Source organism: Phragmites australis, chromosome 17 (genome assembly GCF_958298935.1).
Source record: "Phragmites australis chromosome 17, lpPhrAust1.1, whole genome shotgun sequence".
Classification (NCBI taxonomy): domain Eukaryota; kingdom Viridiplantae; phylum Streptophyta; class Magnoliopsida; order Poales; family Poaceae; genus Phragmites; species Phragmites australis.
This window is the reverse complement of record NC_084937.1, coordinates 20,533,478-20,605,566: the sequence shown is the minus strand read 5'-3', so window position 1 is coordinate 20,605,566 and position 72,089 is coordinate 20,533,478. Positions and strand designations below refer to the sequence as shown.

Below are 72,089 nucleotides of genomic sequence, written 5' to 3'. Positions count from 1 at the left end.
TGAAAAATTTCTCATGTAATAGCTCCTTGCCATATTCACCTAAAAAATATAAAATTCCCCATTCATAAACCAAACCACCATGAACTCAAGAATAAACAAAATCTAAACCCTAAATTGGAGCAATATTTTGGATCTCTAGATGGGTAGATGGCTAGATTCATCTGGATCTCTAACATGCACCAAGAATTATATCTAAAATTGAAACCCTAAATTGCTAAAACCACATGCATCTCTCATATACCTAAACCCTAGAAGGGAACTAACTATTCTAGATCTAATATAAAGAATCAAGGTAACTACATCAAAATTGCATACCTTGGATCACTAGAAATGCAAGCCTTTTCCACAATTTGAGCCTCCCCCCCCCCCCCCCCCCAATCTTGGAAACGGTTACTACCCTCGAGGAGGTCCTGTTTAGACCGAGCATCTACTGTTCAGCCTACTCTACTCGGTCTGAACAATAGTAGGTCAAGGGAGATTGATAGACAATCATAGTCAATTCTTATGAAGATTGTGATCTATCAGAGTCTGTTTTAGCCACTGTCGGTGGATGAACACCGCGAGCAGGGATCCTGAGGAACCCCCTTTGAGATTCGGCCGGAGGGCTGGTCGTGGAACTACCTCATACGCGAGATTAATACGAGTGGGACTTAGGCAGGATGGATCGTCAGCTAGTAGAAATGAATACACCAAGAATTTAGACAGGTTCGGGCCACGCAGAGGCGTAATACCCTACTCCTGTGTGTCCAGTATGTTGTCAATGCTCCTCCCCTTTCGTCTCCCTCTTCTTCCTCCTTTTTTCTTCTCTCATATCTTCTCTCGCTCTCTCTCTCTTTACAAAGTGCTCCCCCCCTTTATCTACCTGGGGGGAGGCCCTTCAGGGAGTGCCCATAACGAGGGCACAAGTTCCCGTAAACAATAAATGGAAAGTGACCATCATTGGTCTACAGTTAATGTTACAGAGGGTTGAAAATACATCCCTCGGACAGTTCCATCGGTCTTCGCATTCCAGCTTTAGCAGGCGCAGGGGCGCTCACCGGCCAGCTTCTGAGTACTCTCTCATGCCCGTTTGGTCAGAGTAGGTCTGACGCGGTCTAATGTAACAGGGCGATGAGCCTCGGGCCCATCAAAGATATCTTCAAGCCGTCTTTCTTCATGGGCTCCGCGAGGGGACATGCGATGGGACCTGCCGTATTAATTGAGCCCACACCTTTCTGCTAGGCAGCGGCAGGGACTGACGTATTCAGAACTGCAGGCGTGGGGGAGAGTGGTTGGATGTGACCGTCCACGCTCCCCATTAAATGCGGCATGGGGCCTCCCACCGACCGACACCTCATCGTGGAGTCCCTGCGGGGTCCACCGGCATGGGGCTTGTCGGGTGCTCGAGGCTCTCTAGGTGCTCGGGGACCAACTGTTCCTGATCCCGAGCACCCACTCCCGGGCCGTGCTTCCCTCGGGTCCTCGGGGAGGTGGTCCCCGACGAAAGGGGCCATGTGGTACCGCGCTGTCCTGGCCTCGGGACTCGGGAACCCCCGGATCCCATATCACCGACAGCCACCATCAGACTACGATAGTATACGTAATATCTTAGTTAGTTATTGGATGGAACCGACTGCAATACTATTGTATTTAATAAGTAGACTATCTACTAATTAGTATATCTAGCGTTTATCCTTCATGATGTTCTTTTTCTGTCATGTAAGCAAAAATCTGACGTGGAGAATGTTATAGTTAGTTGCGGTGTATTGTTGGCGATATCCTTAAATATTCTAAGAAGAAAAGGCAAACATGCTAAAAATTCCATTTAAAATCATACTATGACGAATATTCCCTCTGTTTTGAAATAGATGTCAGCTAAAGAGTCCATATTAAAAGCCATTGAGAGAAGGAATTGAGAGTGAATGAGAGTGGTGGCCTGGGTGCTATTAATTGGAAGTGTTGGAAGTGAGAGCCATCAAGAGGGGTAGACATGTCAAATGTGGAAGAATATATTACCACCTTGTTATGTTTTTTATAGGCTAAAATGATATCTAAAAAAGAATGGAGAGTGAGTAGTAACAATTAAGTGTGTTATGTGTAACATATTTTAACAAAATAGATAAAAAGATTCTTAATCAATAAAAAAGAATGGTATATACTCTTCGTCTTGTTGAAGTAGAGATGAATCAGGAGATTGGACTCAGATGAACATAGCATAAACAATAGATAGGAATTAGTTTGTTGTATTCCATTCATCAATTGTGGGTACATTTATACAGGATATACAAGTGTCTTTTGGGGAGGTATCCTGCCCCAACAGGCAATGGAACAGTAACCGCCCATGATGGTTGGTGGTGAAGCGATCAATCACAACACTCTCCCTTAATCAATTCATCATCTGTATATTGATCAATGAATAACTCCTCCAAAAACTCTGAAAAAATATGAGGAAAAGATGATTGTAATATGCAATTGAAAAACTCCTTGAAAACCCAGTGGCATATAAGCTTGCATTGATATTGCCTTATTAAAAACCTTATATGAGACAACTAGAGAGTAAAACTCATACGGGAAAAAGAATGCAATATATATGATTTGATGATCATAAACAAGTTATAAACTAGGGACTGACCCTCCCCCCCCCCCCTGAATGATGTAATTCTCAAAGTCTTCGTCATGCCAATTCCACGAATACATTTCTAGAATATTAAAGTGGGCAATGACTTAGTGAATAAATCTGCTAGATTTTCACATAACTTTGTTTGCAAGAAATCTTGTGGCAATATACTTTGTGATATTGCACTTTATATAATTTGTATGCATTTGAAGAATACAAGTAGTATTATCTTAATAGATAATTGTAGGATATTGTGATAAATATATACCACATGATCCTGGAATATGATTTATCATTCTGTGAAGTAATATATTAATGTGATGTTGCATATAATGTTCAGAATGATCAGTGGAAGTAGCAACTAGAGTTTACTTCTGACGACTTCCATCATAAGGTGGTACTACCATGTAAGAAAATGGAACTGGTCGGATAATAAGCTAGCATTGGTATATCCTACCATGACCATGTCTTTATATTTTGATAGAATAAATCAAGATCTTTTATACATTGGAGATATCTGAAGATATTCTATAAGCCAATCATATATCCTTTTGTTGGAACTATGCTATGTTTAGCAAATGACTTGGCTGCAAATGCAAAGCTGGGTCTAGGGAAATTTGCAAGATATCCGAGTGCTTCAATCATACCAGGATATGGAACTTCAGGTTATGATATCACCTCTAGGTTTGAATGGATGTTTATCCATAACAAGGGATCGAATGACCATAGGTGCTTTAGATGGGATTCCTTATGAAATATGCTTAAGTTATAGACTTAATCAAAAACTTGGCTTTACCCAAGTCTTTCATCTCAAACTCCGTCTTTAGATGATTGTTTGCCTTTTCTATATCTTGTGTAGTGAGATGATACAAAATCCAGTGAGCGATTTCCTAATGAACACACATGGACAATCGTCATTTGAGTAAGCCTTCAGCAGAAGGAACTCATTTAGTCAGTTGTATCATATCTTGTCTAACTGATTTAAGTCATATAGTGATATTTTAGTTTTACACTGTACATGTTGCGATTTGCTCTTGGATTCAAAATTTAAGCTATTCAGAGGCATATAGATATCCGAATCTAATAACACATAAGAGTATGCGGTCATTACATCAACTGCATGGATAAATCCATTTATACTACCAAAATATTAGATATCAAAACTTAATTCCACACATAAGTATAGAGTATGTTATAATAGAAAATTGATGTTGGGTCTCTGCATAAACCCTTGTGCTATAGGTCTCGTTTTGTATCTCACCATCTCATTTTTTGAATGAATAGACCCATTTTGCTTCTAGTGGAAAGTCTTAATGAAGAGTAGGTATTACAGAGGGAAGTAATCCATTTTGCTTCTAGTGGGAAGTCTTAATGAAGAGTAGGTATTATAGAGGTAAATGCCTATCCTTTGTTAAGCGGGTGCAATTCTACATCAATTGCTTCCTTCTATTTGGTACAGTCCTAACGCTAGAGGCACTCTGCCATGGCCATGTACTTTGGCCTGGATTCAGTTGAATGTCTTTGGCCATTTTCAAGGAAAAATATAATGTTCACATAGTTTTTCCATTGTATGATTCAGATGAATCAATATAGTTTGTGGATACTTACTTAACCCTTTTAACTCCTCGTGATTTCATACAACAATGAAGTAAGGGTGTTCCGATATCTCAGCATATACGTTTATGCACACATTTATGCTGGGTACTTAGATGTAGAGCATCCATTAGATGTCTTTCAGCAAGAGGTTGTGCATCATTTATTGGTTTATAAAATATCTTCATTTGCTTCTGCAGCAACATAAGAAGCATTATTGTGTCTATATTTCTCCTTCTCTTATTTTTATTTGGGAGATGAGTGGTTTTATAAGGTACCTCTACCCTTTTTGGTGCATTGATCATAGGGATCAGTGACACCCTTATGATCAAAGTGTTGTAAATTAATAATTCTCTAAACTTTTGTTCAGATTCTTTAGTACGTGGATCTAAGGACTGAAGGCATTCTTTGTGGTACATATCTCCCCCGAATGCCCGTAAGGATCGATAACGTCCTAAGAGGGGGTGAATTAGGACACTTAAAAATATTCGACTCCAAAAACTTCATAAGATAAACCTATGTCAATTTCTATCTAAATGTGCTCTAGGTTTATCTAGTATGCCTACTCTACCGTAAAAGAGGTTTGTAACCTACTCTAGGAAGGTAAATTGCAAGTATGAAAATATGGAAATATAAATAAGGTAGAGAGAGCAAACTCGGCACAAGAGATTTTTATCCTATAGTATCGATGGTATGAATATCACCCCTATTCTATGTTAAAGCTCTACTAAGGATATGCTCCCGATCGCTAAGACTCTTTCGGCCACAGCTCTTGAGCCACCAAGTCACAAAGGTGAGGTTTTACCATTAGCCTCTCTTATGGCCACTTGTCGCCATCTTCACTTTAGAGCTTGAGCCACCAAGGCAAGCTTCTTGCCGCCGCTTCACACCAGGGTCAACGATAGGGTTTCCCTGATCCTCCCCTGCACCTGCATACATAGGTGGCGCTGCCTCCATCCACCAACGTTGATGGGTACACCATCCACTAGAAGCGCGAGCCACCTAGCCGAATCGGGAAGCCAAACCTCACCGTCAGGCACAGGCAGGCCGAGTCACCGCAGCCAGGCCGAGGCAGACACGGGCAGATGTCACCACCAGTGTGGTTGGGCAGGCTGCCACCAGGCCATGGCTGGTTTGGGTAGATCGCCTTCAGGTAGGTCATCGCTTGTCCAGTTGGCTTCGAAAGAGGACACCCGGAGAGAGGCGTGGCCACCGGTGTCAAGATATGGTGGTTTGTCCGCTAAGGTGGATGTCTGTCAAGACCAGTTCAAGAAACAAACTAATCTCATCTATGTGCTGAGCCCAAGAATCAATCCCAACATATAGTGACTTCACTAATGATAATCATTACAATATCCATACTTAGTCGAATTAATCGTCTTATAAAAGTGACCTTCAAGGGTCGAAGAACCAAATAAACTGCAGCGAAACTAAATAAACTATAAAGACTCTAATCCTTTACGACTCTTCCACATACATCATCGACGTAGAAAGCATCTTAGAACGATCCACCTTCAGCGTACTCCTCGATACTTTCTCTAACTGAGTATTTAGTGATACCAAGTGTGGGGAACCGTCCAAATAATATTCTAATTAATCACTAGGTGGATCATTATTCATAATCACAACCTCGATGATTAACCAAAATATCATCCCGGTAGTCCCAGCACGTATTTTGTGCCTAAGATCGGAACACATGCCTTCCAAAATTTAGCATCACAACATAGCTTAAGAAAGAGCAAGTAATTAACATTTCTATTACAAGTCTTTAACATGCAACCATTTTCAACAATTTACATCAAAAGGTAACAACATCTACGCAGCAAAAATATAAACCTATACAACAAAAGAGAGTGGAGCCACATGCCCTTAGGCTACACCCAAAAGCACGACCTCCGAGAGTAGGATGACCTACTCTTGCCCGCCACCCTGATCGGCAGGCACGAAGTAGCCAAACACCAGCTCTTCCTCACCAGCAGCACCTGAAAACGCAGGCATAAATATAAAGGTACTCGCAAGACTTAAACCATATAGAGCACATATACATAGCTCGACTTCAAGAATTATGCATTGAGCCATTAGCAAGGAAAAACCACATGGTTAAGTTAAACATAAACGGTAAGCAACCTAGACACATATGTGTGAGCAACTAACTTAACCAACAACATAACTTTACGCTGCCATAACCAACTGAACATAAATAACTGGAACCATTATGAACATACATGTAACAAAGACTAACTCAACCATCTCCCATATATCACACCATCAATCACAAGCGAAAACTTTACGATCGATGTAGATGGATAGAAGCATGCTCATGACCGAGAGCGCGGTATTTTAAAATATTTTTACACCATGCAGGGGATACTCCTGGACCCACATAACTTGAGGACCATACGGTTTGCATGACCACACAGATCCATACAAGGGGTACTCATGTCAACCTTTCCTAATAAGCCCCGATCATTTGAAACATTCATCGCTCAGCACGGCGGTACTAGAACTACTCCCAGAGCAAACTAGTACCACTACAAGCCCGCCCACTCATACCGTCGATGTTCAGGCCCCAAATGACCATAGCTACAAAGGTATTCGGCTCGCCTTACCATTAGATCGGCATGTGGTGAGTACGGTAAGTGCTAAATCCGACTACACCGACGATCGGTACTTAAACGACGCAAGCGATCTACGGTGTCCGGCTTCCTCTTCCGACCTACCCAGGGGAACTCCACATCCGGGCAGGATAAACACCTCCTAGCACCGCCCACATCTCGTCTCATACTCACCACTCATACAACCATCATCATCTCATATCCAATATTGTGATCATTACAAAAGTAAACAACGCCTATGCTCGCGAACGATGAAACAATTCACCGCTCGACTTCTACCGAATGACCTATGCATTGCTAAGTATTTCGATTTAACTTGTAAACTAGACACCAACAACATACTCAAGGCGACAAGGAAATGATGAACAACAATTCAAGGTGGAACTAATGCATTCAACATAGGATCTTCCCACTTGTACCCGACCTCGACTCGACACATGCAAACATACATAAGCATAGTTCATCAATTTTAGACTTCATTCAATTGAACAAAGGTGTAATATGCTTAGTTGCTTGCCTTGCTACTCAGGTGGCTGCCTATAATTACCCACGCAACACTCGCAGAAATCCGGGAGGTGGGCGTCGTCTTCAACTGCAACCGCGACACGCTCCGGCTCCTTGTTCACTAAACAAGAGCATGTGCAGTGATGAGCAAAAATGAATGCAACAAGATATGCCACAATGCTTAACAACATTCTAGAAGTACAAGACATGCGAATCAATGCAAAGCTAAACGATCTAAATGAAATCTGGAAAACAACAGCCACCCAGAATATCCGGGTTGGTCTGGAGTATCTGGGTTCCAACCCTCCGGGTGAACCTCCGGAAGAGGCGCTCGGTTACTGCCTTTCTGTTTGTCTAACCCGGAGTATCTGGGTGAATCCGGAATATCCGGGTTCCGGAGCCTCCGGACCATCCTCCGGGTGAAGGTGCTCGGTTAGCCACTATTCCAACTTAACCCGGAACCTCCAGGTTGGTCCGGACTATCCGGGCTGTGTCGGACACTCCGGGTGAGGCTCCGGGAGAGGCTCTCGGCTAATCATTAACGTAACTACCCGGAGTTTCCGGGTTTACCCGAATTATCCAGGTGAGGCAGACTTAGGTTCTTCCACAACTTTTCCCTCGGTCGATTTGACTCACTTTACAAATCTGTGCTACACAAACGTGTATATGCCCTATTCAAAGGATTATAAACCTATCTTGCACCCTAAACCCTAAAAAATTTTGAACACAATTCGACATACGATTTCTGTTGAACCCAGAGTATCTAGGTCAGCCCAGAAAAGCTGTTTTCGAGTGGATTTTTGGTCGATTTGAGTTGCGATCTTCTCCAAGCCTAAAGGGAACATATTAGGGATAGTCCAAGGGTACTAGAACTCACTCATCAACTAGCAACACGACTCTATAGCTCAAATTTGTTCAAAACTCCATTTTTACTCCAAAAGCTCAAGAACTTCAATAACTACTCGATTCTTCAATGAAAACGAAAATAAATTGGATAGATGAGTAGCTCATGAGCTAGAGAATGCAATGGTACCACATTCATACCTTGACCTTACTCCTAGAGAGAGAAATCCAAGGGAGAGTGAGAGAGCTTGAGAGGGGAGTGAGAGGGGCAGCAGCTACAGCTGTTGTGTGCTGCACGGGTGGGGCGTGGGGAGTGAGGGAGGAGAGAGATAGGGCAGGTGGGGCTGCCTATTTGAGTGGTAGGGGTGGTTGTCCCACTTGTGGGGCCCACATGTAACAGAAAAAGGGGTATTTCCAATCCGATTTTTATTCTTTTCTCCCCCAAATTTCTTCCTCTTATCCAAATGACTTTAAATGAATTGCTTTATAGTTACAAAGTAAAATCACTCATAATTAAACATAATACTTAAGAAGCATATTTATGCTTAATTATGCAATTACGGATTTTGGGACGTGATAGCAAGAGTGAGTACTTGTCGTACTCAGCAAGTTGTGAAGGAATAATATGCATATGAAGGTTTTAACAAGAAATGGGTTGAGTGGCTCCTTTGCATAAATCAGCATTTAAGTAAAAATATTTGAAAAGCAAATATAATTAAGTGAATAACCAACCACCTCAAGATTCCATCCATATTGACTTAACCAACACCTCAACCGAAGTTCCATCCACTAAGGTTGAACCCTTATTCATAGTTCCCACCACTATGATTGACCACCCTCAACTATGATTCCCACCATCACAGTTGACCCGACTAACCAAAACATCAAGTTATAATCATGGTAGGTTTTCAGTGTCGCTCGTGACCGTGAGCACGGTTGAATATTCAGTTTTGACTCTACATAGGTTGTACTTTACCCACAAGACGTATCATCCTGTTTTGTCGAGCATCCGTTGGCCGATGGATAACTCTTACACACTACCAAGGTGTGCTCTAGGAATCCACTACAAAGCCTTTACAATGCCCCCTCTCAGCACATGTCTACCCGCTAAGGTTTCACTGCCACGTGATTTCACCTCAACAACGGAAGCCCCCTCTTGCGCCTTTCGGATCCCAAGACATCGTCCATTCACCGCTCTTCTACCTGGTCTACACTATGCTGAGAGTAAGCAAATTACTTGGCTAGGCTCGTTCCATTCTAGCTTATGGTTGTACTATAAATACAGAAAGATCACCTCACAAACCGGTCCTTAGATTTGAGTAAGGCTACTACTTTCCAAACCATACATCCCATCATACCATATGCTCAAATCCCTATACTATGTTGCTACAAAAGTTATTTCATCATATTTTATCATTGTTGCATAAGACCATTATCAAGTTTGCAGAGCATTAATCATGATTACCATTCAAAGCAAAGCTATGCATCATCTTCCCATCCATAACCCAAAACCATACTATGACGATAAGGATGATAAGGGAAAAACTAGGGTAAAGGCTAACACTTGGGATTCCCAATATATTATTAACATGCATGTTTATAAAACAAAACATTTGTAAAACTAGGATAACAATGATCAAGAACACAACTTGCTTTCACTGAACTTAGTTGGGTCTTCAAAATCTTGATCCTGCAGAGCTTCTAGCTCCTCTGAAATGTTGGCGTCTACTCGCAACATACGCAGAAAAACAACAACATATAAACACCAAGATCCAAGAAGAACCAAATATCACACAACAAATATTATCATCACAAGATTATACTATTCCGAACAATTCGGCAAAAGAACAGGTCAGAACGGGTCTACGGTTTACAAGTTATGATTTTCCAAAGATTAGAACAGGACTGAAAAGATTATCTATAAATGAAATTATGTTGCTAGGAATTTTCTAGGATTTTTTCCAAAGCCATCTATAATTTTTTGGGATTTTTTTGGAATTTTCTAGCATTTATTTGAATTATAAAACTATTTAAAACTATTAAATAGAATTAAATAAACCTATAAAACATTATTAAACATTTTCAGAAATCAATTACCTAATTATTATTATTTTTATAATTATTTTTATATTGAAAACTATTTATTGTGCAATATTTAACTATTATAACATCATCAAAGCAATTAAAACAATTAAAAAGAAAAACAAATGTTGACTGGGCTGCTGACTAAGCACTAGAGCTGACGTGGCATGACACGTCGGCAAAGCGCTGATGTGGCATGCTGACTTGACACGATGACATGGCTAGGCTGACTGGGATTATGAAGTGACACGTGGAAACATCTAACTGGCTCACGAAGAGGTCTGCACAGATCTAATCTTGACCACAGGATTTGAATCGGATGGCTCACCTTGCTTCTTCTTCTCCCGAGTGAAGACAATGACCAGAATCACGTCGTCGACCTCTTGCAACTTCGGCGAGCGGCGGAACTCAGACTCCGACACCTTGCGAACTCAGCTGGGCTACGGGTTGTCGTCGGCGGTGCGCGATTGAGGCTAGCGATGGTGGGCGGCGGCTTGGAGCTTCAGCTCTAGCCATAACTATGCTCTGGGCGTTGATTTCTCGGCGAAAACTTGGGGGAAACGCTCAGGATGCTTTAAGGAGGGCGTAGGATCATATATATATATAGGCAGGAGGCTACCTAATCTATAAATCAAATCGGATTTGGAAGAGGGGCGACGGATGGCTATCTGAACTCGGTTCCGTATATTCAAACCAGCTCGGGCTTCTATCTTTTGGGCAAAACCTCACGTATAGTACCTGGATTCTTCCTCGTTTATTGCTTGGCTTATCTCTAACTCCAACTCGCGGATTTGAGTGGAATTTCATACGGCCAACGGACTTCCACGATCACCTTGTGATAGGGGAAAACGCTTGGGATACTCTGAGGAGGGCGTAGGATCACATATATATATATATATATATATATATATATATATATATATATATATATATATATATATATATATATATATATAGGCAGGAGGCTACTAATCTCTAAATCGAATCGGATTTGGAAGAGAGGCGACAGATGGCTATCTGAACTCAGTTCCGTCGATTCAAACCAGCTCGGGCTTCTATCTTTTGGGTAAAAGCTCACGTATAGCACCTGGATTCTTCCTCTTTTGTTGCTTGGCTTATCTCTAACTCCAACTCGCAAATTTGAGTGGAATTCCATATGGTTTGCGGACTTCCACGATCACCTCATGATTGGTTCAAGCTCCAGCAAAACCAACGCGGGCTCAAGCTTCTAGAAGCTCTGGCAAACACGTTTGGGCGGTTGGCGCACTTCTTCGACTTAGGTATGGCGGCATCAACGCGGATGGTGGTTGGCCGAGCTGTTGCACTGCCGAGCTGAGCAGAGAGGGAGGGGAATAGAAGAGAGGCAGCGGGCTAGACTTGGGCTGGGCCGATTGGGTTGGGCTGGAGTAGAGAGAAGAGAGGAAGAGAGATGATGGGCTTCGGCCTTTTCATTTTTAAAAGCTTTTCTATTTCAAAACTATTTTCTCTCATGTATATACTCATGTATATATATGTACATACAAGGTATATACCACATGTATATATAGCTCACATAAACAAACAATCAAGCAAGCAAGCCATCAATACACATATATATCCATAAACATTCTTTTATAGGAAAAGGCCATCATTGCATATATGTATTTATACATATAACACACATACTCACATATATGTATATATGTATATATGTATAAAGCACACATACACACTTAGGGATTTATTTAATTTTGCAAAGCTCTTTTAAATTTATTTTGAAATTTTTTTTATTTTCTTGGCTTTAAGAATTTGGGTTGTTACAATGTCATTGTCAAAAGATGGGAGAGACGGGCCGGCTTCAAAGAAAACCACAACTGTGTGGGTAGATTAGGCCGTCATCGGGTTTAGCTGGCTGTTGCTGTAGGCGTCATCACCGGTCTATAGCTAAGAGTCTGGCATGGACGTTCGATGCGCTACTGTCACTTGAAGCCACCAGATCCGACGCTATTGGGGGTCGTGGGAAGCCAGAGGGCGAAGAGGTGCCACCGGAAGGGCACGTGCAGTCATCACCGCCGTTTGGGTAGGTCACCGCTAGGCGTAGCCGACTCATTGCAGCCACCATTGGCCTGGTCAAGCCGCCACCGTGTAGAGCTAGAGGAGCGCCTCGGGGTAGGGATGACACACCGCCGAGGGCGAACTGGTTCTAGGCATTGTGGACGGTCGCCGCTGCAGCTAGGAGGGTGAGGAGCCTCCAGCATATAGATGGCAAGTGCCACCGGCCGAGTGCGGCCGAAGGGCCGCCGCCATCTGCCTCTTTGGGGCACCCTGGTCGTGAGGGTGAGGAGCCGCCGCCACCAGATCAGGATACCACCGGTGGGGGTAGGTGCCGCCGATTGCGGATGGGAAATAAGCAGCCCCTGTCAAAGGAGGGGCGCCACTATGAAAAAAGAGAAGGAGCATCGTCTACCCAATGGAGAGCCGGGTCAGCGAGGATGGCACATTCAGACCTTGCTGCCGAAGAGGAAGATCCTGGTGAGGGCCGGCGGTGGTGACCCAGTAGATCATCTTTTCTTCTTCTTCCATCCTCAACTCCTCTTGCATCGCTGCTTGTCTTATTGCTTGTCCGATGAATCAGCTCCTTAGCGCGATGTCTGATACAACAATTTTTTGTATTTACGTCTTACTGAATTTGCATTTTTTTAATTTAACAATAGCTGAAAACGTGTGCGCTATAGACATACTATAGATTATTAGCATAATAGTAATAGACACAAGCATATAAAAAGCTACCGATGAATAATAATATTAGATAAAATATATATTACTAGAAGTAGGTTTTTTCTAAGTCACCTCGGCATTAAATCTGGTTTATCAAACGAATTTCTTTCTTAGTGGTCTGTTTCTTGCACTCCAGCCTTTGATGTATGTCCAAGTGTGGCTAGCTGCCGAGTAGTAGTAGTACACGACTAAGATCGAGCTGCTTTAACTCTAATAATTAATAAAACCAACCCATAACAACCAAGTCTACTTTCTTGATTTGAACGACGTTGACGACCCAAATAATATTTACCACATCTTGTAAAGGGTCCCCAATGTTGTTAATTTGTTGAATGTAACGTACTGATCAATAGGTCTTCTTGAAATAATTGACTTCTCGGGCCTTTCTTTACGCACTGTATTTTCACAAATTTACACTTGAGGATATACTACAGTATACGTGGCTTATTATTTATCTTTCCTTTTTTAGTGTGTGATAAACTAGAGAGAGAGAGAGAGAGGGAGAGAGAGAGAGAGAGAGAGAGAGAGAGAGAGAGAGAGAGAGAGAGAGAGAGAGGGTGCATTTAATCGATGCGGTAGCTAAAGTCAGCTTGATTGGAGTGAACTGAGCCGCGTCCATTTATTTCTTGAGGCCGCCGTGACTCTCCCTTACACACTTTTCCCCTTTTAGGAAGGAGAAAATAAAAGAAGGTTCAAAATTAAAGTTGTAAAAGAAGTCTGCGGTATTCAGTATTGTCATTTTAGGAGAATTATTATGCATTTTATTTAAGGAAATTCTTGCGTATTATGGTATCGCTCTTGACAACACGCCAGCACAATAGTGAAGGCTCGGTAGTGGTGGAGGTGTGGCGAGTCGCAGGTCCATAGGAAGGAGTGGGCGTACGATGTAGAGGCGTGGTTGTGGCGTCATAGGGTTTGGGATGGAGACGTCGACGGCTGCAGGAAGCGTCACGGTACCGATTGGGATGGTGATTAAGGTGTAGACAGAGCGACAATATGGAAAATAGAGATGTGATGCGGTCTTGCTAGCATGTTACATAGGTGCATCTTGTTTTTTAAGGAGAAGAAGGACAAGAAGAGGAAGCCTAATCGATCAATATAGAAGGGAGGAGAGAAAGAAATGGATTTCCCGAATCAATATCTAAAAGAAATGGAGATTGAGTGTTTTTTACCTATGGTGTGGTGCAGAGAATGCTATTTAACTTCTCATTCGCCTAGGTTCAAGCCAACAAATGTTTCTTTTTCTTCGCGGGGGGGGGGGGTGTTTAGGTGAGCTAGCTCCGACTCTATATCTGCTATACAGATTCATGGTGGAGCATATCTATCGGTGGAGCTGGAGGTTTAGTGTGGGTGTTTGGCTAGCAGGTTGACTCTAGATCCGTGAATAAGGAGGTTTATGGTAAATTGTCCATGCAACCCTTTGTATTGTTACATGTGCACTATTGTGTTTGTGAGCATTTAATTATATTTCTGCAAGAAATAAAACTATTTTTTATATTATTACAATAAATAATGAGCATGAAACACTTCAAGGTTCCAAATAAACAAGTTTGTGGACATTGATAACTAGAGTTTGTAGAGTATCATATCTTTTTACCTGTTTCACAAATTCGTACTATAAGAAAAGTAACTCTTTGGATCAGGCTGCTCTAGAAAAACGTGAAGCCACCCCATTTGTCAGTCGTATCGTTTTGGTCTGCTTCACCGTCATTGAGTACTCTGTTCTCGTTTCTATACCGACGCAAGACTTGGTTGTAAGACTTGATTTAGTTGTTTTGTAATAGAAATAGGGTTTTCCCGTGTTAAAAAACGTATGTGAATATCTAAATACGAAGCACACGCGTCAAACATGTGTTAGTTTTCGCTCGATCCACAAAGAGTAACGGGCGGCTACTCTTCTCACTGTATTTAATACGACGGCAGAATCTTAAAGGGCGTACGTGTGATGAATGTAATGGCATCATATATTTGAATTGAAATAAATATAAATAGTTGTACAATGAAGCCGTATCAGATAAACGTATATGTCATGAATAGTCAATGGTATATATACTTCGATTGCCAGTGGTCTAAAAAAGATGCGTGAGGTAGTGTTGGCAATAAATTTCTGACGGTTGTTTGCATGTCGCCGGTAAAATTGTTGGCCAAAAGCAAAAATCTAGTTTCCATCAGTGAATGCAGGAAATTTTTTGCCCCCTTGAGTCCTACTAGAACCGAACTGCTTCATGTGAAATTTCAGTAGAATTCTGCGTCCCAACAGGTGATTGGTGGAGGCAACAAATGTATTAGCTTACTGGCCATCTGAAGGACAATTGTGGAACAGAGGTACCTAAATAGGTTAATGTCTTCCAAATGATTTCAGCTATATAGATGTGCAAAATTGGGTGGCTACTAAACACTACAAAATGCAGAGATAACAATGCTCCTACATCTATCATTAAATATGACTTGGTTAGCACCTATTATTTTAAGGGGGAAATAGTACATATAAATGTCATTGCAATGTATATTCTCCTGATCTACTGATCTACATAACATCCGTGAAAACATCGATACAAACTTAGCTTGGTCGCGGTTGCTATGTGAGTAGCGTTGCTCTAAAAAGTGTGTCCACTCTTATGTACATTTCAATATGGAACAAACTCTCTTAGGCACCATTGCACTATTTCTTCGATATAGAAATAGTTGGTCTAACACGTACGTTCTAAATATAGAAAATTAGTTCCTAATTTTATGGTCGTGACAGCATATGAAACGAATGCATGCTTTTTTAGTCGGTTCTACATGTGTACGTAACTATGCATAGTGTAGTGATCATACTAAATAGATATACCAATTTGAGAAATCAAGCGGATATGCACTTAATTTACATATGATGAATTATTGACTTAATTTACATATGATGAATTATTGATAAAGATTGAGTTGAGCTGAATTTGATTTGTATAAGCATGTCTATGTATTACAATGCATGATTATAATTATGATTAATCGGAGATGGAGAGAAATCGAATTAGAGAAGCTTATGTGTTTGTCTTATGATGCGTAGATGATAGATGCAATTTGACCATCGACGATGGGATGATCGAGGCTAAACGGGGTGTTTGGTGCTGAACGATCAATAAGATCGAGTGGAGTCAAGTGTGATCCTAGATGTATACGTTGAGAGCAAGAAAAGCTTGAGAAGGTGGATGAAGACGACGTGTTGATAAAGTCGAGCGAAAGGGATATCAATGTAAGTGATAAAGCAGCCTAAGGGATCGGGAGTAGGAGAAACTTGCAGACAGTCAAGATCGCAAGACAGAGTATACGCGTCATCATCAGGAAGGTTACTTAGGATGCAAGAAATCTAGTTTACCTAGGATGCAAGAAACCTAGGTTACTTGGGATGCGAGAAACCTAGGAAACTTAGGATGCAAGAAATCTAGAAAACTTATGATGCAATGAAACTTCCAATATCTATAAATATGAGGAGATGGCTGTGAGAGTCTCCTTGAGCTATCGAGAGTTGAGTTCTAGGGTTTTAAAAGAGAAAGAGATGAATGCTTAGCCTTTTGGTGAGAGCTACGTTTCCAAAACCACTTTATAATCAGCCGAAAATAAGACGTTCCTATGCAAGTAATGAATATTGTGTCACATCTTACTCTTGTTTTTATCTCCTTCTAGTTTTCCTCTCTTGGCTCCCTTGCTTGTTTACAAGTTTTTCGGTTTTGTTGTGTTTTTCGTTTTTGTTGCAGAGCTGAATTTTTGCATCGTGTTAAATTTATTGTTCTTGTTGCTAGAGGGATAAAAATTATCTATAAATTGGTCGTGAGCCATCTCTTACCTCTAGATTTATTAACTTGGAGTGTTTCATCACCCGGTGCTTAGTTCTTTGAATTTGAGTTTTCCTTATCATGTTGCAAGTTTTTGTCAGTTATGACACTTGGAATAGTTTTTTATGGAACCTAGTGTTCAAATCCATACCTTATAGCTATGATCAAAACAATTTTTTTAGCGACAGCTAGTTTTGATTTATTTTTGTTTCTCTCGGTTCCTTGCTTCCGCTTTTGATTTGATACGTGTTGGATGAAAGATTAAGATAGACCATCAAAAAATTTGGTGAGACTCTTGTTCACCCACTCTAGTCGTATTCTTAGGTCCTACATAATTGCACTTCACTTAGCTGCATGATCCAGATGTACTACCACACGCGTTGGTACAATTTACTTGTGATTTAGGACATTGCCACATGATTTTCAACTCAACATTGATCATTACTTTTTTTATGACATGTGGAGTATCATTCTCGCATGACAAGTCTAAATAGTTGGTGTGAAATAGTGTCCAAATTAAGTTTCAAAAGTTTTCCTGCGTGCATTATATTCTTGCTAGCTAGGGCAATATCTATTTTGAACTGAATGTAGAGAAAAAAATAAGAGTACCTCACAGCTAAGGTTGAGGATACGTACGTTGCACATCAAAAAGGCAAGTTAGATGACAATATATGCGCTTCTAATCGTGACAAGACACCGAAAGGTTGTCTTCCATATCCACATGAAAGATCAAACTAAAGCACCAAATTTATTGCGAGACCGATCAAATTAGCACCAAAGTTATTGCAAGCCAACAAGAACAGCCAGCCTGTTGATATAGGAAGACATGCATGTCGATCGTCACATGTGCATGCACCTTTGCACACGTAAAAAACGAGAGTGCTATGACGATGCATGATTCCGAACCTAGCTAGGTAGGTAGTTAGAGGAAAAAACTTCGTCTAGCTAGCTCTTCAAAATCCAGTAACTATAAAACTGGAATAGCATTAGTATCCATTTGTTAATTTAGAATAACAATGAAAAGTAGGAACTAGTCATAACTCAACTGGTGGGAGATATAGGTTTCTGTCCTTTCTTACTCAAATTTGGATGACTCCCCGGTTGAACTAACAATTCTATAGTAGGAGCTAGGGGCCACCACCCTCCTTCAGTCTAGGGCTCCACCACCGCACCCTTGGCCTTCCTCCTCCTCCACCACCTTTCTGGCCGCCAGTGAAGAGAAGCGTGATCCCATCCTCCTTGTAGATTTACTAGTATATATAATTATTTTCTCTCCAATAAATTAAAGGTACGGTTTGCTTAAGTTTATCATAGTGGCTGAGGTGATGCGGTGACCAAATAGGGTTGGATTCCTCTAACTCTTATCCAGTGACGACGATGGCGGTGACTCTGTGGAATCATGTGGGAGGTTAGCTTTTCTTTATCTCTTTGCGATAGGATTGGAGAACTTCATCATCCCCTCATGCGGGTTGTTATTGCAAGACGTCTTCATCACCATCAGCCACAGATTTTATCTCTGGGCTATTAGATCTAGTGAATCCAAGGAAGATAGCGACAATTTTGATCAGTTACTTCTTACGACAAGGACACCACTGATGTTTGTTTAGAGTCTCATATGCATCTTGATAGTGAATTTGATGTGTCGGCTATTGTGGCTATCTAAGAGTTGGGTTCCTCGTTAGTCTTTCTAATTTCTTTATTTATCAAGGACCTCTATGTAATATTAGGGATATTTTTCCTATCTTTAATATAATTCCAACCGTATTTGGGAAAAGTATGGATGACTCTTTTCTTGTTAGAGTAAACTACTAATCTACTACAGTCCGGGCAAAACAACTTGCAAGATGAGTCAAGAAACTTTGAGTTACCACGCTTGTTTAGGTGGTTTACATCAGATAAAATGGCACAAAATTACCTAGTTCATCCTAGGTAGTCTGGTTTCGTAACAATATTACGGGTGTCTGAATGACAATGCATGGTTGCCTTAGAAAATAGGGATTTTGTTAAATTTTAAACCAACTTCTAAGGATTTGGATTCAAATTAAAGCCCTCTATCGTAACGACATTTGTGTTCTATATATGTTCTACTGTTCTTTAAACACAAATCTAATTGCTAGTACTATAGATAGCAGTTTCCTTTTTCATTAAAAAAAGAATTCACATCTCAGCATTTTTCAAAGAGCAGTGCACACCACAAATTATAGTATGAGACACTGACAATTGTAGCTCAGATTATGAGAACGGTAATAGACTAACATGTGGGGACTCAGAGGAGTCAGACGGCTATATTGGTCTGCATCATCTGTTGCTATACGGTATTCATGCAGAATGGAGATAGCTAGTGACCTGCAGTATATATATGAATCTCATGTGCTCCAAATATCTAAGGTCCATTTAACTTTTCAATCAGTAAGTAGCAACATATATTGGTCGGAGAAGGACGAAATATTATATTTACATTTTTGGTATTTCTAATGGATTGTTTTCTTCTGGGTACGTCATTGCTGATGATGTGCAATCATCGTCCTTCTGTTGGTGTTGTTCATGCATGTAGGGATCTAAAAGATGGAACCCAGCTCAAGCGAGCCTACCTGCCTAGGCTCGAGCCCAAGTCAAACCTAAGTTCCTTTCAAGCTTAGAGTTAAGCTTAAGGTCGGCTCGATAAATTTTGACAACTACATTTCGATGTAAAGCACTTTCTATAAAGCTCCATCAAAACTTGAGTAAGCTTGAGCTGGGCTTGAAAAGGCTGAATAATTTTCCGTAAATATAATATCTTTCATAAATGCTCGGCCAAATCTCGAGTAAGCTAATTAAAGCTTGGATTAATAATTAAGGATTAAATAAATCAAGACTTAATCATAATATTTGAGCTCGAATTTCTTAGACTTAACTAGCCTAGCTAGCTTGTTAACGAACAACTACCAGTTTGACATGCACGACTAGAGGTAGAGAACTAGAGATATGGATATCGAATGATCGACTAATCCAAGTGCAAGTATCGTAATTCCCTTTTTGTTTTGTTTGTTTGAAAACGCATGTGTAACGAGGTTGTTACACGTAAGAGCTCGATTCAGTGAGACCATTAATTCATTGTTATTAAATTGGAGCCAGTTCGATCATCATCCTGTCTAGAAGTAGCAGCATAGACTGATATATACGAAATTAATGACGTACGACCTAGCTGCCTAGCCCATTTCTTGAATTGTCCGCATTACCTATTTATACGAAGCTCATCCACATCAAGTTTCTTTTTTATTAGAGAGAGTGAAAACATATATATTGCATATATACGTGCCGACATGTATTCAATATCTAAAAAATGTACTAGTTGCCTCGAGAACTAACAACGAAACCGGATGACCAGTGGAAATTTGAGAAGGAATGCATGTACCTTTTGGTAACTGGAATAGGCCCTAAGACCGCAGGTATTCTATTTATTTATTATTGTTGAGCTTTGTGGTACGATCTAGAGGCGAGTAGGCGACAACGAGCATTTGGTATAGAGAAAATGATTAAGAGGAGGATCTAACTAGGGAAAAGGAGTAAGAGGGCACTTGGTCTGTTTTAAAAACCTTTTGAATCGTGGTATTATTCATAACTATGAAAAAAAAGATTCATACTGCATGTATTTTTATTCTTTTAAAAAACCCAATAGTTCAAATATATCTCTCAGCAAATCACGTACTATCTAAACAAATAAAATCACATAAAAAATGCCAACTATGTCTCTTCAAATTTTTATATTAGGTTTCAGAAATTGTTGCTGGTTTTTCGGAAACACTAGGGTGTTCAATACTTCCTTATGTAGCGGATGTTAAATTAATAGAGGCTCCTTTTGTTTTGGGTGGTTTTTTGTAGTTTCTTGAAAAATTGACACCTGTTTATTGAGAGTGTCAATCATTCGTGTATATAGAAAGCATAATAAGTGTTGCACATCAATATGTATGTTGTTTTATTTCTAACCTTTTATAAACTTTTGACGAAAATGTCCTTCTGTTTGATCATAACAATCGAGCATCAAGAAGGGATCTTAAAACTTTTTACTCAAAAATTCAAACTTATAACTCACAATTTGGAACTTCTTGCTCACAAAGTCAAACGTTCTAATACATCTTCAGTGCCGATTACTATCGAATTGACACTGATAGGACGCTACATATGTGGTGTTCTATAGTAGTGTCTAAATGAAATTTCAAAATTTTCACGCACAAAATCTAACATTTTACTCTGGATTTCAAACATGTTACTTGAATATCAATATTTTTTACTTACAAAATCAAAATTTGTACTTTGGATTTAGAACATGTTACTCACAACATAAAATTTTCACTCAAAATACCACTAAAGAGGGCGATTGTATTGTCCCTCTTCTTGCGCTAGAGACGGCGGGTAGCCGAGTAGCATGATGTTGAAGAAGGGGAATGGGGATTATTCCTTGATTCATGATCGACCACAGACGGCTGAGTGATGCCGCCAACGATGAGAGCTTGCGGGGGGGGGGGGGGTTCTGGCATCCTCGAGGCTACCATTTGGGGGAGCGCAGGTTGAAAGCCTCACACGCTATTGCTGAACCATGCTTAAGAAGGAGAGGAAGTGGATCTGATGTGAACAAGGCAGCTGCGTGAGAAGATAAAGGAAAGTAAGGAGTGTGGCCCATGTGCCATTCATATGGGCCTCTATTGTGGTAACATGTCATGTGGGGAAGTGTGATCGCAAGATACTTCCTCTGTTTAGAAATAGTAGGGATATTTTTTTGGAATAGTCAAATTTTGTATACTTTGACTAGCATTTACTCCAATTATGGAAATGTCTAGTACATAAAAATATACAACTATATTCATAATTCCAAATAGCTTCACAATATATAGGTTATGTAGCTATAAATGATATATTTTGTGAGAAAACATTAGGCACAATCTAACTTCGAAGATCGAGCCTAAAAAAATACACCTATTATTTCTTAATGCAATGAGTAGTTTGTAAAAGGTGATCCTAAATAGCAAATCTTATAATTATTTACTTCAAAATAATAGGCCTAGCAAGGGCCCATTCGCCCACGGACACGTGGTTAGGTATACACGTAAGCTTCATGTATAGACGTGCTATACTGGCAATCCATAATTTATTTGTTTTCTATTTGTTAATCCATTTCATTGTGTTAAATCATGTACAACATGTACGATCAATTTGACCAATTATAACCTAACTTGACAACCCTATTCGACAAGTTACCTACATTTCTGACGTATGTATACTTGTTTTGCAAATACAAAGTTTCTTGTGAACTCCGCCTGAAGTAGAAGAGTGTGAAATCGCGTATGATCCAGCGCTGCTCAACGAAATTGGTGACGAAACTATAATCCTTCAATCATGCGAAGCTGGCTGATAACCTTAATTTTTCTGCAATGATCTAGACTTTCAGTGTGAACTCCCTTTGAGATAATAGAAGAATGAGAAAGCATGTATGATTCGGCTGCTCAATAAAGTACTCCTGCAGTCTCAGTGAAAGCTGACCGTTTAGCACCTACAATCTCACTCTTATAGTTTGCTCCTTGATATGTTATGGAAAAAATCTACATAACCTTCTAAACTATCGACTGATGTATATTAAAACTGCAAACTACAAAACTAGATATCATGAACCTTAAACTTTACAAAACCATTTACTTAAACCCCTAACTTGATTTCTGAGGCGGTTTTTGCCTCACTAGTGTCCACGCTGGCACTGTTGCCACGCCACAGCTGTCGGGCCGCTGTCTCGTCGCTTCGAGCCAGTCGAGCACCACCACGGCCACTGCCTATGCTCCACCAACCATTACTTAAACCAAGCACACCAACGTGCTCCCCGCATCGCCATGGTTCCGTTTTTGCCTTTCCCCAAGCTCGATTTCGACTGAGGCATAAATGCCCAATCTGGGCCGCCTCCACCGATTCCTCCTCGCCGGTGAGACCTCGTTCCAATTCCCCTCTCCCTCACCATTGCATAGCCCCTAGCTCACCTCCCATAGACCTAGCTCGAGCTCTTGCGGACCGAGGATCGCCCGCACTGCGCCGCCTCTGTCCCGGCCACCGCACATTGTCGCTAGCCCAGTAGTCTGGTCCTCACTCCAATCCATCCCTCAGCATAGCCCCGCCTTAGCTTGGAGATGCTCTAGCCAAGGCCAATCGTCCCGAGGGGCCTCTACCTTATCTCCCCTCTCTGGCGATCGAAGGTCATGCCGCCACCGCCGCTCGTTGTGAATCATGCTCTCATTCACTGATCCAAGCCGATCACCTTTGTCGGTGTATCAGGAACCGGGGGTCCCCGAATCCCGAGGCCGAGCCAGCCATCTGCCACATGGCACCATCCGCGGGATCTCTCCTGTAGGATGAGAAAAGATTAAGTCCCGGGAGAAGGCACTCGGGGCCATAGTCAGTGGCCCCCGAGCACCGCAGTTCCCCGATGATCCACGGAATCCAAGTGCCGGGAAGGAGGTGCTCCGAGAGGTGTACGGTCACCTCCGGGCACCCTAGTATCCCGACGCCTAGAAGAGATAAGTTCCGGGAGAGAGTGCTCGGGGCTGCGAGCAGCAGCCCCCGAGCACTCGGTTCCCCGAAGGTCCGTGCAAGAGTGCTCGGGAGAGAGTGCTCGGGGCTGCGTGCGGCGTCTCCCGAGCACTCGGTTCCCCGAAGGTCCGTGCAAGAGTGCTCGGGGAGGTGAACAGTGCCCCCGAGCACTCGGTCCCCCGAGGACAAGGAAAGGCATTCTCGGGAGAGAGTGCTCGGGGAGGTGAACAGTACCCCCGAGCACTCGGTACCCCGACGACCCCGAAAGGCCCCCGGGGGGCCCGCCGATGAGGTGTCAACCAGTCAAAGGCCCGAGGCCGCATTTAATGAGCGTGCGTTGCCTGACGCCTCCAACTGCTCCCGCCGCGCTCAGCGTCAGTCCCTGCCATGTTTTGGCAGAGAGGCGTGGGGTCATTAATTGCACGAGTCCCGTCCCGTGCCATCCGGCTTGTCTCGGGATAACGTCACGAGGATCAAGGCGTTCCGTCTACCACACTGCTGTGGCAGGGGAACAAGACAGGGCGAGCATGCCGGGTTGCTCTGCGGCTGCCCGGTGGGCCCTCTCTACGGCGCCCGTTGCCAGGGCATTTATGGTGACAGGTGACCGGGCGTGCGACGCATTTTCCACCCCCGGTCACCTCGCCCAGAAGAAATGATGACGCCCTTTCCATTTATGACGTCTCAGAACTCGAGCCCCCTCCTTCCGTTTGGGGCATGTCGCGGCCGACAGGTACTTAAGGCAGCCGGCGGCGCAGAAGCTAAAGGTGAGAAAAAAAGAAAAGGGGGCGGGAAAAGAAAAAGGGGCGAAAAGAAAAGGAAGCGACGAGAAAGCCAGCAATACAGAGAAAGAAGAGAGACACCGTGAGGAAGGCTGAGCCCAGTCCCAGCCGAAGAACAAGGAGCCTCAAGTTCTTAGATAGATCAATATTCTTGTAACTAGCAACATCCTTGAGGGACTTCCTCAGGACAGTTATAGCATCCATACAGGAGTAAGGTATTACGCCCCCATGCGGCCCGAACCTGTCGAAATTCCGGTGCATTTACTTCTTCTTGCACTAGGTCAACACCCCCACCACCGGCTGTTGCATTCATTCCCATTTATTTCTCCGACGAAATTATTCAGGATCATCCCTCCGGCCGAATCTCTAAAAAGGGGTCTCTCGGGATCGCTGCGACTGGAGTTAATCCTCCGACAGCTGGCGCGCCAAGTAGGGGGGAAGCATCCCTGAATCTGTTTGTTTGTTTTCTTCCACAGGAAAAATGGCCGGTGGTCACCGCCTCCAGCGTTCTGGCTCCAGTTCCAGCGGGGAAATGCAGCCCCTCGCACAGGAGACCCCCGCCGCTGTTGCGTCCCAGCAGCAGCCGCGATCTGCACGCGCGGCGTTCCCCTCCCAAGGGGACCAGGGAGCTAGGCCCAGCCGGGCCGCCGCCGCCACCGCCGGTGCACCATCCGACCCCCAGCCGGTGGTCGAAACTCCTGCCGTCAGATCTGCATCTGGACAGCGCCGGGCGCCTCTCCGGCGTAGGCTCGCCTTCGGCGAGGCCAGCCCCGGGAGCGCGCTGCTTGCGGCACATGCTCTCCTCAGGCATCCGCCTGTCCAGGCGACGGTGAAAACCCTGGAGGGCCGCTGGCTCCAAGAAGTCGCCGCCCTGGTCGGCACTGCTCGCCTCCAGGTGCTGGCCGAGAGTTCTCGCGCCACCACCCAGCGTGGCGCCGCCAGAACCGGCCCATCGACAGGTAACGTTCGCACAGGCCGGGGGGCCTCCAGGCGGAGCGCCGCCCCCCCGTCCGCGTCCGGAGCCCAAGACCTCCGCTTGCGCCTCAACGAGCGGAGGGGCCTCGAAGACGCCCGCGTCACTCTTGAGCGCCAACAGGAGACCCGGCAGGAGGCCGAAGCTAAGGGCTAGGCTTCCTATTTACCGGCCTACTATCATCGGGGCTCCCCGGCTCGCCGGCGTTCACCGTCCAAGAACGCCACCCGCGCCATAGGGTACGGCACCGGCTGCCGTGCCTTCACTAGTGAGCTCCGCCGGGTCAAATGGCCCTCCAAGTTCCCCCCCCGAGCTGCTGGAGAAGTACGACGAGTCTATCGACCCCGTCGAGTTCCTCTAGATATACACCACCGCTGTCCAGACGGCTGGTGGCAGCGAAAAGGTGATGGCTAATTATTTTCATGTTGCCTTGAGGGGCTCTGCCCGTTCTTGGCTCATGAACTTACCCCCAGGATCCATTAGCTCCTGGGATGATCTTTGCTACCAGTTCGTGGCTAATTTTCAGGGCACGTTCACGTGCCCCGTCTTGGAGTGCAACCTCCACGCCGTCAAGCAACAGGTGGGGGAGACGTTGTGGCGCTTTATCCAGCGCTTCAGCCAAGTTCGCAACATCATCCCACGAATAACCCCCCACACTGTCATCGTTGCCTTCCGGCAGGGCGTCCGCGACGAGCGGATGCTCGAGAAGCTAGGTACGCACGAGGTCGAGACCACTGCGGAACTTTTCGCGCTGCCGACAAGTGCGCCAAGGCGGCGGAGGCTCGGGCTTGGCACGCTCCGCGCCTCGAGCGCCCCGCTGCCGACCAACCAAGTTCTTCCCGCTCCGACAGGCGGGAAAAGAAAAAGAGAAGGAGGCGCGAGGCCGCCCCTGTCGAGCCGGCCCAGGGCCCCGTCCGTAGGCTGGCACAAGAGCCCGACCATCGGCAAGAACGCCGGGCGGCCGCCGACAGATGGCCCGCGCCCGCAAGAGCCCTGGCCAGGGCCCCTCCTAGGGCTCCGGCTCCCGTAAGGGCTCTTGCTCCCGCAAAGGCTCCAGCCCCCGCCCGGGCTCCCGCTCCAGCAAGGGCCCCCGCTCTGGCGGGGCCCGAGCCAGGCAAATAGTGTCCAATCCACCAGACCAGATGGCATGACCTCACGGAGTGTTGTACGGTCAAGGGCCTCGTCGAGCAGCGCCAAAGGGAGCGCGATGAGTCCCGCGGGGGAGGCGACGCTGAGGCCGCCCCCGACAACACAGAGCTCGGCTTTCAGGAACCCGAGCATACCATCGCCTTCATCGACGGAGGCGCCTACACGCCTTCCTCGCGCCGCGGCATCAAGACCATGCAGCGCGAAGTATGCTCGACAACCCCGAGCGAAGAGGCCACCAGGCCCCTGAGGTGGTCGGACGCCCCGATCACGTTCAGTATAGCTAATCACCCCGCCAGTACTGCAGGCGTGGGGTGACTACCCTTGGTGGTGTCCCCCACCATCTGCAATGTAAAGGTCGGCAGGGTGCTGATCGACGGGGGCGCAGGCCTCAACCTCCTCTCCAAGGAGGCCTTCGAGAAGCTGCAGGTGCCCTCCAGGTGCCTAAAGCCGTCGCTTCCATTCTGCGGAGTGACACCCGGGCACCCCCTGCCCCTCGGGCAGGTTGAGCTACCCGTGACCTTCGGGAGTCGGGATAACTTCCGCACGGAGAGTGTCCTCTTCGACGTCGTGGAGCTCCCCCTCCCCTACAACGCCATCCTCAGGCGTCCGGCGCTCGCTAAGTTCATGATGGCTGCGCAATACGCGTATCTCACGGTCAAGATGCCGGGCCCAGCAGGCCCCATCTCCGTGACCGCCGACTCCGGCGGTGCCGTCTCCTGCGTCGAGCAGTCATACCTGGCCTTGGTCTCAGCTCAGGCCGAGGTCGAAGGCTGTCAAGGGGGCTTGGGACCCTCTTCATCCAAACCCCGACTCGCCGCCGACACCTCCGTTCCTACAAAGGAGGTCGTGGTGGGCGAAGACGCCTCCCAGGTCATCCGAATCGACGGTGACTTGGACGGCAAATAGGAAAGCGCGCTCGTCACCTTCCTCCGGGCTAACGCTGACGTGTTTGCATGGCAACCGTCCGATATGCCCGGGATCCCTAGGGAGGTGATCGAGCACCACCTGGCTGTGCGCCCGGACGCACGCCCGGTGAAGCAGAAGGTCCGGCGGCAGGCGCCTGAGCGCTAGGAGTTCATCCGGGAGCAAGTTAGCAAGCTCCTTGACGCCGGATTTATCCGAGAAGTCCTCCACCCCGAGTGGCTGGCAAACCCAGTAATCGTCCCGAAGGCCAACGGCAAGCTCCGCATATGTGTGGACTACACCGATCTAAACAAGGCTTGCCCTAAAGATCCTTTTCCTTTGCCCCGCATAGATCAAATTGTAGATGCAACCGCGGGATGCGATCTTTTGTGTTTTTTGGATGCAAACTCTGGTTACCACCAGATTCGCATGGCCAAGGAGGATGAAAAAAAAACTGCCTTTACCACTTCGGTGGGGATTTATTGCTATGTGTCGATGCCTTTTGGTTTGCGCAACGCTGGGTCTTCTTTCCAGCGCGCTATCCATATCACCCTTGGTTCGCAGGTTGGCCGCAACGTCGAGGCCTACATCGACGATCTCGTGGTCAAGTCCCGAGACCATGCCACCCTGCTCGAAGACCTTGCTGAGACTTTCAACAGTCTCCGCACCACCCGCCTGAAGCTCAACCCCGAGAAATGCGTCTTCGAGGTGCCGGCGGGCAAACTCCTCGGTTTCTTGGTCTCCAGTCGACTCAAGGAGGTCCAGCGTCTCGCCGGCTGCATGGCAGCCCTCGGACGCTTCATCTCCAAACTTGGGGAGCGAGGACTCCCCCTCTTCAAGCTTCTGAAGAAGACTGGTCGTTTCGACTGGACGCCGGAGGCCGAGCAGGCCTTCCGCGATCTGAAGAAGTATCTCACCTCATCACCCGTGCTGGTGGCCCCGTCTGAAGGTGAGCCGCTGCTACTCTACGTATCGGCCACTCCTCAGGTCATAAGCATGGTGCTGGTGGTGGAGCGCGATGAGTGCACGGGGTCAGTTGCTGGGCCCCAGCTCCCGGCCATCCCCGAGCACCCCCCAGTCCTCGCGGCTCCCCCCGAGCAGGGGGTTGAGCCCGAGCACTTGGCTCCCCCCGAGCAGGGGGTCGAGCCCGAGCACTTGGCTCCCCCCGAGCAGGGGGTCGAGCCCGAGCACTTAGCTCCTCCCGAGCAGGGAGCCGAGCCCGAGCACCCGGTCAGCCCCCACCACGTCGCCGAGCTCGGGGGCTCTAACGGGCCCTCGGGTGAAGCCACAATCCGGGCCCGCTGGGTACAGCGACCAGTGTACTTCGTCAGTAAAGTCCTCCGGGAGGCCAAAACAAGATACCCTCAAGCTCAGAAGCTGCTATACGCCGTGCTTATCGCTTCCCGGAAGCTGCGCCACTACTTCCAAGCGCACAAGGTCTCGGTGTCGGTGGTTACCACGTACCCACTGGGACCTATCCTCCGGAACCGAGAAAGCACTGGGCGTGTTGTCAAGTGGGCAGTGGAGCTGGTGGAGTTCGACCTGCACTTTGTCAGTCGCCAGGCGATCAAAAGCCAGGCACTCTCTGACTTCGTGGCAGAGTGGACACCCGTCCCCGAGGTCGTCCCAGAAGAGATTTCTGCATACCCCGGGCACGATGCGCCCGGGTACTGGACCATGCATTTCGACGGTTCCCTCTCACTGAAAGGCGTGGGGGCCGGAGTGGTTCTCACCTCCCCAACGGGTGAAGAACTTCGGTACGTCATGCAGCTGCAGTTCCGCGCATCCAACAACATGGCGGAATATGAAGGTCTCATCGCTGGCCTCCGAGTCGCAGTGGGCCTCGGGATTCGTCGCCTCCTGGTCAAGGGAGACTCCCAGCTGGTAGTCAACCAGGTATCCAAGGAGTATCAGTGCACGGATCCTCAAATGGCGGCATACGTGGCGGCAGTCAGGAAGCTGGAGAAGCGCTTCGACGGCTTGGAGCTGCGGTACATCCCGCGCCGCGACAACACTTTGGCCGACGACCTCTCCCACCTGGCCTCCTCCCGTGCGCGCGTCCCTGCCGGAGTCTTTGAAGAAAGACTCACACGGCCTTCCGTCCTGCCTGCCGAACAGGACGAAAGGGAAACCTCGAACTCAATTCAGGGGACCCCGGCGGCACCCTCAGTGGGAAGCCCCGTCAGGGTGCCGCCATCCGGCGAGTGTGCTGCGCTTGCTGATTGTTCTCAAGATGCCTCATGGATGGACGACATCCGAGGGTACTTGAAGGAAAAGTCCCTTCCCGGGGATGAGGCGTCTGCCGAAAGAGTTGCTCGGCAGTCCAAACGCTATGCCATAGTAGATGGGGATCTCTACCGGCGTAGCGCAGGCGGCATCCTCCTGAAATGCATCACCCGGGCAGAAGGCGGTGAGCTTCTCGCTGAGATCCACGAGGGCGAGTGCGGTGGCCATGTATCGTTCCGCACGCTGGTCGGGAAGGCTTTCCGGCAAGGTTTCTACTGGCCTACAGCCCTCCAGGATGCTTCTGAGCTGGTTTGGCGCTGCAGGGCGTGCCAGTTCCACGCAAAGCAGATTCACCAGCCAGCTCAGGCTCTCCACACCATCCCCCTGTCATGGACTTTCGCGGTCTGCGGGCTGGATATTCTGGGTCCATTCCCCTGAGCAATCGGGGGCTATGAGTACCTCTACGTCGCCATCGACAAGTTCACCAAGTGGCCGGAGGCGGTCCCAGTCGTCAAGATGACTAAGAACACGGCGCTCCAATTCATCCGCGGCATCACCAGTCGCTTTGGCGCCCCAAACCGGATCATCACCGACAACGGCACTCAGTTCACGAGTGCCCTGTTCGGGGACTACTGCGAAGACCTCGGCATCAAGCTCTGCTTCACCTCCGTCGCTCACCCTCGGAGCAATGGGCAGGTCGAGCGTGCCAACGCAGAGATACTGAAGGGGCTCAAAACCCGGACCTACGACGTGCTCGCAAAGCACGGGAAAGGGTGGGTCGATGAGTTACCCGCCGTGCTATGGGCCAACCGAACCACACCAAGTCGCGCTACCGGGGAGACTCCTTTCTTCCTCGTGTACGGCGCTGAGGTGGTCCTCCCCTCCGAGCTCACTCTAGGCTCCCCTCGGGTGCACGCCTACTCTGAAGGCGAACAGGAGCAGCAGAGGCGCGACGACATCGATTACTTGGAAGAGCGCCGGTGGCGTGCCATCGTCCGAGCTGCCCGCTACCAGCAAAGCCTGCGGCGCTACCACCAGCGCCACGTCCGGGCCCGGTCTCTCGAGGTGGGGGATCTAGTTCTCCGACGCATCCAGACGCGCGAAGGAAGGAATAAGCTGTCCCCTGTGTGGGAAGGTCCTTTCACCGTGATCGGGGTCCCGCGAGAAGGTTCTTTCCGGTCGGCGGCAGAGGATGGGCAGCCGCTCCCCAACCCGTGGAACATCGAGCACCTGCGCAAGTTTTACCCGTAGATGGCCATGCTCGCGGCTCAGGTCAACCAGGCCGGGGGCTTCCCCCCGCCCAAGTTGACCGGGGGCTACCACTAACTGGGTAAGTCACCTAACCTTGTAAAAATATTGTCAATACAGCATGTATATCAATGTGCAATCATGTGTCAATTTCGTTTTCTGGATTCCATATGTTTAATCTGTCTGGTGAGATGCTCGATTGTGCGAGAAAAGTTCGCTCTCTCATTTTCCCTGCTGACAAAAGAATCCCGATCGGTATGCGTGCAGACAGTTGCCGCTGACTTACGTCTGTCATGGTAGGCTATGGTGTTTGGTGTCGTGGCAGGCTCCCAGGCACTACCGAGCCCCTGGGTGCCCTGGGTAATCCTATCGCTCGAGCTGCTCGAGTAGTCCGGAGCCTAGGCCCCAGGGGCGGGCTGTCGGTGCCCGGTCCGGTCTGTCATACCCGGGCGCCACCGAACCACAGGACCTCTGGTTTATGCCTCTGTCCGCTCTTGTTCGCCGGTCTAGGCATTCGAGAGGTCTCGGGTTGAAAACGAGAGCAGTCTATAACGAGTACCGCACTAACAGAGCGCACCAAGCAAAGAATTTCTCTATTTTTTGTCAAGTCACAGATCGACAATCAAAAGCAAAAGCAGCTCGACCGCGAGGGCCTCAGTGCCCAGGTCGCTGCTCGGCCCTCGGGGTCTTCGGGTGGTCCTACCGTTCAGGCTTGAGCGATTGAGATCACCTGATCCCAGGCTCCTCACGCGCCCCCTGGCGCTCGGGCTTCCCGGCCCCGGGAACCAAGTCCCCAGGCACCCCGAGCTCGGAGCGCATGCCCCTCCTGGATCGGTTGGCCGAAAGGCTGACAGCTGTCCGGTGAGTGGTTAAATTTAGACGAATTTACATTTGATAATATTTCATTCCCGAGTCGTCCTCGGGGGCCCTCGTTTTCTAATCTGCTCGGTGAGATGGTCTCCTCACGCACAAAACCCTACCGCATGTCCACATTTTTCCTAGAACGACAGAACGGCCCGTAGAACGGTGTACCGTACGTGCGGTGATGTCCGATCGAAGTCTTTCATGGTGGTCGTGGTGTTCGGTCCTCTTTTTAGGGCTCCGAGCACTACCGAGTCCCTGGGTGCCCTGGGTAATCCTATCGCTCGAGCCGCTCGAGTAGTCCGGAGCCTAGGCCCCAGGGACGGGCTGTCGGTGCTCGGTCCGGTCCGTCCTAAGCCCGGGCACCACCACACCGTGGGGACTCTTGGTCGCATTCCCGTCCGCGCGTGTCTCCAGTCTGCTAGCTGAGTGGTCGCAAGGTGGAAAAGTGTTCAACGGTCATGGCGTGCTCCGTGCTGGATCGATCTATCTCCCGAGCAAGGGAGTTCATGCCTTTGTCTTTTGACTTAGCCGTTGCGGACTCGCGAGGGCTCGGGGGCTGGACGCCCCGAGAAGGACAATCGGGACGACTTCGTTCTCGGGGAAGGAAAGGTCGAGATCGGTCCGACTGAGTACTCCCGGGGCACCAAGAGAAAACAGCAAAAACAACATCAAGCACTCAGAAAAATGCTGGAGTTGCGACCCTAGAGAAAGGCTTCCATTATATTCAAGCATTTCTGAGGGATCACTCCCATATTTACATCAAGTCAAAAGAAAAGAAGAAGAAAAAACTACTGCAAAAGCCTAGTCGGCGTCGGAGTCGGAGCCCTCGTGGCCGCTCCTCGGGACTGGGGGCGGCGACACCTCCCACTTGAAGCCGGCCGCCACCGCGGCGGCGGTGCTCCGAACTGCCTCCCACGCGGCCTCCTCCTCGGCTTCAACCACCCCTTCCTAAGCTGGCTCCAGCGGGAAGTTCGGGTCTCGACTCCGGTAGCAAGCCAGGACGTGTTCGGCCACTGCTTGGGCCAAGCCACACCCCTCCCGGGCGGCGAGTTCCTGGACGGCACAGGGCAGTGCCTCGAGGTGCTCGCAGACCTACTGGAAGCCTAGGGCGTACCGTCCAGGGCCTCCCCCCTTCGTCTCCATGACAAGTTGCCCGAGCCCGGCCGCCGCGACGGACCGCTGCATCCGCCGGAGGGTGTCCTCCAGCATCAGCTGCAGGCTGGCCCGTGCGACTGAGGCGGCCTCGAGCTCCTCCTTCGCGAGCCGCAGCCGCTCCTCGAGCTCCTCCTTCGTGAGCCGCAGTCACTCCTCGGCGCCGGGCACATGGCCCGCGGCCAGCTTCACCTGCCCCGCCAGGACGGACAAGGCCTGCTCGCGGGCGGCCAGCTCTGCCTCGGACTTGGCGATCTGCTATTCCCTAGCGGCGGCGGCGGCCGCCGCCTCGGCAGCCTTCGACTCCCATCGGGCCGGCAGATCCTCCCGGGCGCCCAAGTCCGCCGACATTATCTCGGCGTCGACCTCCCGGATCGCGATGTCCTCCTCCCGGCGTTGGAGATCCCCATCGACATCCTGGAGTTCCCTCGCCCAGTGCTAGAGCCCGGTGCGGGTCCGGTCGGCTTCTTCTTTCTAGCGAGCTAGGTCGGCCTGGAGGGCCTCCGCTGCCCTCTCGCGGTTCCCCGTCGCCTCCTCCCGCTCCTGCGCCTGCCTCTCCCTGGCAAGGGCCCCGGCAGCTTCTTGCTGCGATGCCTCAGCCAGGCGGGCGGCGTCTTCCCGCTCCCGCGCGACCTCCGCGCGGGCCTCCTCCAAGGCCTTCCGCCCCTCCTCCATAGCGCGTTGTTCGTCCTCGTTGGTGGCGCGCACCTCGAGGAGGCGGGATTCGAAAGAGCGCCAAGCAGTGGTAAGCTGCGCTCTCTCCTTAGCCAAAGCGGCGCGCTCCACCTCCAGCTGTGCCATCTCCCCCGCTACGGCCGCTTCTAGCCGCCCGATCACCTCCCGGGCGCTCTCAAGCACGACCGGGAGAGGGTCGGCATGCTGGCTAGGCGACGACTGGGCGCTGGGTCCCCAGCGAGCCTCCTCCGGGGGGCTCGGGGTCCCCGAAAACTGCCACGCGGTCATCCGCCCCGGGCTCGGCGCGCTCGGGGCGGGCTCTGATGGCGCCAAACGCTCGAACGGCGGCTGCGTCTCTATCTCGGCCACCGCATCCGCCGGCCCCTTCTCTGCCGCCGCGTCCGCCGACCCCGTCTCGGCCGCCGGCCCCATCTCTGCCGCCATGTCCGTCGGCCCCGGCTCCGCCGCCGCGTCCGCTGGCCCCAGCTCCGCCGCCGCGCTGGCCAGCCCTGGCTCCACCGGGGCACTTGGTTCAGGTGCGCTCGGCTCGGGCGCACTCGGCTCGGGGGCTGGCGCCTGCCTCGGCGCCTCCGGCTGCCCCTGGCCTTCGGCGGCGCCCGCGGGCAGCCTGTAGGAGAAGAACAAGATCAAAATCTAGAACTTAGTTCGGGTGAAGCACGCCCAAGAAAGAATGAAGGGCAAGGCTTACGCGGTTGTGGGTCTTCGGTACTGCCATCGCGCTACCAGAATCCTGAACTCCGGGCTCGACGGCGCCGGCCCAGAATCCTCCCTCCTCCTTTTCCGCCGGGGGTTCTGCGGGGCCGCCGCGTGGTCTCCGGGCGGAAAAGGAGGAGGGAGGATTCTGGGCCGGCGCGAGCTCGATGGCGACGGCGAGGACTCCGGCGGAGGAGTGAAGAGCCGGGGGCGCTTCCCCCAGTCCTCCGGTGCCGCCGCCGCTCCGCTGCCGGCGGTGCCTCCTCCTCCGGTGCAGCGGCCCTACTGCTGGCCTGCGGCTCGCCGCTCGCGGTGCCCGGGCCACCAGTCTGCGCCGGACCGCTCGCGGCCCCCTCGCCGGCCTCCTCATCCAACCAGGGGATCTCAGCGGCCTCGGGACTCCGGCTCCTCGGCCGGTCGACCAACCCCTGGGCGTCGAACCTCGGCAGCTTTGCCTGGATCGCCACTCGCTCAGGATTGGCGCAGAGCGCCATTTCTTTCCACGGGAGCTCCGCCCGGCTCATCTCATCCACCCCGGTCACCACCCAGAGCATGCCCCTCAACTCCGGCGTGCCCAGGTCCCAGTCTGCGCCGATCTGGGTCCGGGTGATATCCTCAGGCCAGGTGTAGAGCCAGCAGGGCCGGGTCCGCTCCCGCAGGGGCGCCAAGCGGCGGCGTAGGAAGTCCGCCACCACCATCACTGAGGTAAGCCCGGCGTCGCGCAGGAACCTGATGCGCTCGAAGACCGGCTCCAGCCGCGCATCCGACGACGGTGGTACCTCCCAGGTCGCCTTCTGGGGCTCCGCCGCCACCTCCCGCAGGGTGAGACGGTCATGGGGGTCGACGTCGACGTAGAACCAATCGCGCCGCCACTCCTCCCATTTGCTTTGCAGCACCTGGGGGATGTACCGCTCCCCCATGCCGTCCCGTAGTCGGAAATTGCAGCAGCCCACGACGTCCACGGTGGAGTAGCCCCTCTTCTTCCCGGCAGATCGAAGCGCGAAGAAATGCCGGAAGAGTGTCACCGACGGCGCCACTCCCATGAACATTTCGCAAAAATGGGCGAAGACCGCCAGGATGACGACCGAATTGGGGCTCAGGTGCACCAGCTGAATCCCGTAGGTGTCGAGGATTTGAAGAAAGAACGTAGAGAACGGCGGCACCAGCCCGGCCGCAACAAAGGAGGTAAACAGGACGATGCGCCCCGGGTGGGTCGTCGCCGGTGGGAAGTTCGCCGGCGTCACCACCAGGGCTCCCTGCTGGCCCTCGGGGACCAACAGCTTCCTGATCTTCCCCGCCACCTCTTTGTTGGTCAGGCGAGACTCTGGTAGCACGCCGTCCGGAGTCCTGTCGCGGTGGCTTCCTCCAGCTCTCGGCATTTCGTCGGGGGGGGGGGGAAGATGGTCTGGACGGTGGAGAAGGGAAGAAGCTCTGATCGCCTGAGGAAAGTCTAAGGGCTCAAGAGCGCAACGGAAGCAAGGGCTGGATCACGAGATGGCGTAAAGAGGAGGGCGGTTCGCTCCCCTCCTCCTTTTATACCCCAAGGAATTCAAACGTCTCCTGCCACAGCGCACTCGGCGGGACGGTTTCCTCGATCGACGCAACCACCAGGCGGGTCTCCCACAGGTCGTGCGGTGTCAGCGGTTGTCAGGCGTATTTTTCTCGATTCGCGTGGCTGCCGCACGCACTGCCTGTCCTGCTGTCATACCCTTCGGGAGTTGTGTGGACGCGCGTCCATTCGGCTCCCCGTTGGGCCGTACCGAAGGCCCAGACCAAAAGGACCACCTTCTGAAGACCCGCCACGTGGCGTCCGTGCCGGCTTCGGCCTCGTTCGCGACGAAGGGCCCATCCGTAGTCTCTAGAGCATTACCTGCCAATAGGCCCAGGGGCTACTGTCGGTGTATCAGGAACCGGGGGTCCCCGAATCCCGAGGCCGAGCCAGCCATCCGCCACATGGCGTCATCCGCGGGATCTCTCCTGTAGGATGAGAAAAGATTAAGTCCCGGGAGAAGGCACTCGGGGCCACAGTCAGTGGCCCCCGAGCACCGCAGTTCCCCGATGATCCACGGAATCCAAGTGCCGGGAAGGAGGTGCTCGGAGAGGTGTACGGTCACCTCCGGGCACCCTAGTATCCCGACGCCCAGAAGAGATAAGTTCCGGGAGAGAGTGCTCGGGGCTGCGAGCAACAGCCCCCGAGCACTCGGTTCCCCGAAGGTCCGTGCAAGAGTGCTCGGGAGAGAGTGCTCGGGGCTGCGTGCGGCGTCTCCCGAGCACTCGGTTCCCCGAAGGTCCGTGCAAGAGTGCTCGGGAGAGAGTGCTCGGGGAGGTGAACAGTGCCCCCGAGCACTCGGTCCCCCGAGGACAAGGAAAGGCATTCTCGGGAGAGAGTGCTCGGGGAGGTGAACAGTACCCCCGAGCACTCGGTACCCCGACGACCCCGAAAGGCCCCCGGGGGGCCCGCCGATGAGGTGTCAACCAGTCAAAGGCCTGAGGCCGCATTTAATGAGCGTGCGTGGCCTGACACCTCCAACTGCTCCCGCCGCGCTCAGCGTCAGTCCCTGCCATGTTTTGGCAGAGAGGCGTGGGGTCATTAATTGCACGAGTCCCGTCCCGTGCCATCCGGCTTGTCTCGGGATAACGTCGCGAGGATCAAGGCGTTCCGTCTACCACACTGCTGTGGCAGGAGAACAAGACAGGGTGAGCACGCCGGGTTGCTCTGCGGCTGCCCGGTGGGCCCTCTCCACGGCGCTCGTTGCCAGGGCATTTATGGTGACAGGTGACCGGGCGTGCGACGTATTTTCCACCCCCGGTCACCTCGCACAGAAGAAATGATGACGCCCTTTCCATTTATGACGTCTCCGAACTCGAGCCCCCTCCTTCCGTTTGGGGCATGTCGTGGCCGGCAGGTACTTAAGGCAGCCGGCGGCGCAGAAGCTAAAGGCGAGAAAAAAAGAAAAGGGGGCGGGAAAAGAAAAAGGGGCGAAAAGAAAAAGAGGCGATGAGAAAGCCGGCAATACAGAGAAAGAAGAGAGACACCGTGAGGAAGGTTGAGCCCAGTCCCAGCCGAAGAACAAGAAGCCTCAAGCTCTTAGATAGATCAACATTCTTGTAACTAGCAACATCCTTGAGGGACTTCCTCAGGACAGTTATAGCATCCATACAGGAGTAGGGTATTACGCCCCCATGCGGCCCGAACCTGTCGAAATTCCGGTGCATTTACTTCTTCTTGCACTAGGTCAACACCCCCACCACCGGCCGTTACATTCATTCCCATTTATTTCTCCGACGAACTTATTCAGGATCATCCCCCCGGCCGAATCTCTAAAAAGGGGTCTCACGGGATCCCTGCGACTGGAGTTAATCCTCCGACAACCTTCCTCCTCTCCTCCTCCTCTATGTCCCTACCAAACCACAGAGCACAAAGTGCCCTAGATTGCCCGGCCAAGAACAAGCGTCATCGGTCGTCCATTCTTTTTGCCCTTTTAATCTTCATCCTCCCGTCGAGCCTGATACCTCACCCTCGGTACCCTCTCTCTCCAATTACTCTCTCCCTCACCCTTTACTAGAATCTAGCTTGCCTTCCGTAGCTTCAATTTGAACCCTTCCACCTCGAGCTACGTTAGTGTTGTGCCACCCATGTCCCTGCCACCGCGCGTAACCACCGACACTGTAGAAGAGACCACAACTCCATATAGCCCTCAACATAGCTTCTCCTTGGCTTCTATGTGCCGCTAGGAGTAACATGCTGAAGCCCTAGCATGCTAGCCGTGCTGTGCATGCCACCCGCATTGCTCCTGCTGGCAGTGTTGTGCATGCCACTCGCGCCGCTCCTACTGGCCACCCTGTTGCCACCGCCCACCGTGGAGAAGAGGACTGGGGCCATGTGCCGATGTAGCCCTACTGCCAGCACATGCTGACGTTCTACTATTGTCCAACTAGACCTATTGTGCCTGTCATGTTAGCCATGGCCCGCCTTCTCTGCTACTCTTCTGGCTACCTAGTGCAGCCGCCGCTCCTGCTGATCCGTGAGCCACCAACGTCTTGATGGCTCTATTGAGTCCTATCGCACAAGGGCCTCCCCATCGGCTCCCCATCGACACCCACATCCGGATCCACACATGTAGCCCCTTCGCCCAAACTCAGACCATGGTGAGCATCGCCAGCCATCATCCAAGCTTCCGCACGCGTGAATTTGGCGATGGCTCGCAGTCGGCGCAGCAATCCACACATGTTGGGTTTAGTTGCGCCGCCATGAATAGTACTAGTGCCAGCGAGGCAATTAAATAAACGATTTACAAAGTTTATGGTCCATAATACCTGTTTTGTAGTTCGGGGTTTTAAATATACACCAGTCGATAGTTCAGAGGGTTATATAGACTTTTTCCATATGTTAATCATGGTTTTGCTATTTATCTCTTGTGTCGATTTTTCCTTTCTTTGCTTATCTATCAAATTCATGTCCAGTCATATTTGCTTTGGCATTCATTGATTTTTCCTTGAGTTCTCATGGACCACAGCCACATAACATTAAATGGCACAACTTTTAAGTGATATAGTTCTAGTTTTCGCTTGAAAGACATAAGAGGGGTGCATTTTTTTTTTTCCTTGAAGAGAACCGTATCCTCTGATCAGATCATAGGTGGAGCCAGGATTTGGAGAAGAGGGGGGGGGGGGCGAAGAAGAGAACAATCACACAAGAGATATAATACAACAATATATTAAGTCTCAAATATACTAATAATATCGTATAGCATCGTTTGTTTGGTAATACAAAAGAAAGCTACATTTGTATTAGTTTAAATTTAGCTCTACGACTACCAAGCTCATTGAACAAGTTGATCTCTTCGGTAGTGATCTTTGCGGCTAGTTCCTTCTCAATAATCATGTAATACTGAAGAAAGTTTCCCTAAAAAAGTATTGAAGAAAGTCATCTCCCATTTTATTTCGAAGACATATCTTGACAAGTTTCATAGATAAAAACACTTGCTTGGTATCTTGACAAGTTTCATAGAAGTGATGGCATATTTAAAACCACATTATCATGTAAGTACAAAATGTAGCAGTTCCTACGCTCAAACGCCTCAATTCCCCAAAATAGCCATGACGACCGTCAGTTCATTACAGCATTGTTAGTTAATAATTTTGTATATATTTTTATACAAAAGCTATGGGGGTGAATAAATATATTTTTCACCATCTGCACAAAAATAACTACAACTTCTTAGTTCATGCCCTAATTTAATGCAAAAAACTATGTACTTAAACTGAACTTCAAAACTGGCTACCAAACACCCATAAGTGATTCGGGCTCTAAAGCCCCCAAAACTACTCAAAACTGAGACAACCTAATGTGCCATTGAAATATTATTTAGTAAACTTTGAAAATCCATATCACACGGTTTACTTAGCCAAAAATTGCATAAAAATATAATCTAGAAAGCTTATTAAATCCTCTACAACTTTTGTTATTATGGACTTGGTTGATTCGTATACTAAGACCTTCTAAAATGAGTTTAATATGTTACTATACATATGAAAGGACAATGATGTTTTCTAGAGGGGGGTGAATAGGCGTTTTAAAAACTTTATCCCCTTTCTGAATAGTTGGTGTAAACTTGCAATGAAAATAAACTAACGGGCTTTGCACCAGTAAAAAATCTAAATATGTTAGGCTTGACTAGTGCACAATCACTCTAAATAAATGTAAAATGTTACAATCCTAGTGTGATATAGATTATTCAATTCCAGCAAAAAATACAAGAAAACCCAAAAAGTGTTGATCCTACCGATCGGATATTCCGATTCAAGGCCAATCAGATGTTCCTATCCTACTGATCGGATATTTCGATACAGGTAAAAATAGCTAGATTGGATATCACGAAAGTAACTTAATGTACATACATATAAGCATATAAGCAGGCATATCAAAGTAATGCACAAATATAAAGAGATACATAGATAAATGATTTCTTATCGAAGTTCGAAACGATATCCTATGTCTCTGTTGAGGAAGCTCGGTCACACTTGAGTCATGATTCTTTCAACCCTTTTCCTCATGAGGTTGCACAATACACTCCTCGTCTCCACTATGGCCAACTGTTCCTCCACTCCAGAGATGGTGAGTTCCACTACCACTTCCAAGCCTCCTCACAATCTTCACTCGAGACATCAATCCACCACCAAGACATCTAGGAGACGGTAGTCTCCAAGAGTAACAAACTCCTGTATGCACTCTTTACACTAAGCCAAGTGCTCGACACATGCAATCAATACGCTAACCATGAGCTACAAAAGCACCACACCTCTGTCTATCCTCACTAAGCTACAAAGGCTTTGAATATCACAACTCAACCCAAGAGAGAAGAGAGAGGAGCACTCAAAGGTGGAACAACAAGTTCCAACACCTCCCAAGCACTTCATAGCACCAGCAAAGCAATTTAAAACCCCTCCAAAGACTTTCCCTCATGCAAGTAGGCTAAATACCCCCAACTCTATAAACTAGCCGTTGGAAGATTCTATACTGATTGAAACTTCCAATCCTATGAATCCCAACTGTCAGATTTGAGACACAGAGCACACTCAGATCTGCTAAAAAGCACACATCGAAACTTTCGATCCAAAACTAACTCAAACCCGAAAACACCATGTTTCTGAAAAATTAAGGTTCTAACACATCTAAACTTGGATTAGAACTTCCGACACATTGAAACTTTCGATCTTCACATCGGAACTTCCTATCAGCACACCTGACACTATGAAAAACGCCAATAACTTTTGAACTCGGTATCCAATTTCAGTGAACTTAGACTCTACGAAAAGCTTATTCAGAAGGCTACACATCCCAACTAATTGCTTAATCTCAAACATATTAGATCAAACCTAGGAATATTCTAAAAACCGATTCAGACACTTCTACCTATTTTATTAAACTTTATCATCCAAGATTAAACTAGGTACCACATGGCACACCAAACGTCACATAGGCTTGGTCAGAGGCACACATCCACCACAAAGGTAACAACTACACAAAATGTTAAATCTAAACCACCGTTTAGATACCTTCAACATACTAAGCAAGACATACTCACACACCCACCACGCATTGAGCATATGACATGAGCGCTTGACATCCTGTGAGCTACGCATCCTGCAGCCCCTCTTGATAGTACGACTATCAATTGTATAACCTGATCTTCCACCAAGCACCTTGAGACCGGTAAAACTAGAAAACATATTCTAGTTATACCTTTGTCTTAAGTCATCCCATCGGACTTGACAAACACATCATCCGAATCCTGATGCTTCTTTTAGGTTTATCATCAACTCTTCACTTTAGCTTAATGATGATGTTCATCCTTGCTTCCTATCTCGATCTTCTCTTGATCTTTCAAAAGTTTGATAAAGTTCACTTCATTGTTATCCATGCACTAAATATGGAAAACTTTTCTTTTCATATCATCTTCATCTAACTCACTGCCAAGACATGAACCATAAGCACCAAACACACAAGTTATCCATTAAGCTTGTTTTGACTTTCTCTTCCAATCTGGCATAAATATCTTAATTCAATACTTACCTTCGTATAGAACCTAACCCCACTCACTCAAGAACATAGTAATTTGGTTAGTCCATAAAAGCTCAATTGACAATCCCATACTTTTAGTCATTTAATCTCTACAAGTGACTTAGTATTCACGTTTATCGTCAATCTTCTTTGAGCTTCTCCTTCATCTCACAAGCATCACCTAGAGCTCAATGACTTTGATGCGTCTCTTTGATCTCATGGTATTCCTCAATTAATCCATACTTTATCACTTATGTATCTCCTATTAAATTATCTATTAACAATTCTCAACATAATTATTAGTCTATAAGTATTATCACCATTTACCCGAGTATCACCTAGAGCTTATTTATCTTGATGCATTTATCTTGATCACATGACATTTCTCAATGAATCCATAATCAATCATCCATGCATCACCCATGGAACAACTTACTAACAATTCTCAACATAATTATTAGTTCATAGATATTATCGTTAATTACTAAAACTACACTTAGAGGTTAGATAAACCTTGAGCATGTTATAAAACATGTGCGCAATGAGGTAGAGGGGGTGACCGCCCCCTTGCCTAAGGGTGACAACAGGTCGGTCCTGGATAAAGCAAAAATGTAACCAACTTGAAACCCGAGATTTTAAACCTGATCCAGACATCCCAAAATTGTTACCAAATGTAAAATGACCCTCCAGCCCCGGCCCCGACGAGGATCCAAGACCCAATGGACAAGATCACAAGAGAACAAAGCAATGTAGTAAGCATAGACGAAACTACATGTTCATACGTATACATACCTAATGATATTCCTGAACCAAAAAAGAAACAGATGTTCGCAATAGATCTTCATCTATCTCCAAACCGTTCATCGATATATCGTCATATGTCCCCAGCGGTTCATCAAAAGTAGACTTTTGTGCGTTGGTACAAAAGAAGGTCGATCCGAGATGCACCGCCGGCGAAAACGAACTCGTTGCTTACATTTGATATGTCAGGTTGTGCTGCCTGCGTCGCAAATTGAAAACGCAACGCCTGCATGCATCGCACCAGCTTCGTCAGTGGAAAATTCAGCAGAAAGCTTCGTATCCTACCAAACACAATGTTGGTAGCGTCCCAATATACCTGGAGCAATCCGACGATTGTGCAGAAAAATAAAATATCGAAAGTTCACATCCCCGCGAAGCTGCCAAATCTAACAGGCTGTTTAGAACGCCGGAATTTCACATGAAACAGTTCAGTTTCAGTGAGGTAGCAAAACTTATAAGCCGGACAAATAGATTGTCAACAGAATTTCAAGAGCAACGTTTTCCGATGGACGGGCGGGGATGTCTCCGAAAGGGATCCCCTAATCGGAGACGTCGGCTGGCGAAAGGCACGGGAGAGCCCAGGTGTGAAACAGGGCCGGCAAGGGCGTGCCTATTTGTCAAAGCTGCGGCTGCGATGTGATGCCGTGATCAATCGATAGATGCAGCCGCATTCCCTACGGACACAGGCTGACTTATGTGCATCATGGAGTCAACGGTGAACGCAACGGTTCTTTTATTGCGGTCCACGTCCTATGTGGTTAGCCTTCTACTAATTCGTTATGCTTCTGAAAAACTCATCCATCAAATTTCGTCGTCATCTTTTTCAGCCTTACATGGAATGAAGAGGTTCCATGAGGAAATCACAAGGAGCAACGTGTTTCTCGCAAGAACCCTGTAGATTGTTGCTCGGCTTGCCGTTTGTTGTACCTTATGCGTGACTGGATTTGGCTAGCGTTTGGTCTGTAACCATTTTAACAAGTTTCGGAGGCTAGGTAATCTCAATTTATCTTCTTGCCAAATTACAGCCAAAGTAGGGTAGAGAACAAGAGCCAAAACTTTTGTTTGAACATGACAAAGAAGCCTCTGGATGATAGTAGGAGCTAAGAACCTGTGTAGGATGAATCGATAATCATTTTGTCGCAAGGTGATGGGAGCACCATCGAAAGGGTTTATGGAGATAGCGAAGCAACTTGGATTTGTTGGAGTTGGTGGGACTTGTCAGTGAGCCGAGGTCACTGATGCAGTGAGTGATGTAGCGGCAAGTTTGTTATCATATGGCCCTAACAGCTCATGTTTTTGTCTGCGTGCAGAGGAGAAAGCAAGGGCATAAAGATTTATCAAAATCTTTTTCCCATTTGTGATGTGGAGGAGATTGCATGTTGATCTTGTCCTTTGTTCATAATGGACTTGACACGCTGCTACCAATCTAACGCTTTTTGTCACGGCTATACGTGGTGTCAAGATGGAGAAGGGATAATCAGAGCCATGACTGCCTTTCCCGTTCGGTTAGGGGAGATAGAACCGGATCAGCTGATGGGAGAAAAGTTGGAGATGGAAGTTGACAAGATTGAAGGACTAGATTCCCTAAAAAAGATTGGAGGACTACAGGTTTACAATTAGGAATCACCCTTCCTGGCCGGGGAAAACAAAAAGAACTTTTCGGGTCTGGTTAGAACAAAAGAATTTCACGACTATTTCACAGGATTTTTCCCTGTTCCATATGGGGCCTTACCTCCTACATGCACAAAGCAGTTATCGCCTTCGACAAGTTTGTTTCAATCTCTTTGGATGTGTTTAATAACGGCTTTCACAATATTCTTTTCCTCATTCTAAAACTTCTGATTTCCAGGAGTAAGATTGCAATGGTGATTGCTAAATGCCGATCCCTTCACCAACTTGATTCTCTCCACAAGATCGTAAACTGCAATGGTGCCATCTGGACCAGAGCTGCTGTAATGCATCTGCCCCACGCAATCTTAAACAACGAAGTACCATCACCACACGTATATGCCCTGCATCCTACCAATCTATTCGGGCAAATCAAGGGCTCAATCTCGCCGAATTATAATCGGCTTCGACTCGGCGGTGTCCGCTCCATGGATCCTCCTGGTTGTTGCACTTCAGCAAAGGTTAGAGAAAGTCCACTGGGACACTTCACTTGCCACTTAAAGCATCTCCAAAAGTCTCTCTATTCAACTCCCTATAGTTAAATTTAGAGATTTATAGATCAAAATCATTCTCCAATAGACCCATGTCCCACCCCTTCCGCTCTTTATTTCTCGAGACCGTCCACCCACTCCCTATCCGTCCAACAGGGATGGCCCCACCCGCCCTCCTGCGCCCGGCTCCAGCAGCAGCCCTCCTCCGGCTTCTCCCCCACCTAGTCGCAGCCTCCTCCCTCATCCCCCTCCTTTCTTACCCCTCACCGAAGCTCGCCTCCATCGAACCATCCACCAGTGAAATCCGAGCTTCATGGTGAGGCTGAGCTTCCCAACCTTCTCCTTGAGCTTCATCATCCTCTAGAGCTTCCTTTTGACCACTCCATACTGCAGCTCATCAATCGCCCTCACCAGATTTGAGGCTACGCCGCCGCTGCCTCCATTGCCGCCGCCTCCCATCTCCACGTCGAACCACCACCAGCGCTGCTCCACCGGCCAGAGCTCCACCACGATGAGCTTCTACGAGGTCCCATGGTGTTTTGGCGCGTGCCAGTTTCGTCCCGTCCCCACGCCGGTCCGCCGTGCAACGGGAGCCCCTCCGCTGGTTAGCTATATGCGTGTGGCTAGCTCTGTGCTGATCTCTATAGGTGTATGAAAAATGTGGTCTATCCGTCGGTGACACATAAGAAAAAATATAGGGAATAGTGTATCGAGAGTTTGTTGGAGAGAAAAAAATATTTAAGGAAAAAATACATTTGAGAAACTCTCTATATAAGGATATAGAAGGTGAATTTTAGAGTCTTTTGAAAATACTCTTATACTGCATTTTCCCTCACTTAAATGCGGTTCCCTCTCGCCCTCGCCAAGCTCAACCAGGATGCTGCTTTATTGTGTGCTAAAACCTCGAGTTCATGAATTTACTCACAAAAGTGTGGGACTTGAATCTCACTCTGGCGTAAGTGTAGGCAAGCAACAACTGCTAAGGGGGGGGGGGGGGGGGGTACTCTTCCTGCGGCAGAAGGGCACCTGGAACCTCCACGAATTTGGTCACGCCTTTAGCGCCCTTGAGAGCCTCCATCTCAGCCTTCGACCTCTTGGGAGCGTTAAGCGTCGACACAATCAGAACCGGTGCGTCTCCGTCCAACTTGGCAAACAACTGCAGGAATTCTTCCCTTCATTGAACAGGATCGAGAAAGCCTGTCAGGAACGCAGCAGGGACAAACCGTGCACCTTTCCTTTTGGTTAACTCGTATCGGCTCTCGATGATATCTTGCGTCACAATCTCAGGGTTGGCATAAACATGGGACTTGTACTGAGACTGGATGGACTTTTCGTTGCTCACCGGAACATTGTACATCATCCAGCCAATGGCCCATACCTATTAATTAGAATCGACAAAAAATATTTTTAGTAAAATCAATTGGAATCTTAAGCATTAATAGGCTGAGATATCTGTAGCTTATTGGGAACGAGCATAACGCAGAATTTTCTACATCGGTATTTTTGTATTATTTAACACATGATTCAGGACACTCTAGCAAAACTCCAACACAAGTTTATCTAAGTAGTTAGACATATATATCAGCATAGGTTACATGAATGATACGGCCTGATATTATAAACATGAAAATGAATGAAAATAAGTGCTGGAAAGTAGCATTGGTGAATGGCCATCTCCTTAATCAGATTAAGCCAATTAACCAATTTGGAATATGAAGTGCCTGCAAAACCATGTTACTGTCACTTTCTCTACGCAAGAACATAGACAAATTCATTGCACGCCAGCCATGAGGCCAGCCCTTCATGGTGTGATAACTTGTATATGAATGATTGCATTTGTATACATAGTAGTGCTGCATTACTAAACAAAGAAAGCAAATTCATTGTTCGTCAAACGCGATAGCCCAGTAAGAACAAGAATACAACTAGTAACAACATGGACACTGCATAACAAATGACAATATGAGGTATGCATAGCACATTTCATTAAGTAGATGGAAAATCCAGGTCCTCATAATGATTTTCAAGAGGGAGTATTTCTCATATAGTCCTGTTGCATATAATGAGTGCCAGGGTCATACTATTGTCTCAACAACTTCGACCCAAATGTAAAAAATATAAGAGATGTCAAAAGTCACAAGAGGATATTTCTCGGCATTCTCTGACAAATATACGTAATAACTCAATTTGATACCTTGTATTGTATTATTTAACAAGCGATTAGGATATTGCTATAACTCTAGCAAGCATCCACCACAAGTTCTGCCATTATTTATACATGTATGTAAGAAATTCAGAATAAGTTAAATGAGCGATAGTCATACACATGAAAATGAATGAAAATAAGTGCTTGAAAGCGAGATTAGTGATCTCCTTAATCAGATTAAACTGTGGAACCAATTTGGAAAATGAAGTGACTGCAAAACCATGCTACTGCCACTTTCTATATACAACAACATAGACAAGATCATAAATGTCAACCAAGGCCAAATCTTACTAAGCCATTACACAAGGCACACTCATTCATACAAACAACATTCTCAATCACATCCCAGCCATGAAGCCTGCCCTTCATGGTGTGGCAAGCGGTAAATGATTGAAACCATTTGTATACATAGCAGCACTGTGTTACTAAACAAAGACAATGCAGTGTTCGTTTGAAGGTGATAGAGCAGTAAGAACATGTGATCCAATTAGTGATAGCACTCTAGAACAAGTGGCAATATGTGGTATGAGAAATAAATTTCGATCAGTAGATGGAAAGTTAGGGTCATTATAATGATTTCAAGGAGCATTTCTTTTCTAGTCATGCTGCATACAATGACTGCCAGGGTCATACTATTGTCTCAATAACTTCACAACTTATAAGATCTGCTTTGCGCACTTTTGTGTAGTTATGTGTATGGTATGCACCATGACGATCAACATATATCAAGCAAAACAGACGACAAATGCAGTGAGGAAAGGGGTCAAGTGTATGTTCTATAGGCATGAGGCACGTACATAGAGCGTATACTGTCCATGGCCAAATGTTGATTGAAAAACGACATGGTGTTACCCATGAAAATGCATAGTATTGTTGAAACACAACGTTAAGTGTACAAATATTAGCATTATCTTAAGAAGTTCTCTTAGCAGAAGCGTTTCAACCCAAATGTTAAGCATATAAGAAAGTCACAGGTTAAAAGAGTCAAGAGGATCTTTCCGGGCATTCTCTGACAGATATATGTTATACAAAAGAGGTTTGTACACTTAGTTTACTACCTGGTTTCCATATCAGAACCTCGGCCAAATACAATGGGTAGGGATCCAGCCCAGGTAGGCAACAGCAGCGATGGCAGATGGTTTGATAAGGCCCTTGCCAGCTGCACGGACTGCTATTGTTGCTGCATGACCACCTCCAACTATTACCAGTTCACCATCTGATCATGGAATAGACAGTACAACCCCGCCGTTAATTGAATAATGAAATTCAAGGAAAAGGGCAATTTCAAAAGTATTAACTGAATGCTTGCAGTTTCTTGCTTGCTGAACTATTGAAAATCAATAAATCATATTGGCTGGCAGGGAAATTGGTTGGTGTCCAGGGGAACCGGCATCCCCATTAGCGAAAATATGATTAATCTAGCATGTTGCAATGTGGTGTCTCTTGGCTTCTGGCATATGATTTGCTCATAAAATATCATAAGAGATCATTTTGAGAGTGAACCACTGTTCTGCCAAACATGTTATGCTCTCTTTTAGTTTCCTATAAATGGATGCCCTTGGCCAGAGGTAATCATGTGCACAAGCATAGTATTTCTGGTCGAACCACTCACTGAACTGTCTGAACACTAAACCACACATCTTTTCTCTGGACAATGATAACAGTGATCATATGCAGGTAGGATAGGAAGTTAAAATCTAAGATATAGAAGAATAAAATGGAATATTCATCAACCAGGTATCCCAACCAAAGTAGAGTGTATTGGTCAGATATAAATTCCACTGAAAATACTCACAGAGCCAGACTACCAGAGCACGGAAAGAGTAAAAACCTGGTTTACCTGCATTTGCCATAGGACTATTTGGTGAATTCATTAGCTGAACCAGAAAACTCTGCATCACATCAGTATTGTAGTTCAGAGATGGCCTATCTGAATAACCAAGACCAGGCCAATCAACAATAGTAGCACGGTAGCCTAGTTCTCCTTTTCGCCCAACGATATCTTTGGCGATCACCCTCCATTCCTCCACTGTGCTAACATCAGAAATTGTAGGGATCATTAGGCTGTTCTTCACATTCTCAGAAATCTCCTGCTCATGTTCCTCATAGTAAATGTTTTACGGCTTATTCTCAAACCTCCACTGCCACTTTCCAGTCTGGAAACACACCAACAACGCTATAGAACAGATAACAGCAGAGAGAGGCAGAAAAGGATGGTTGATATAACCTTTTGTCGACACACATCATTCTTTAAAGTCTAATGCTAGGATATTTTCTGCTATAGTAGCTGATATTCAAGCTGTTGGAATACGCCTAAGTTTAGTACAGTTTGCTCCATTGTTCAAGATCTAACTTAGCCCAGTTACCAAAAAGGATTCAGTTTAGTGTTATAGTCCACACTGGATCATGTTATGCTTCCATGTTTTAGAACTCAAAGCTGCCTGGTTAAATGCACATCGACATGAGCAGGATTCATAGATGATAATAATAATGGCATGTCACATCCACATGAGCAGGCTTCACAGATGATAATAATAATGGCATATCTTAAATGGTCCAAGCTTTTGGAGTATTAAGCTAACAGTTAATGATCTGATTGTTAGAAAACTTTTTGCAATTCAATTCATATTTCAGTCTTCCTCACAGCTTACATACACTAAAAAAATGCAGTGACATGATGAAGTCTGGTTTTAGAAAAACAAACATGGCAAATTGCAATGAATGGGCAATTGAAAGGATTCCACAACCTAGCACGGTGCAGCACACTAATCACACGGAGAGAAGAATAAGTGAGGGATCTATCAGAAAAGAAGTGAAGGAAGAAAACAAGGAGAGCAGGATGGCACATTTGCTTGCCTCCCTATATCTCGTTTTAACCATATAAGGTCCATTTCGTAAATCTTATTCTCTCCTCATTGTGATGGTAGGAGCAAAAAAACAACAACTTCACTCTCTAAGAAATCATGCACATTTTACGCATAAACTCAGCTATACACACCGAGAAATTAAATTAACATTCCAAAAATCATTTCATTAGCTGGCTAGCAGGTAAAAATGCAGAAGCAAAGATAGTAACATATAACATTGGTTGTGAAGAAAAGAAATCGGCATGATCAAAGTAGATGTCAGACTATTAACTAGCAGTCTGAAACTAGATAAATCAACAGGAGAACTACTGGATAAGCAGATGAAAGGACAGAAGGCAAAAGGGTTAGAAAATGGTATGATTGAGAGGGGGAGAAGGAGAATGAGAGAAAAAAAATAGAGATGAGGGTTACAGAATGTTAGCCCAAAAGGTTGAAAGATTCTTTCCTTTTTCTTTCTTTTTCTTTTGAGACAGAGTGTTATGTGCTGAAATTACTGTTCGTCGGTGGCACTGTAGCAGAGCGTTGCTGTAGCACCAAGTTAGAGATAAGATTAGGGATTAGATTAGATTAGTTAGAGATAAGATTTATTAGTTTAGATTGTTAGGACCGGCTCATATACAAAGGATGGCGCATCACCTATTGTAATCAAGCAATAAGAATTCAGCAAAGAGCTTTTGCCCAGATGATTAGATCAAAACCTCTTCTTAGCGGGAGAAGCCCAATGATTAGAGGGCGATCTGTCCTTGGCATCAATCAGAGCCTCGAGTCTACTGGAGAAGCCCGAGATTAGAGGGTGATCTGCCATATCCTACTCCTTGTATCCAATGTTCCCTCTTATAAGCATAATATTTGGTATCAAGACGTTTTCTTGCTGCGGACCATCGCCCTCCAACAATTTCTGCCGCCGCACATCAATTCGTCGTCGCTGTTCTCCTTAAATAGACAGCTCGAGGACAAGTTGTCTTGCAAGGAGGGCTGAAATTACTATTCGTCGGTGTCACTGTAGCAGTGTTGTTGTAGCACCGAGTTGGAGATAAGATTAGGGATCATATTAGATTAGTTAGAGATAAGATATATTAGTTAGTCTTAAAGATAAGATTTGTTAGTTTAGATTGTTAGGACCGACTACTATATAAAGGAGGACGCATCACCTATTGTAATCAAGCAAGAAGAATTCAGCAAAGGGCTTTTGTTCAGATGGTTAGATCAGAGCCTCTTCTCGGCTGGAGAAGCCTAGCGATTAGAGGGCGATCTATCCTTAGCATCGATCAGAGCGTTGAGTCTACTGGAGAAGCCCGGGATTAGAGGGCGATCTGCCATATCCTATTCTTTGTATCCAATGTTCCCTCTTATTAGCTTAATACAGAAAGATTTGTAGATTCTAATACAATAATCACAGTAGGCTTTCTTTTTTTTTCTTGTGCCAAACATCATAAACAAAGTTAAACTGATCATTTTCCAATTGTGACAGGTGTCATATTGGCTTATAGTAAGATAGTAAGAACTGGAGGCGGCAAATCTTACGTTTTTAGGTTTTTTAGTCTATATGATGTAAAACTTAATGCTTAGTTCTTCTTAGGAAATAAAGAGGTATCTGATCAATGATCATAAGATCCCCCTTCCCTCTCCACAACTGAAATTTCAAGGATTTGCTACATGTAGAGTAGAATAGAAGATATCTTAAAATTAACTCAAATTACGGTACACAATATATGATGTATGTTGACGCTGGTGTTTTAAACTCAATTCAAATTAAGGAATGTCTTCTACCCATTCAGAGTAAGAGTTCAGGGACGGGGCTTCATTGAAACCAAAGGTGGCCATGCCCCCCCCCCCCCCCCCCCTTGGTAGAAAATTTCTATAGAGAACACTAATTTTCATCACATTTATATTAACAAGAACACTAAATTGAGTATATATTTAGGTGTGTATCTTAGATTTCCCCCGTCAACTTTTCCTCTCAAGCTCCGCCGCTGTAAGAGTTATTGCGTTTTCATCTTTTACTCTTACATGACAATTTCTTCATTATCTGCATCTCCACATACTTAAGCGAACCAAAACAGTGTATAGACTCGAAGATCACGGAGTCTACCCATCGTACTTCTAACTTGACCATCACAGGTAGGGAATCGCAACCCCTATTGCCCAACAACATGAGATCGAAAAGTGAGCATCTTAGCAGTTTACGTAACCACATTCCAATCGCGCTACGAATCCGAGCTATTTCATCGATCTCAGTGAGCTCATCAGTTCAATCCGGCATGAAACCGGAACCGGTATGCAGTACACTACAACCAAATGAGTAAGCGCCAGGCGATCGCACCTTGGAAGACGCAGGGACGGGCTTGGAGGCGGGAAGGGAGGCGACGGCGCGGACGGCGAGGTGCCTCGCCCGCCGGAGTGGAAGCGCGCGACTGGAGACCGCGACGGCGGGGTAGAGGAAGGCGGCGGTGGCGGGAGGCATGGCGGTGGGAGGGACCGGGGGTTGGACGTGGAGGAATGGAGAGGAAGCAGCGACGTGTGCAGCCGTGGACTCGGGAACTCTAACCGGAGCGCAGCCTCGCCTTCGTTGTGTCTGTGCTGTTGGACTTAATCCCTGTCCTACGATTCGGGGACTTGTTTATGCGGAAGTAAGGAGATTGTATACTGTCTGTATATGGTTATAGTGTTGTTTCCTATGTACGTAGAGTTTAAGTTGAAGTTAGAGTTAGAATCGGATTGCGAACTGGTATGATTCGTGTTAGAATTCGGAGTTAGCAGGTCATTGTAAGATACAGAGTCGTGCAAGTCACGAGTTGAAGAAAGTCTAAAATTTGCTCTGGAGAGTTTTTGCCTTATTTTATTATTTTCGTCAAGTTTCTGTTGTTCGACGTTCTATTCGTTTCTCGTCGAGATGCACGGTTCATTCTCATCGAGTAGTACACGACTCAAGAGTTACTGGACATTGCTGATCGATCGGTGTGATCGAGAACAGTACGTACACGACGGATAGCTAGACTGGTCATGATCGGAGCATGTACGACTGGTCGTGATCGGAGCAGGTACGACTAGTCGCTCTTCTGATCGCTCGGGTGGTCGAGAAGTCTGGTCGCTTGCGTTATCGTGAATCCAGAGTGATCGCGCTCATGATCCGATGGTCAGACCTAACATGTGCGAGTAGTACAATTTTAGCTTCTTTTTTGTTAAATTTTTATAGCCTACTCAAAAACCAAAATATTTGTGTTCCAAATCTTTAATATTATTGATGTGCCCATTTTCGAGAAAAAAATCAATTCGTTGGAAAATTTTACCCCAACGTGCACGGTTGCACGTGTGTCCCCCTGAAACCAGAGAACACCAAGAGGCATTTTGCGTTTTCCGTGTCACCTCTGTAACCACATTTTTTAGAAGGACTTGTTTTTCTAGAGTAATTAAGAGGAAATCGTACATTCACGTGGACATTTCACAAACCACAATTCCGCAACAACGCCTTGAAAACAAGAATTTTCTACTTTTATATTTTTTAAATCCAAAAATTGCATATACATGTCTCTATTTTGAAAATTTGTAATTATATATACTCATGTCGTTATACCAACAAGCAACAAGTTTTAAGAAAACAAAAAATATTGCATTCTAATACTCTTAAAATTAAAAAAATAGTAATGAAAAATTATATGATGTAGAAGATGCTATCGTATAGCTCTCAAAAAATTTGAAAACATGTATCCTATTGGTAGGGTGACAGGAGTATATGGTTGCAAAATTTCAAAATGGTTGATGATGACGGCTTCTTATGGCGATTCACTGGTATTTATGGAGAACCAAAAAATGATGAAAAGGATAAAACGTGGAGACTTTTGCGCCTTTTACATAATCACCATAAGCGCCCTTGGATATGTATGGGAGATTTTAATGAAATCCTTTTTGGTTTCGAAAAGGAAGGAGGACAGATGCAACCCCAGGTGTGTATGGATAAATTCAGATCGGTCCTAGAAGATTGTCAAATGGAGGATTTGGGTTTCGTTGGGGACATGTTCACGTGGAGAAATCATCAACATAATGCGGATGGTTACATCAGAGAAAGGCTTGACCGGGCGGTGGCTAACAACAAGTGGAGATTGCGCTTCCCACTGTACTGGGTGATTCATTTTAGACCACCGTCCTATTATTGTTGATTGTGGTGAATGGGAAGATCGGACAAGTAGATCAGCATCAAACAATCAAATGAAGTTTGAGGCGAGATGGCTTGAGGAGGACGGGTGTATGGAGATGGTACAAAATAGTTGGGAGGCTGCTTTTTGTGCAGGGGCGCAGGGGGTAGGGGAAGCACAAAGCAGAGTGCTAGGAGAACTTCGAGAGTGGGATAAAAATGTAGTAGGAGAGCTTGAGAATAAGATTAAAAGAATAAAGAGAGAATTGGAGAAATGTAGAAGAGGCAGCATTACTCAATAACGTGTTAACCGGGAACATGTACGGTATAAGTTGGAGCTCTTGCAGGATCAAAAATATCTTCACTGGAAGCAGTGAGCTCATACCGCTTGGCTAACAAAGGGTGACCGTAACACGGATTTCTTCCATGCGTATGCCTCGGAGAGGAGAAAAACAAACAAAATAAAAAAGTTAAGAATGGAGAATGGTGAAGTAGTGGAGGGGGAGGAGCAGCTTAGAACTTTTATCACTAACCATTACAAGAGTTTGTTTTCTACACATGCAGGGACAAGAGCAAATGAACTGTTACAGAAAGTTCAGAGGAAGGTGTCCCAGGAGATGAATGATTTCTTATTAAAAACCTTTCAAAGAGAAGAAGTAAAGGAAGCTTTGGACAGTATTGGTGATCTAAAAGCCCCTGGACCAGACGGCATGCCATCAATTTTCTACAAAAGGTTTTGGTCTTTAATTAGTAGCCGGGTCCAAGATGAGGTGTTGACAGTTCTCAATGGTGGTGCAATGCCAGCGGGATGGAATTCTACAACGGTGGTACTTATTCCTAAAACCAAAAATCCTGATCGAATAAAAGATCTGAGGCCGATCAGTTTATGCAATGTGCTTTACAAGCTCATATCAAAAGTCTTGGCAAACCGGCTGAAGGTTATCCTGCCTGATATTATATCCCTTACCAGAGTGCCTTTGTTCCAAGTAGACTTATCACAGACAATGTGTTGATAGCTTATGAAATGACACATTATATGAGAAATAAAAGAAGAGGGGTTCAAGGTCTGGCTGCAGTTAAATTGGACATGAGTAAAGCATATGATCGCGTCAAATGGGCTTTCCTAGAAGGCATGATGACGAAATTGGGTTTCTCTGCAACATGGGTCCAGTTACTTATGAAATGCGTCACCGCAGTATCATATCAAATCAAAGTAAATGCAGAATTTACAGAGGTAATCACACCTTGTCGAGGATTGAGGCAAGGGACCCTTTATCACCATACCTTTTCATTATTTGTGCAGAAGGCCTATCTACACATTTAGATGAAGCTGATGAGAATGGTAGCATTCGAGGGGTTGAGCTTTGTCAAGGTGCTCCAAGAATTAATCACATATTCTTCGCTGATGACTCAGTTATTTTTATGAAGGCCACAGGAGAGGTTGCAAATAAACTGCAAAAAACACTACAACTGTACGAGGAGTCATCCGGTCAACTGCTAAATATGGATAAAACAGCAGTAATGTTCAGTAATAATACGCCACAGAGCCATAAGACCCAGGTGTTGAACTGTTTGGGAGTTTCATCTGATGTACAAAATGATCGGTATTTGGGACTTCCCATTTTCATCGGTCATTCCAAGAAAAGAGCTTTTGAATACATTAAGCAGAAGATCTAGGGTCGAATTCAAGGGTGGAAAGAAAAACTCTTATCTAAAGCTGGGAAAGAGATCCTCATCAAAGCAGTAGTACAAGCTATCCCAACCTTTGCAATGTCATGTTTTGATCTTACTAAAGGCTTCTGTGAACAAGTCAATTCTCTTATTGCTCGTTTCTGGTGGTGCCAACAAAGAGGAGGATAGAAAGATTCATTGGGTGAGCTGAGAAAAAATGACACAGTCTAAAAAGAAGGGAGGCTTGGGCTTTAGGGATTTGCATATTTTTAATCAAGCTATGCTGGCCAAACAGTTCTGGCGCCTTTTAGTTGATCTAGAATCCCTGTGTGCAAAAATTTTAAAGGCTCGGTATTTCCCAAATGGATGTGTCCTCAATGCGGTTTCAAGGCCGGGAATATCTTACACATGGCGTAGTATCCTAAAGGCAGCTTTCCTAGTTAAAAAAGGCTTGATATGGCGAGTTGGAAATGGGGACAGTATTGATATTTGGAATGATCCATGGTTACCTAGAGGAACAACTCGAAGACCAGCAACACATAGAGGCCAATGTATCCTTCATCGTGTTTCTAAACTTATCAATCCAGACACCATGGAATGGGATACAGACCTTGTTAACTTGATTTTCTGCCAAGAAGATGCATAATGTATCTTATCGATTCCACTAAAAGAAAATTTTGAAGATATGCCGGCTTGGCACTTTGATCACAAAGGGATCTTCTCTGTCAAATCTGCATACAAATTGGGTGTGCAATTAAGGGATCAAAATCTGAACAGAGATGCTGCAAATTCAGAGAATGGAGAGCCCATGAACCAAATTTGGGAGAAAATCTGGAAACTCCCAATACCAAATAAGATTAAAGTTTTTCTCTGGTGGCTAAGCCATAATAGCCTACCCTTCCGTACTAGTTTGGCTCGTAGAGGGGTTGATAATGAAACAAGTTGCCCAGTTTGATGTAGAATGGATGAAGATGGGGGTCACCTCTTCCTAAAATGTAAATGGGTCAAGGAAATTTGGAGAAGAGCAGATATGTAAGCTATTCGACTGAGATTGATTGAATGCATATCGGCAAAAGACATTTTTAGAACTTTATGGACTTTGGAATCAGAAAAACAGATCAAGACGTGTGTGCTGCTATGGGTATGGTGGTCGACAAGAAATAAAATTAATGCAGGGGAGAGTAGCAGGAATCCTGATGATGTCTTTCATCGATTATCACAATGGTCGAACCTTGAACAGTTGAAAAAAGAGTCCCACAACCGAACTGACAGAGCTCAGGCAAAATGGAAACCTCCTCCAAGTGAAATTCTGAAAGTGAACATAGACAGTTCTTTTTCTGACACCAACAAAACTGTCGGTTGGGGTTTTGTAATTCGTGATAACTCAGGAGAACTTCTTGCTGCAGGAGCTGGACAGGTTGCAAGGGCAAATAATGCTTTCCATGCAGAACTGGAAGCAGCTATGGCTGCCCTTAGCCAGGCAAGACAATGGGGCATGACAAGGATCATTATTGAAACAGATGCTTCAAACTTGGTGGCTGCTTTATCCGGAAAATTGTATGATCTCTCCCCACTTGGAGTGTTAGTAATGGAAGCTCGTAATCTGCTGTCGATGCATTTCAATGAAACTGGGGTCGTCCACTGTCCCAGAGAATGTAATACGGCCATAGATGTATTAGCAAATTATGATTCTAAACTTGTTAGGGAAGCTTCTCAACTTTAGCTTGAGAATTTCCCGGTTGTTGTAACAGCTTGCGTGGCCAGCAACTCAGCTGTGCCTTTGTGTTAATGGAAGCTGTTTCCATTAAAAAAAATTCAAAATGGATATATATATTTATAATTTTCAGATTTAAAAATATAAAAAACGAACGAGGCATGCGGCCTACTGGACTACAATTGGGCCTTATCCATTATCAATTCCTGCCTCTCACGTTGGTGGGCCTGACCGAAAGCCCGAAACGAAGTAAAGTCCAGTTGACAAAGAAAGACCCTTGTGCAGTGGCCTCGTTTAAATCGGAGTCCAGTATTTGAACCGATGCTGAGCAAGCGCCATGGGCTCACGAGCCCAAATGTCACCAGCTTCTTTTATTTTCTGATAGAAGAGGCGTCCTTCGAAGTGACCTATTGACCTCGAGTTCATATTCTACCAATGGCGGGTTGAGACGAATCAGATAGGGAGCTCATCCACCTCTCTCTTCTTCTTTTTCTTTCTCTTCATTCTTTTTTTTCCTTCCTTCTCTCCCTCGTTTATGACAAAAAAAAACCCAGCCCCCTTGAACCCATCCCTGATTCTACCAATTTTGTTTCTGCGTGTATATACTATTTTCTCTACATGTCCCACCGAGAAACTCGGCCACGCTTCCAATCACGCAAAAAACGTGACGGGTCGAGAAAGGCAAGCCCGGAACGAAAAGCATGACGAACAACGTGACGAACACCCACCCAGCAAACCAAGAACACGCCGGCGTTGCGTTGCGTCCCGCCGTCGGCAGCCGTTCGGCCGTGGCCGTCACGTCCCGCACGCTCAGATTCCACACTCGCGGCAGCGGCCGCACCGCAACCCCGGCACCAGCCCATCCCCACCTCACCTATCCAGGCCGCCGCCGGCAGCCTCCTGACCAAGCGAATACATGAGAACGCAGCAGGCCGTCCGTCCTTTTCGCCCCCGTGCGTCGTACGACGACGCTGCCCTGCTTTCGGCTCCGCGTAATCTTATCGCCCCTTCTATTGGACTCGTAATATTCCGTAATCCTATGCACGGCAGTAACGGATGGAGGGTCACCAAGTAAGCGATCTCTCTTCTTCTCTCTCTTTCATGCATAAAAATCAAGGCCCCCAGGAGGCGAGAGTTCACTTGTGTCCGCTTTCTGGCCGCCGAACCTTACATGCTCCAGCCGGCGCCCCATGTGCTTGGATCAATACCCGGTGTCTTGACCTTGATTAGTGCCTAAGAAAGGGGAGGCCAAGCATCTCGCGTCCTTTGGTAACTGTTTTTTTTTTCTGTGGCAACTGAACCGTTCAGAGTCGATATTCCTATGTGGTAGTATTTGTATGTGATATTTCTATGGCGGAAAGAATCTAAGGGTCATACTCTATTGCAAAAATAGCAGAATAAGATACGGATTCTTAAGAGGATGGACGAAGAACATGAGTGATGCCAATAAGAAAGAAAAGAAATAACTCTTAAAAAGAGTAAGTGAGTTGGACAAAAAAGCACAACATATATTGCTTCAGCCACAAAAGGTGGATTTAAAGCAATATTTGAAAGAAAGATTGATCCAACTCTTAAGGGAAGAGGAAATAATATGGTATTAAAGAGCAAAGATGGCACAGTTGTTACAAGGTGATTGCAATACGAAATACATTCAATTGGTAGCAAATGAAAAATATCAGAAAACTCGTATATTTCAATTAGAACATGGGGACCAAATCATCAAAGGTGAAAAAGAGCTAAAGTCATACATCACGCAGTAATACTAAGGTCTATTTGGCCTTTCGGCTAATACGGAGTTTTCTATGATTGAAAGCATAGAGATGATATTCCCCAGGTTTTAGATGCTGAAAATGAGATGTTGACAGCCATGTTTACTGAAAAGGAGGTAAAAGAGGCTTTTTTTTCAAATGAAATAACAAAGCACTGGGACCAGATATATTCCCAGCTGAGTTTTACCATATTTTTTAAGGTCATAAGAGAGGACTTGATGTCTCTCTTTCATGAATTCCATAAAGGAAAGATACCTCTTTTTAGCCTTAATTTTGAGATAATAATGTTGCTACCAAAGAAAGCTGATACCACGCAAATACAACAGTACAAACCTATATGCCTTCTAAATGTAAGCTTCAAGATTTTCACAAAAGTTAACATTAATAGGCTATCAGGCGTTGCACATAATATAATTAGGACATCACAAACCGTCTTTATGCCAGGGAGAGACATTATAGAAGGAGTGGTGATTCTGCACGAAATTATACATGAAATGCATAGAAAAAAGTTGAATGGGGTAATTCTAAAACTTGATTTTGAGAAGGCTTATGATAAAGTCAAATGGCCTTTCTTATAACAAGCTTTAATGATGAAAGGTTTTTCAACCGAGTGGTGTTCATGGATAGAACAATTTGTAAGCAAAGGGAGTGTAGGTGTTAAGGTTAATGATGAGGTGGGTTCATATTTTCAGACTAGAAAAGGTTTAAGATAAGGCGATCCTATATCTCTAATTTTGTTTAATTTAGTGGTTGATATGCTTGCAATTTTCATATCACTAGCAAAGGAAGATGGGCAAATATGTGGAGTAGTACCTCATTTGATTGAAAATGATCTTTCAATTCTTCAATATGTGGATGACACAATCTTTTTCATTGATCATGATCTTGAACAGGCAAGAAATATGAAGCTCTTGCTTCGTACTTTTGAGCAACTCTCAGGCCTGAAGATTAATTTTCATAAAAATAAATTATTCTGCTATGGAGAAGCCAAAGACTATGATGATCAATATATACAAATTTTTGAATGTGAACTAGGGAATTTCCCGTTTAGATATCTGGGAATTTCAATGCACCATATACGCTTAAATAATAAGGATTGGAAATTGATAGAAGATCGATTCGAAAAGAGATTGAATAGTTGGAAAGGAAAATATTTACCTTATGGGGGAGGCTAGTTCTTGTTAATTTAGTTTTGAGTAGTCTCGTCATGTTCGTGCTATCTTTCTTTGAGATACCATGGGGTGTTCTCAAGAAGTTAGACTATTACCGGTCTAGATTTTTTTGGTAAGGTAATGATCATAAGAAGAAATATAAGATGGCGAAGTGGAGCATTCTATGTAGACCAAATGATCATGGTGGCTTGGGTATTCAAGACCCTGACATCCAAAACAAATGTCTATTAAGCAAATAGCTTTTTAAGCTTATCAATGAGGACGGGACATAGCAACAATTGACCAGAAAGAAATATTTGGGTAATAAAACTATTGCTCAAGTGGATAAAAATCTGGTAACTCACAGTTCTGAACAGGACTAATGAACGTCAAGGAAATATTCCTAAACTTTGGGAATTTTCATCTAAGGGGTGACACTCAAATTAGATTCTGGGAAGATAAATGGCTAGGAACAAAAACTTAAAAGAGCAATACCCAAATTTATACAACATTACACATAGAAAGCAAGAGACTATTTCAGAAGTTCTAAATTATGATCCCCAGAATGTTTCTTTTCGTAGAACTTTGGTAGGGGATAAAAAAAAGCTTCAAGAATGGCATGATCTAGTAGCCAAGATCACTGATGTTGATCTAACTGAGGAGCCTGACTTGTTTAGATGATCTTTACACCAAAATGGTCAATTCTCGGTACGGTCGATGTATAGGACAGTGCTAGATAGTAACATAATGGATAACAATTGTTACTTGTGGGAATTGAAGCTTCCGCTAAAAATCAGCATTTTCTTGTGGTATTTGTACAAAGGAGTGATTTTAACTAAATATAATTTAATAAAAAGAAATTGGCATGGGAATGAAAAGTGATGTTTTTTAGTTGTAACGAGACTATCAACATCTTTTCTTCGATTGTAATTTTGCCAAGTTTATTTGGAGAATAGTTCAAGTTTCCTTTGGATTATCTTCTCGTACTAATGTATCTAACATGTTTGGTTCGTAGTTAAGTGGAATAGATATGGGACTAAAGAAATAAATTTTGGTGGGAGCCGCAGCCATTTGTTGGACAATTTAGCTTAGCCAAAATGATATAGTTTTTGACAAGACAAGCATATTCACTCCTATACAAGTTATCTACAGGGTTACACATTGGATTCGTTTTTGGATATTACTTCAGAAGATGAAGGAAGGCCAAGAGATTACGAGGGTAAGATGTCGTCAGTTAGAGATCGCAACGATGGATATCTTCACCAAGTTCGGGTGGAGGTTTAGCAATAGATTAAGTGTTTAAAATGAATATTTGATATTTGTTAAATTTCCTAGCATCTTATGATGTTTGTTGCATACATTTTGGTTATGTCTTTTGTAATAATAAATGGCTAAATTCATCATGTGATGAAGAGGCCGGACCAATTTTATTGGTTTGATAAAATAAAACTCCCTTTACCTTTTAAAAAAAGTATTTGTATGTGATTGTTACATTCGGATCCTCCACATGTTTGCTTAGCATCGTTGCTCTCCAAAGGGCCCTCTTCACTTGTGCACAATGCGCATTGCCAACTGGAAAAAGACACAAAGCAGCAGCTGCCTCGTGCGAGCTTAGCTAGATCGTATCTTAGAGCTGCTGCTGCTACGTGCCATTCGTACCTTCTTTTGCGACGGCCAACCCTCGTGGCCCTTGAAAACCTTGTTCTCACCATCCATTTCTGGTACAGGTACTATCTGACGATCTGAGCCAACAACAACCGCGGCCACTGAAATCCAGGTTCCTCCTTTTGTTTTGCTTCGAGCTGAGCTGAGCTGAACTTAGTTAAGTGTTTGGTGAGTGAGGCCGGCAGACAGAGGCTGCCACTGTACTCCATTGCCATGAGCGACAAATAGCGCGAAAAGATTTGCGAGTGGACTAGCCGTGCGCCATCCAAATATCTTATTTTCCTTGAAATCACATCGATCATGGCCGAATTAAGTGGGCTGAAATCTGTTGCAACATGAATGTGACGATTCGGAAATGATTAGATGTTTCGGTTGTACTAATCTTTTTTTGGCAGAAGAATTAGTAGGTGTGTTAACTGTTGGTGTTAGCGGTCGAGCGATTCCAATTGATTGTAGTCGTGCTCTTCAATGGTTGGCGTTTTTGGGCACACGTATAATAGCTGATGGTGTTGACTTGGCATCGGCTTAATTCGGCGCAAAACTGTAGCTGAACTGCATTCTACGCACACTATGAAAAATTGATGTTTTCTTCCACAAAAAACAATTGTAGTTGTGTTGAACTGCATTCTACGCATAATATGAAAAGTTGATGTTTTCTCCCCAAAAAAGTCGAAATGCTGAGAACCTTGGACGTTCCTACTGGGTTTTGCTTTGACAAAAACAAAGAAATATCCATTTGTCTGAAAGTAACAAAAAACTCTCGTCATCGATTAAATTTGACATTATGACTTCTGGGGTTTTTTCCCTCTCAATAGAACAGTATCTCGCCTATTTTGGAGTGGACTCTTTCCACAGGTATTTCTTTTGCTTGTTATTTTTTCTAGTCGCTTTCATCAGTCTCTGTCCCTTCCCATATGGCGAAAATTTGTCGGTTTTTACTCCATGATAGGAATCCTTTTCCTCCCTCTGAAAACGAGGTTTTACTGTTGTTGCCAATGCATGAAGAGAAGATCAAGCAGCTTTTGCCAAGCATAAATCATGACTGACGCCTAACATTACAGCTTTCATTCCTCCAGAGAATGCAAACAAATGCCAGTCCAGATCAACAGCAGAGGGGCTAAAATAGAGTGAAACGCACACAAAGGGTGCTGCGATTTGCCCTAATGGACCCATTCCAGGGATGACCCATCTAACAGGAAAAGTGGCAATGAAACTGCCAAACCAACCCCCCCGGTGTGTCATTGCTCTAGAACTGGACATTCCAAACTAACAAGATTCCAAGAACCAGTTGGCTTCCATGGACGAAAGATGAAACCTGAATGTGACTTGGAGGCCACCTCCACTAATTTCTTCCGGTCACCATCTCCAACACCTCACCATGGGTTGGGTTTAACCCAAGCAACCTCGAACGAAAGGTGATATTTTACTTCCGCTGATGGAGGCGTCAGGCGCATCGTTTTCTCAACATGAACAAATCGCTGTGGATTAATTGTCGCAGACGCGGAAATTTTCGAGCTCGGAACATTAGGTCCGGAGAAAAACGGTCTGTCATTGTCAAGGCCAGGCTCTCGAAGAGTTCGAAGTGTGTGGGATACAATTCCATGCGTATTGTTCTCCGTGGCTAAATCTTAGCAGATTAATCAAACCGCGTCACTGCGAGATGAAGTGTTGCGGTGCATCTAACTATGATGCAAGTTTCGTTTTTTTTTATCAGTCTAACCAAAACTAAAAAATGAATTGGGGATTTACTCTTATCTAATTAAATTAAAAAAATAATTAAATAGTGACCTAGAACTACACATGGGATACTCACTTAAATCTCTAATCTAACTCGTATTTGCATTCGTTTTTGCAGATACTTCACCCAAATCTTCAGGATTTATATAGCTACCTAAGTAGCTATACGTTGCAACGAAAACATAGATATTCGACACTGCAATATTCATAAACTAAAGATATAAAGATATTAATGTGACATAGAAGCACCACCAAACGAATATGTTAGGAGCAATGTCGTAGTTTAATTTTAGATAGGATCCGAAAAAGGAGAAGTAGATTATCCATTAATTTCTCTTCTAATTTTATTTATTTATTTTAGTAAAGTATATTCTATATCCGTAGCTGGTAACAAGATGGAGAGATTGAGGACAATGATAAATAGAAAAATAAGTAAATTATTTAAATTTAAAAAAATTATTAAATGAGATAATAATAAAGCAAAAGAGGATACATGAATCAACTTATATTTTATACCATAGAGATAATATCCCGCAAAATTTGGCTAGTGAACTCTTGCGGCTACCCCTACCGCACAGGTTCTCTCTCCTGGACCGGAGAGGCTGCAAGCCTGGGATCCCGGGCTCTGCCTCCGCGTAGCGCCTCCCCAACCCCCGTGCCGTGCGTGCGTGTGCGCACGCCGACGTGCGGACCGTCGACCAAGCTGCCGGGACCCCGGCCCCGTTTTGTCTCGTCCCTTGACGCTTTGGACCGATCAGGGGGGGGACGCTGCGATCTGGTGGTTTGCTAGGCGATTAAGGGCTCTTGGATTTGAGGGCGCTGCGAAGGTAGGTGTTCGGCCGATTTCGGCGTGTAGATTTGTCACCATGTGATGGCTTTTTTCCTTTTTGCCTTTTCGTCGTGAATCGTGATCGAATAGAGTGCGGCATGAGGTATGACGCCCCTGTCTTCCGTGCGTGACAGGTGGTCTAAAAGTGACTACTTTTTCGGTGATTTTGCGTGGCTGATGGTTGTGTGTGGTTTGGACTTCTTGTGAATTTTACTTCCAAGGAAGGGTTTGCGCGAATTTCTTGGGAAAGAGCGTCGATACTTTTTCAAGGTACATTGAAAGTTAGTACCTGTAGCATGGAGAGATGATCTTCACAAAGGCCTTTTTAGATAAAGCACAAAGTTGTGACTCGTAGGATCCATTATGTACTAATAAAGCAGGTGAATAATTGTGGAAGCTAAAATCAAATTTTAATGATTAATAATTTACTCTAATAAAAAATTCTAACGTAATATCGGAATTTCACTCAAAACAAATTGTAGACACATTATAAAAACAATGTAGATCTCAATCTGTATCTCTAATAGACCTAAAATTTGAATAGAACAAACTAGACAAAAGTCCACACCATTTTTAATAAGAATCAGTCAATCGAATATATATATTAAGATTTATAACCTTCACAAGCAGGCTGCATCAAATCATGACAAAAGTTGATCAATTCCTAATTGTATGATTAAGCAAAATCTATAAGGAATTAACCAATAAACTTTTCAGGTTAATCACTTAATGTCCTGGCAAGATTTTGATCAAACCAAGATGAAACTCATTGAATCATGAAATCAATCGAAAATCAAAAACTAGACATGCAATAACATGAACAATGAAAGAGGGACAAGATTACTAACACATCAACTTGCAAAACTAAATCTTTATTGTTTGGATGTGCTCACAAGATGCCTCTTACAAGCATCCTACAAGAATTCTCCATAAATTCCTAACACCCTAGATGTATTTTTCCTTAAGAAACTAAGTTGAAATATGCTTTGATTTATATATGATGAGTGATTCACAAGATTGTCGATTTGATTTGTCAAGTTTTAGATTGCTTAAGCTTGATTTGAGCATTTTGGTTATGAACTAACTAGAGTTAGAGTTGAAGAAATGTGTTTGCTTGTCTCATGGTATGCAGATGATAAATACAAGTTGTTGGTCAACAGTGGGTGATCGGGGCTAAGTGGGTGCTCGATGCTGGACAATCAAGGAGCCCAGATGGAGTCAAGAGCGATCCTAGTTATACACGTGAAGATCAAGCAAAGCTGAAATGAGGATGAAAACGATGTGTTGACAAAGTCAAGCGAAAGGAATGCCGGTACAAGTGACAAGGTGGCCTGATGGATTGGGAGCGAGAGAGACTTGTCGGCGGTCAGAATCGTAACACGAAGTACATGTGTCGATATCAGAACGCTTGCTTAAGGTATAAGCAAGTGGCGAGTCACACTTTGAGAAGCGTGTAGAGGGTTTCGTGGTTTGGCCTCAAAATAGTGTGAGGACTAGAGGGGTACGTGGCACCATCGAGAAATCTTGCGTCGAGGCCAAGGTAAGTCGTGAAGGCGACGTAGCCGTCCGATGGATGGAAAAGAAAATGATCAAAATACTCTCGGTGGTAGGTAAAAATGTACTACAAGATATAAATATTTTGGAAAAAAAAGTTGAAAAAATTTAGGAGTCAAGTTTTTAGGCTTATAAATAGAGGGGTAGAGCTATGGAAGAGGATGAACCAGCCACTTGAGCCTATTGTACCACTCATTTGAGAGCCTAGTGCTAGGATTTTAGAGAAGATGAAGGGTAGTGTTTAGCCTATGTATTATGTGAGAATTTTGAGTGAAAAATATTTATAATCCGTCTAAAATAGGACTGACCTCTCTAAATAATGAAGTTTATTTTGTTTACATATGCTTGAATTCCACTCCTCCTAGTTTCCCTCCATTTGTTCTTTTGCAAGTTTTCAGTGTTTCGTGTGATTTTCGTTTTGGTTTTTGGGTTGAATTTTTAGCACCTTGTGAAGTCATTCCTCTTGTTACTATAAGCATAAAAATCACATACGAGTGTATACTCATGAGTCTTGAACTCTCTTGCATCTAGATTATTAACTTGGAGAATTTCTTCAACCGGTGACCTTATCTTAAAAATTTTAGTTTTTCTTCTCAAGCTCCAAACTTCATGTGAGTATGAGTTATGAATTGGTTTGCTGTAGAACCTAGTGTTCAATTCTAACCATGAGACCCACCTTTGATTGGATCTTCAAGTTTAGTTTTTGAATTCTTTGAGTTTTTATTCTATTCTAGACGGATCTTCCGGGTTGAGCTCTGTGTTTCCGCTGTATTTCTGTGTTTTGTGTTGCGCTTTCTTCTTGAGGTGTGTTGGGTGAAAAATAGGAGAAGGCCATCTATTTCGAAAGAAATTTGTTGAGATGTCTATTCACCTCTCTCTAGTTATCATTCTCAATCCTACAATTGGTATCAGAGCCGGTTTGATCACTTGTTGATCTTAACTGGCTTTGTGATCCGTAGATGACATGGAGAGAAGTGGAAAGATTTTGTTGTTTAATGGTCGTGATTTTTCGTACTAGAAGGTGCGAGGCTATTTTCTAAGCCAAGTAAGTGCAATATGGGAAGTAGTTGATTTCAAGTACGAGATCCCTGTTGCTCGCACAACTCAGGTTCAAATCAAACAGTATGAGGCCAACAATAAGACCAGAAATATTTTGTTCACTAGCCTAAGTTGGAATAAGTTTGACAGGATTCAGCATCACCATACTGCCCGGGATATCTGGAATACTCTGGGTGTCTTTCATGAAAGCACTAATCAGATTAAGGCCAGATGCCAAAGCACATACAACTAATAATACCAAATATTTGTACAAGGCACCAGAGAGTCTTTGGATGCAATATTTGCTCGTTTTGATGAGATTGTTAGCAATCTTCAATCAACTAGTGTTTTGCCCTATTCTGATCATGAGAGAGCAATCAAGCTTCTCTATGCTCTAGATTGTAGCATATGGGAAGTGATTGAAGAGTCTTTAAGTTACGATATGTTGACTTGTGATGAGCTCTTCAGCAAGCTAAAGTCCACCAAGATAGCCAAGGTGGCTCGGATCAGTCTCAGAAATGCTCTGTCTCAGAATATGATGTTGTTTTCGAATCTGGTGGTGGCAATCAATCTGTAACTGGCTTTCCTTGTGCTAACACTTCATCGAGTAGATTTCCTTTATCTTCCTTGATTTTTGCCATAGAGGAGCATATGGACGCGTTGGATGATGAGGATCTTGCGTTGATTGTGAAAAAGTTCACCCTCTTCTACAACAATCGTTGAGAACGGATGAAGGGTAGTTCTCGTGCCTGCTTTGAGTGTGGTGATACTACCCACTTCAAGGCGGACTACCCCAAGCTCAAAAAGAGGGAGAATGTCGACCACGACTACAACAAGCATAAGAAGAAGAACAAGAAGTTCTTCTCAAGAAGAACCGTGATAAGATGGCCAAGAAGGCTGCCAAAGCGGCTTATAGGGCATATGTGGCGGCTCTCAGCGACATCGACACATCTTTCAGCGAGTAAGAGAACTCAAAGGAGGATAAACCGCAAGCAAAGAACAAGAAGAAGGCCAAGGACTTCATCGGCCTCTGATTCATGGTGGACGACAATAACGACGACAGTGATCCTGAGCTGGATCCTTCCGAGGTGTTGCCTTCCTACTACCAGCTTTCCATCTAAGTCGATACCTTAAATGATGCTCTTGTTAGCTATGATAGGTTACTTAAGAAAGCTGTACATGAGTTAAAGGATCTTAGGTATAAGTATGAGTCTGTCTCTACTGAACTTGTATTGCTGAGGTCTAGGCTCGATATTGAGGAGTGTGAGAGTTGCTTGATTGTCATGGCTAAACTTCTCGAGCTTTATAATATGCATGTTCAAGTCACTAGTCGGCTTGAGAGTGCTGAGAAGAGGCCTTGAGGAGGAGTCTAGGTCTACTCTCTTAGGTGCTTGTAAGAATTGCCCTTTGCTTGCAAAGGATGTTGAACTGAAAGACAAGCACCTAAAGGAGCTAGAGTCTAGATTGGAGAGTGTTGGGAGTTCTAAGGATGTGGAGCTAAATAATTCCACATACACCATCTTTTAGGACAAACTCAGCTAGGTTAGAGGGCAAGTTTAAAAGCTTTTGACTGAGAATGAGTACCTCCTTTTTCTGATGGAGAAGTGCTTAGAGGGAAAAGGGAAAATGAATTTGATCTTAGTCAAGACCAAGATGTGTGCTGACAAGGCGAGTTTGGCTCTTGGGTTGGGTTTTGAGATGCTGGCTTACAGTGGGGAGAGTAAGACTGTGTTCACAACATCTACTACCCTAGAAGCTAAGAAGTCTAAAATCAATATCTCACCATAACCCATCAAGAAACACATTCCTCAACCCACAAAGAAGAAACTCCCACCACAACCCAAGAGAGCTCCACAACGTAAGATGAGAGAGCCTGTGAGAGAGCGCCGAGTGACCGGTGGATGAGTTCTCGAGAGACGCTACCACTGCACCTACTGCTAGAGAGAGGGTCACTTGGTTGATTTTTCTTTCGCCGTAGAAGAGATGAGCGGCATGAGTGGGAATGGAGCACTTGGGACATGTACCACCTTTTTGTTGGTGTACATGAGCTTTTTCTTTGCTTCCACTCATGAGTCCTTAGCACTTTTCAATCTCTTCCTAGAGGTGTTTCCCAACGTGAATTTTATTATGACTCATATGGTTTTGATCCATGTGTAAGAGGCTTTGAGTCCCAGCGCTTTGGCAGACTATGTTTTCCTCATCGTGGTACTCACCCTCAGCGTACTAGACCTATTTTACCTGCATCTGTTTTTACTACTTCAGGACGGATGACCCAATACTGGATTCCCAAGAGGTTTTTGACTAACCCCAATACTGAGCCTATATTATTCTTCTAATTTGTAGGTGGTAGATGGAGGCTTGAAGAACAAGTGGCTCATTGACTTCGGTTGTTCGCGCCACATGACTAGAGATTCATCATGGTTCTCCAGTCTCATCCCTGTGAAGCGACACGAGTACATCATATTCGGGGATGATCGAAAAGGAATAGTGAAAACCAAAGTATGGTAAGATTGAACGAGGGTTTCACTCTCAAGGATGTAGCTTTGGTGGAGCATCTGGGAACATTCTCTTTGTATCTCAGTTGTTGGATGAGGACTTGAAAGTACATTTCAAACGCGATACTTCTTGAGTTCTCGATTCTTTTGGCGTTTTGATTTGCAAGATTTCTCAAGTTGAGAGAGTTTTTAGAACCGATTTTTCTAAGTCTCTTGGTTCTTCTCGTTGTTTGATTGTTTAACCTTCTTCTGAGCTTTGGATGTGGCATATGAGACTAGGGCATATGAGCTTTGATTTGCTTACTCGTTTGAGTGCCCTAGGCTTGATCCGAGGACTGCTCAAACTCAAGTTGAGAAGAATTTTATTTGTGCTCCTTGTCGTTATAGTAAGATGGTTGTTGTCTCCCACCCACCAATCAATCTGGTGAAGATAGAACGACCAGGAGAACTTCTTCATATACCTAAATAATAAGAAAATTCTCTGTTGACAGCAATCTATGCTTCACAGTAGTATATATTTTGTATATCGAAGTCCTAGATAGGAAAGTAGAGTAGGCACAGATCCTTCGCAAAAGGTATGGACACTGTTGGTCCTTCTCGAGTTCGTTCGGTGGGTGGAAAATGGTATGTTCTTGTCATTATTGATGATTTGCTTCGCTACTCTTGGGTCTTTTTTCTTATGAGCAAGGATGAAGTGTTCTCACACTTTCGAAGCTTAGCTTTGAGATTGTTCAAAAAACTTCATAGTGCATTGAAAGCAATTCGCAGTGATAATGACACCGAGTTCAAGAACTATCTCTTTGATACTTTTTGTCTTGAGCATGGCAATGAGCATCAATTTTCTGCCCCATGCATTCCTCAACAGAATGGCGTGGTTGAGAGAAAGAACAAGACTTTGGTTTAGATGGCTAGGACGATGCTCGATGAGTATAGGACTCCTAGAAAGTTTTGAGATAAGGCCATTAGCACAGTGTGCTATATCTCAAATCAGATTTTCTTGCGCTCGATCTTGAATTTGACTTCTTATGAGTTACGCTTTGAGAGGAAGCCAAAGGTTTCATATTTGAGAGTTTTTGGGTGCCGATGCTTCATCCTAAAGCATGGCAATCTTGATAAATTCGAGTCGTGTTCTTCCGATGGTATTTTCTTAAGGTATTCTTTTTATAGTCATGCTTACAGAGTTTACAATCTTGACACTAACACCATCATGAAATTCTGTGATGTGACTTTTGATGAGTCAACCACATGTGCTAGTTCTGTCCCTGAGTGTGCAGGTGATCAGGAGATGAGCGAGAGCATCTTTGTAGATGGCGACCTTCTAGCTCTTGGTGATGACGAGGATAATCCACTACTTTCCCTCGACCACATCTACTCCAGAGCTGGCTCTTGCTTCTTCTACTCGAGCAGAGGGTCCTGCAGCCTCTACTTCCACTTTAGATGTTTTTGAGCCTGCACCAGCGATGTTTGAGGGGGAGGTACACTCACAGCGTGAGGCCCCTCAACACATTCAGCGGCGACACCCTCCAGAAATGATCATCGGTGACATTAATGGGAGGGTAATGAGGTCCAAATTTGTTTCTCATGCTCATTTTATTGATTCTATATTTGTTGCTTCTTTAGAGCCCTATGATGTTAGACATGCTTTATCTGATTCGAGTTGGTCAATGCCATGCATGAAAAGCTTGAAAACTTTAAGAGAAATCAAGTTTGGGTTCTTGTAGAGTCACCCCTATTGTTCACACCATAGAAACCAAATGGGTTTTCAAAAACAAACAGGGAGAGGATGGATCTATAATGAGAAACAAGGCTAGACTAGTCGCTCAGGGTTTCACTCAGGTTGAGAGGATAGACTTTGGTGATACCTTTGCACCCGTTGTTAAGCTAGAAGCTATTAGGATCTTTCTTGCATTCGCGGCATCTAAGGGTTTCAAGTTATATCAAATGGATATTAAAAGTGCTTTTCTAAATGATTTCATTCAGAAAGAAGTCTATATTAGGTAACCCCTAGGCTTTGAGCACCCCAAATATCCATATAGAGTTTACAAGCTTAGAAAGGCTTTGTATAAGCTTAAGAAGGCACTAAGAGCTTGGTATGATAGGCTTAGGTCTTTCTTGCTAGAGTATGGGCATGTGATGGGGTCAGCTGATAAAATTTTGTTCACTCTTAGGCATGGCAATGATTTCTTATTTGTTCAGATATATGTGGATGATATTATTTTTTGACTCTTCTCATGCACTTATGGCTAAGTTTACAGAAACTATGAGCATGGAGTTCAAGATATCGATGATGGGCAAGCTCAACTTCTTCCTTGGGCTGCAAATTAAGCAATACAAGCAAGGTACATTCGTCCACCAGATAAAGTACACCAAGGATTTGATGAAGAAGTTCGACATGAGTGATGCGAAACCTTTGGTGACACTGGTGCCTACCTCAACAATGCTCGATCCAGATGAAGATGGCGATGAGGTGGACCAGAGGGAGTAAAAGAGCATAATCGGCTTTCTCCTATACTTGATGGCGACAAGACCCGACATCCACTTTGTCATTTGTTTGTGTGCTCGCTTCTAGGCTTCACCGAGGACGCCTCACCGCCAAGCAGTGAAACGTATTCTGAGATACCTCAAGCACACTCTTAAGTATGGGTTTTGGTTTTCTACTTCCTCTTCGCTTTCTCTTCGAGGTTTTGCTGGTTGTAGAAT

General features: G+C 45.4%; 1 pseudogene; it reads right to left on the bottom strand.

The window, feature by feature from the left end:
- Positions 1–45,213: 45,213 nt before the first annotated feature.
- On the bottom strand, positions 45,214–52,269 carry LOC133897795 (uncharacterized; annotated as a pseudogene).
- Between the last annotated feature and the right edge of the window lie 19,820 nt (positions 52,270–72,089).